This window comes from Xenopus tropicalis, chromosome 8 (genome assembly GCF_000004195.4).
Source record: "Xenopus tropicalis strain Nigerian chromosome 8, UCB_Xtro_10.0, whole genome shotgun sequence".
NCBI lineage: Eukaryota > Metazoa > Chordata > Amphibia > Anura > Pipidae > Xenopus > Xenopus tropicalis.
Genome location: NC_030684.2, coordinates 121767302 through 121828249, shown reverse-complemented (window position 1 = coordinate 121828249; position 60948 = coordinate 121767302). Strand labels below are relative to the sequence as shown.

The 60948-nt window shown below is 38.4% G+C and overlaps 7 protein-coding genes across 7 annotated transcripts; all 7 read left to right on the top strand.

The window, feature by feature from the left end:
• Positions 1 to 584: 584 nt before the first annotated feature.
• Positions 585 to 1536, top strand: LOC116406810 (olfactory receptor 6Y1-like). The gene has a single exon (XM_031891722.1). It carries the CDS (start codon positions 598 to 600, stop codon positions 1534 to 1536), a length of 939 nt encoding a protein of 312 aa, XP_031747582.1. The 5' UTR covers positions 585 to 597.
• An 8755-nt stretch (positions 1537 to 10291) lies between these two features.
• On the top strand, positions 10292 to 11047 carry LOC116406809 (olfactory receptor 6M1-like). Its single transcript, XM_031891721.1, has one exon. The coding sequence runs from the start codon at positions 10292 to 10294 to the stop codon at positions 11045 to 11047; it is 756 nt and encodes a 251-aa protein (XP_031747581.1).
• Positions 11048 to 17458: 6411 nt separating this feature from the next.
• Positions 17459 to 18394, top strand: LOC116406808 (olfactory receptor 1G1-like). The gene has a single exon (XM_031891720.1). The coding sequence runs from the start codon at positions 17459 to 17461 to the stop codon at positions 18392 to 18394; it is 936 nt and encodes a 311-aa protein (XP_031747580.1).
• Positions 18395 to 26376: 7982 nt separating this feature from the next.
• Positions 26377 to 27312, top strand: LOC116406807 (olfactory receptor 6Y1-like). Its single transcript, XM_031891719.1, has one exon. The coding sequence runs from the start codon at positions 26377 to 26379 to the stop codon at positions 27310 to 27312; it is 936 nt and encodes a 311-aa protein (XP_031747579.1).
• A 9113-nt stretch (positions 27313 to 36425) lies between these two features.
• On the top strand, positions 36426 to 37385 carry LOC116406806 (olfactory receptor 8I2-like). The gene has a single exon (XM_031891718.1). The coding sequence runs from the start codon at positions 36426 to 36428 to the stop codon at positions 37383 to 37385; it is 960 nt and encodes a 319-aa protein (XP_031747578.1).
• Positions 37386 to 45386: 8001 nt separating this feature from the next.
• On the top strand, positions 45387 to 46346 carry LOC116406805 (olfactory receptor 6Y1-like). Its single transcript, XM_031891717.1, has one exon. It carries the CDS (start codon positions 45387 to 45389, stop codon positions 46344 to 46346), a length of 960 nt encoding a protein of 319 aa, XP_031747577.1.
• An 11166-nt stretch (positions 46347 to 57512) lies between these two features.
• Positions 57513 to 58472, top strand: LOC116406804 (olfactory receptor 8I2-like). The gene has a single exon (XM_031891716.1). The coding sequence runs from the start codon at positions 57513 to 57515 to the stop codon at positions 58470 to 58472; it is 960 nt and encodes a 319-aa protein (XP_031747576.1).
• Positions 58473 to 60948: the final 2476 nt, after the last annotated feature.

The following is a 60948-nucleotide window of genomic DNA, read 5'->3' as shown; positions in this document are numbered from 1 at the left end:
TAAATGTGGACCTATGCAAAATCAGTTATTTCATATTATTATATACTATATATCATAATAGACTGATCAAGGCAAGAGTTGATTAGTTACTGGCAAAAGGCAAACCTGTTACCATTGCTTCATAGCCCATTTAGTTAAACATAAGTTTATAGTTAAGGTTCTTATTATTAATAACAATAATAATAATATGGTGTTATATCTACAGATACACAGTAAAAAAAACGAAATTCTGTACCAGGTGGTGCATTGAGTGTGGCATTTTTTATTGTGTTTTGCTGGCAAGTCATCGCATTCTATCACCATCTAGAGGCAGGATTTAACACTCAAAAAATGGTGTCTGGACATAGAGAGAGAAAATGTGAAAACTTGCTGGCTGGTTCTGTAACACTCCTTTCTTGCAGCAATTTTTACAACACCAGCAAAAAGTCTATTCCAGCCAGAAAGTTTTACAGCAATTTCTCATGTAACAAACAGGTTTCTATTTGCAATTAGCATTCTTAATTAATTTTATCTATTATTTATTTATTTTTATTTTATCTTTAGGTTCTGCTATATCTCCAATGATTGCTCTAATACAAGCCAAGGGCCACAATAACTATGCCAGACAAGAACCAAAGCAGCAGCAGTGGATTCATTCTCCAGGGTTTCTCAGATTACCCAGACATACAGATCCCATTGTTCTGCCTGTTTCTCCTGATCTATCTTCTTACTTTACTGGGAAATGTACTTATCCTAATAGTGATTTACCAAACCTCATTATTCAACATTCCTATGTACTTCTTCCTGTGCAATCTTGCATTTATTGATATGTGTAGTTCCTCTATTTTTCAACCTAAACTTCTCTTCATGCTCTTAGGAGGAGACAATACAATTTCTTTTGGTGGCTGTATGACCCAGTTACACTTCTTTTTGTCTTTGACATGTGCTGAATTTATCTCACTGACTGTCATGGCATATGACCGCTATGTTGCTATTTGTAATCCTTTGAGGTATTTGGTTGTGATGAACAGAAGGGTCTGTGTCTTTTTGGTCATCTCTTGCTGGATGTTTAGTTTTGCAGAACCAATGTTACACACTGTGCTCATATCCCATTTACCTTTCTGCAGATCACGGACAATCGACCAATTCTTTTGTGATCTTTCCATATTATTAAAACTGTCTTGTGCAAACACTGTTTTTATTGAGATGTTGACATTTGTTTTTGGTTCATTGGTGGCACTTCCTGCCTTTGCACTTACAGTAGCCTCTTATACCTACATCATTTCTACTATTATAAAGATCCATTCTGCTACAGGAAGGAAGAAAGCTTTCTCTACTTGTACCTCCCACCTCACTGTGGTCATTCTTTCCTATGGCACTATACTCATTACTTATATGAGGCCTACATCTCAATATTCATCCACTTTATCAAAACCATTTTCCTTTCTCTACACTGCCCTGATACCATTAATCAACCCTTTTATATACACGTTACGAAACAAGGATATTAAACAACAAATATCCAAAAAGATAGAAATCAAAAGGGGTCCTTTATGAATGTCAGGTGCAGTGCTGTGAACAAAAATGAATGCAAATATGCGACTGCATTATGGGTAAACATGTCGGTTTGTGTCAGAAAATGCACATTACACACTGCACTTGCATTTAAAAATTATTCTTCTAATCAGTTGGTTAGTCCAGGCCTTTATAGGTCCAATAACAATGTATTTGCATTTAAATAACTAAGGTATTAACATAATGGGCACAGTTACATTCTTTATTATTAGAGTGCTTCAGGACTGCCAATTTATGCTCATTGCCTTGCGTGCTGAGCATTTTGCCCAGGGATTCTTGTCATAGAATGAATGAATTTGAAGCTCTTGGGACATCCAAAGGGACAATCTAAGAGCAAAAAACAGGGTTCTTTGTGTTTACTTTTTGCAATATAGATGGTACCTGTTGTCCTCAGCATAACTAAAGTGGAAATCCTCATCTAATTTCCTTCTTGGTGAGGTTTCTATGGAGTCCCTCCTTCTCCTGTTGATGTTGTTTTGCATGAAACAAGCATGCATAAAAAAATCCCATACTTTTTGGCAATGATGCCCTGTTATACACTTGTAATAAGTAAGCATGTCCCCTCACATGCACCTTTTCTCCAGAAAAGACAATCATAACCTTAATAGTCTACCATTATGGTTTAACTCTTTTATCCCCTCTACTAGTTTAGATGCACATTTATTTGACTGAAGCCAAAAACTGCGCTGAACTTGGTGAGACCTTACCATGGAGATATAAAGAGGCTGAATTATGTTTTCATCCCTTGGTTAATGTCCTTTTTCTGTTAGACAGTACTTAATTTGGTTTAGTCAATAAATGACACTGCTTAATTAATGATTCCCCCAACACACTACCATTTTTAATATTTTTATTTTTTTCAAGTTTTCATAGCATACATAAGCATTATTTGTTACATATAAAGATGCATCGTTAGTTATATAATGTAAAATCACATTAATCTTATTTATGTTACCCATTTTTGCCTAATATTTATTTTCTGGTGGGGCATTGCCCCTTTAACTTGTTTTCCACAGTTCCTTCGACATTATCACTTTTATTAAACATTAGTAACTGTAACTAGATTTCTTATCATTTACCATTTAGATAAGATATTGTACAACATTGCATGTTTCTGTATTATATGCTTATGCACGTTAACCATAATAAAATCCATAACTGTATAACTGAGGTATGGGGATACAGTGTTACACAAAGATTAGTCAACACACTACCATTTTTATGTATAAATGTATGTTATTTTTACTGAGTTCAATACTGAACTCTATTTGCCAGTTTGTTGCCCAGATTTACAGTTTAGTCAGATCACTAACTGCAAAGTAGCAGAATACTGCATGGAATTGCACAATTTAGTATCATCAGCAAAAACAGAGCCAGGACTTTCAATGCCCACCTCATGGTCACTAATAAACAAGTTAAAATCAAAGGACCAAGGACTGACCCTGCAGTATTTCACTAACAATGCTGCTCCAATTAGGAAATGTTCCATTTATCAAAACTCCTTGTAATCTATCCATCAGCCAGTTCTCTATCGAAGCATAAATATTATGTTCCAGGCCAATATTCCTTAATGTGATCATTAACCTTCTGTGTGGTACTGTATCAAATGCTTTAGCAAAGTCTAAGTAGATCACATCCACTGTCATCCCATAGTCGAGGTTACTGCTCCCCTCTTCGTGGAAGGCAAATCAATTGGTCTGGCACGATCTATTACGCATAAAATAAAGTATATCAATGAAAAATCCAGTTCTTGGGGTAAACTTACCCATGTGAGTATGGATCCAGGTGCACATGCCCCAGTCCTTCTGCTTAGGGGGATTACACTTTTCTGTAATAGCAGACTGTCATGAAAAATAGAGTATCGAAGAAAATATGATGCAATTAATAAACTTGTGCCTTGAAAGGGCAGATCATAAGACTGTGATCAAGTGCCCTTCATGCATGGAATGCATAAGACTTGTGTTTGAGATGTTTTCTCTTTAAATAAATAAATGTATTTGGGGCTTAGGTTCATACTGCTTCTCACTGCATTTAATGTACTTGGGGAGAAAGTTTCTACTGCCTTACTGTATTTAATGTATTTGAGATGTCATCTAATATATTTTAGATCGCCAAATGGAAAACACACTACTTATGGCAATCCAGTATAATTGCTTGAAAATGCAGAAAAAGGCATTTTCCTGCAATTAAACTTGATTGCAGTGTTTAATGTTTTACATGAAGCAATATAAGGGGCACAAGTTGGGTCTGTTTACCTTGGAGAAGAGGCGCTTAAGAGGTAACATGATAACTATGTATAAATATATAAGGGGATCATATAATAACCTCTCTAATATTTTATTTACCAGTAGGTCCTTCCAACGGACACGAGGGCACCCACTCCGTTTGCTGTGAAGTTGTGAAATTCCCTCCCCGAATCAGTCGTACTGGCTGATACATTATATAGCTTTAAGAAGGGGCTGGATGGATTCTTAGCAAGTGAGGGAATACAGGGGTAGGGGAGATAGCTCTCAGTACAAGTGAGGGAATACAGGTTTATGGGAGATAGCTCTCAGTACAAGTGAGGGAATACAGGTTTATGGGAGATAGCTCTCAGTACAAGTGAGGGAATACAGGGTTATGGGAGATAGCTCTCAGTACAAGTGAGGGAATACAGGGGTATGGGAGATAGCTCTTAGTACAAGTGAGGGAATACAGGGGTATGGGAGATAGCTCTCAGTACAAGTGAGGGAATACAGGGGTAGGGGAGATAGCTCTCAGTACAAGTGAGGGAATACAGGGGTAGGGGAGATAGCTCTCAGTACAAGTGAGGGAATACAGGGGTATGGGAGATAGCTCTCAGTACAAGTGAGGGAATACAGGGGTAGGGGGGATAACTCTCAGTACAAGTGAGGGAATACAGGGGTATGGGGAGATAGCTCTCAGTACAAGTGAGGGAATACAGGGGTATGGGGAGATAGCTCTCAGTACAAGTGAGGGAATACAGGGGTATGGGAGATAGCTCTCAGTACAAGTGAGGGAATACAGGGTTATGGGAGATAGCTCTCAGTACAAGTGAGGGAATACAGGGGTAGGGGGGATAGCTCTTAGTACAAGTGAGGGAATACAGGGGTATGGGAGATAGCTCTCAGTACAAGTGAGGGAATACAGGGGTATGGGAGATAGCTCTCAGTACAAGTGAGGGAATACAGGGGTAGGGGAGATAGCTCTCAGTACAAGTGAGGGAATACAGGGGTATGGGAGATAGCTCTCAGTACAAGTGAGGGAATACAGGGGTAGGGGAGATAGCTCTCAGTACAAGTGAGGGAATACAGGGGTAGGGGGGATAGCTCTCAGTACAAGTGAGGGAATACAGGGGTATGGGAGATAGCTCTCAGTACAAGTGAGGGAATACAGGGGTATGGGAGATAGCTCTCAGTACAAGTGAGGGAATACAGGGGTAGGGGAGATAGATCTCAGTACAAGTGAGGGAATACAGGGTTATGGGAGATAGCTATCAGTACAAGTGAGGGAATACAGGGGTAGGGGAGATAGCTCTCAGTACAAGTGAGGGAATACAGGGGTAGGGGAGATAGCTCTCAGTACAAGTGAGGGAATACAGGGTTATGGGAGATAGCTCTTAGTACAAGTTGATCCAGGGACTGCTCCGATTGCCATCTTGGAGTCAGGAGGGAATTTTTTCCCCTCTGCGGCAAATTAGAGAGGCTTCAGATGGGGTGTTTTGCCTTCCTCTGGCTCAACTAGCAGTTAGGCAGGTTATATATAGGCATTATGGTTGAACATGATAGACATATGTCTTTTTTCAACCCAACTTACTATGTTACTATGTTACATGTTAACGCAAGTAGTTTCATGTATGTGGTAAATAGAGGTGTTAGTTATAAAAGCCAGAGGACAAAAACAAGGACAAAATAGGTGCATTAGTCTAGGCAGGATAGGATGAGAGCATGAATAAGCATTTGAACTATTTTTTGCAAAAGAAAGTGGTGGATCTTGTCAATACTGGGTAGGAAGAAATGGCAGGTTTTGAGAGTTGTGTTAATATGATCAGAGAAGATTGCACATGGAACCTTATAGTTCATAGTAACAGTTTGAACACTGGGTAGCAAACTGGCAAATAAGGTTCAGTGTCAGTCAGTGCAAGGTGCAAAGTGCACTTTGGTAGAAATAATATAAATACAAGTTATATACTAAAAGGTATTGTGTTGGAGGTATCCTTAATTAGAAAGGACCTGGGGATTTTGTGGATAACAAGCTATGTAACTCTAGGCAGTAGCATTCAGTGGCTACTAAAACAAATAAAAAAAGGACATTGATTTAACAGATGAAAACATACTTTTGCCTCTTTATAAGTCCCTGGTAAGGCCATACCTTGAGTATGCGGTGCAGTTTTGGGCTCCAGTCCTTAAGAAGGATACTGAAGAGCTGGAGAGAGTGCAGAGACTGCAACTAAACTGGTAGAGGGAATTTAAACTTGGACTTTCTTTCTCTGGAGAAAGGACCTCTGCAAAGAGACATAATTACTATTACAAGTACATTATAGAGCATTATAGACAGATGGTTGGGGATCTTTTTTTAATAGAAAAGATCAACTTACCAGAGACTTTAATCTTGAGGAACTAAACTTTCATTTGAAGCAGCAGAAGTAACAAGAAAGGGAAGTTTAAGAACAAACTTCATGTTGGGTTGAAAAACATGAAGTCACTGAATGAAATCTGACCTGTTGTTGGCTCCGCCCACTTTTTCTAACCTTGGGCCACAGTTATATAGTAAAAACACTGTGCAAAGTTTGGGGACCCTGGTTTTGATAGTGTCTGAATTAAATTTCCCCACTGAAAGTTTATTAGTGACATTTGATTGGCGGTTGGTGGCTCCACCCACTTTTTCTAACCTGGAACTGCAGTTACCCAGTGACTAACTCTGCAAAGTTTATGGACCCTAGGGTTAATAGTTAAAGAACAGCAGCAGTTTAAATTTAAACCGATAAAAGTCAATAGGTGAATAGTGATTGGTGGGTGTGCCCACTTTTTCTAACCTTGAGTCAAAGTCACCCAGTGACAAACAGTGGGCACCCTGGCATAAATAGTGTGAGAATGACAGCATTTTATATTTAAACCAATAAAATTCAATGGATGAAATCCAATTGGCTGTTAGTGGCCCAACCCACTTTTCCTATTTTAGAACTGCAGGCCCCCAGTGACCAACTCTGCAAAGTTTGGGGACTCAGGCATAAAAATTGTGAGACTGACAGCATTTTACACTTCACCATTGAAAGTAAATAAGTGAAATGTGATTGGCTGTTGGTGGCTCCGCCCACTTTTTTCCCCTAACTTTGAACCGCAAATACCCAGTGACTAACTTTGGAAAGTTCAACAACCCTGGAATTAATACTTAAATAATGGCATCAGTTTAAATATAAATCAATGAAGTTTAATGGGTGGAAATGGATTGGCTGTTGGTGGCTCCACCCACTTGTTCTAACCCTGAATACATTGTCAGCCAGTGACTGACTGTGCAAAGTATGTGAACCCTGACATAAATAGTGTGAGAAAGGCAGCATTTTAAATTTAAACAAAAAAAATTCAATAGGTGAAGTCTGATTGGCTGTTGGTGGCTCCACCCACTTTTTAAAACCTAAAAATGCAGTCCCCTAGAGACCCTGGTGTTAATACTGTGAGAATGGCAGCAGGTTTAATTTTCCCATTAAAAAATCAATAGTTAAAATCTGATAGAAAAAGTGGGTGGAGCCACCAACAGCCAAACTCTGAACCGCAGATACCAGGTGACTAGCTCTGTGAACTTTGGGGACCTTAGTATTAATATTTAAAGAATGGCAGCAATTTAAATTTAAACATATGAAGTCTATAGGTGAAATCTGATTGGCTGTTGTTGGCCCGCCCACTTTTCTAAAGTTGAAAAATAGGCACCCAGTGACAAACTCTGCACAGTTTGGAACCCTGGCATCAAACCAATAAGATTCATAAGATTCAATAGGTGAAATCTGATTGGCTGTTGGTGGATCCGCCCACTTTTCCAAGACTAAAACTGCAGTCCCCTAGAGACCAACTGTGAAAAGTTTGGGGACCCTGAGGTTAATACTGTGAGAATGGCAGCAGGTTAAATGTATCCATTGTAGGAGGAGTAGCGTTTAGAGAATGGGGGGCGCTAAGAATAAGAAGCGGAAGAATAAGCTAAAGTCAAAGAAAAACCCAACATAATTCTTCACAGTGTGGGCAGTGAGGTTGTAGAGTGCTCTGATGTTGTGATGCAAGTGTGGCTTGGATGGTTTCTGAACAGGCATAACATCCAAAGCTTTTTTTTTTTACACATTCTAGAGGAGAATTATGAGGTATCATTTTGGTTAGAAGGCACAAAATCACCTCCACTCAATCTAAAGGAGCGTGCCTACTAACTAGTATGTCATACCATAGCACAGCCCTATGTGGATAGAGATTCTGTAGAGAGTTTGCCTGCAACCAAATATATGGTAAATTGGCACACTCCCTTACAAACTCTCCCTACTGAAATAATTGGTTATAATTTATCATAGTAAGTTTAATGACAACACGTTTCACATTTTACTTCAATTGCTCAGTCCTAAATAAGCTCTCATCTTAGTTCCATACCAGGCAGTAACAAATGCTGGAGTGACTGGCAGATTCAGTTTATGTTGTACATGTTGTGAGCCTTCCTTATTTTTAAAATGTCCAATAAGATTTACATTTTAGATGTGTTCTAACTTTTGGAATGTTTAACATCTGCAATAGCATGGGAATTATATTATTATTATATTATTTAATATACAATAACTTTCAACTCAACTATATCTCAGCAAAGTAAACTGACCAGAAAGAGCTCTAATCTGTTCTCTTTCTCCCATATCATAAAAGTGTCTTAGTTGTTCAAAATTTCTGTTGCCCCCTGTAGTCTCATACAGAATACATAGAGTGGTCTTGTTATCCTTATCCGAGCCGTAGCTAAAATGCAGACAATTTTTTTCGCCAGTGTATTCCATTGAGCTTTGGTTATATCGGTCTCGTGAGTGTTTATTAATATATTTATACATATGCAATTATTTCATATTTTACATTACAATACAAGAATATACCATTTTGGGGAGTTGAGGTAAGGTGTTTTGTTCCCTTGAGTTGCATTGTCTTGGGATCTGTTTTGTGTTGCACCGCTATAAATTGGATGCTTCCTGAAGTACTTCCAAACATATCTAAACAAATGCTCTGTGTTCCGTTAAATTGATGTTATATGGTTAGACTGTAGTTCAAGGGTAAGTTTATTGTCCACAATTTATTTTAATTAATATTTCATATCTTCTCTAATTATTTTTAGACAATAACATATATCTGAACATTCTTGCAATCTTCATAAAATAAATGTTTTCTAATTCATTTTGCTCATGGCTAGAGCTCAATATTTTTGATGTCTGATACTCAGTCAGCACAGACTGAAACCTATGGAATGTCTAGCCTGAGGCAGAGGCAAAGGTTGATTTTTATGTACACAGATATTCCACAGATGTTCCACCTTTTTCCTATTTAGTGAAACATAAGAGTGTCTAAACCCGAAAATTGTCTTATTGACTTGCTCTGAAGTTTCCATGAGAAAGTTTAAAATATCCTAAGCCAATATGTTACCTAACTTGTGCATAATGGCAAGGGCTAATAACTGGGGACTCTAGAAAATAGTTTCATTGTAGAATAGTTTATAATGGACCAGATTTCACAAGAAAGACTTATCTCCTAATTCAGGTCTAGATTTTCAATAGACTTCAATGAATTTTTCATGTGATAAACCATGAAATAAAGTTTTCCCCATCAAATTGAATATGGCAAATATAGGATTCAGACTGATAAGTCCAAGAAGTCTACATAATAAGGGGTTTGGAACTCACTCAAATATCTCCTTTGTGCAAATATAATAATTTTTTTTGTATTCTCAGAACTATTTACCGACCCCATACACCAATAGAAAAAAGATGAAACATTGTATAGTTTGCTCCACTTTACAGTGTATATAATAAAACTTCTTCTAAGCCACAAGGATAGGATTTTTTATTACTGGAATTTTTCTTCAATTTGCACAACCTTTCCTGATCCTCTTTTCAATTTTTTTTGTCATTTTCTCTGTTTATAAAAATCTTCAACATCCTTCCTGGATAAAAATAATTGGAAAATAAGGAACTGAAAAAAAAGTGTCTTGTCATCAAAATGATTGAGTCATTATTATAGTAGTGGTATTCCATTAAAATGTTACTATATCTATGGAATTTTCTTTGCAATATACAATAACTATTGTACTTTCCAATAATGAAAAATTAACTGAAATGTTTCTACTTTATAAGCTTATCTAACAATAATATATAATCAGCAGGAAGTCTGTTCCAACCAGTTATTATGCTTTGTGGTTATAGTATTGGGTTTAGCTTCTTTTAATATAATTCTTTGTTCTCTTCTCCTTACAGTTCTTCCATTGGTGAAGATTGGTTTGCTCTGTTAACTGAATTGTATCTACATTTTTGTAATACTACAGCCCTTGCACCACAAAATTTATGCCAGATAATAACCAAAGCAGCGCTGATGGTTTCATTCTCCAGGGATTTTCAGAATATACAGAGCTGCGGATTCCATTGTTCTGTCTGTTTCTTCTGATTTATATTCTCACCCTAAAGGCAAATTTATTTATCTTAACTGTGATTTATAAGATGTCATTATGGCAAACCCCTATGTATTTCTTCCTATGCAATCTGGCATTTATTGATATCTTTACTTCCTCTGTGTATCATCCAAAACTTCTTTTAGGCCTTTTAGGAGGGAACAATACTATTTCTTTTATTGGATGCCTATTCCAGCTACAGTGCTTTATGTTTTTGGCATGTACTCAGTTTGTCTCACTGACTGCCATGGCATATGATCGCTATGTTGCTATTTGTAATCCTTTGAGATATTTGATTGTGATGAACAGAAGATTCTGTGTTATATTGATCACTGCTTGTTGGATATTTGGTTTCACAGAACCATTGTCACACACTTTACTCATATCAACATTACCTTTCTGCAGTTCACGAATAATAGATCATTTCTTTTGTGATCTTACTGTATTATTAAAGCTGTCTTGTAAAGATACATTCTACATAGAGTTATTAACATATATTTCGGGCGCACTTGTTGGACTTCCTGCCTTTGCTCTTATTATAGCCTCTTATACCTACATCATTTCCACTATTATAAAGATCCATTCTGCTACAGGAAGGAAGAAAGCTTTCTCTACTTGTTCCTTCCACCTCACTGTGGTCATTGTCTTCTACGGCAGCATTTTAATTACTTATTTGAGACCTCCAGCTCAGTATTCAGCTATTCTATCAAAACCATCTGCCTTTTTATACACTGCCCTGACCCCCTTAAGTAACCCTTTTATATACGCTTTACGAACCAAGGAAATCAAACAATATATTTTTAGAAAAGGAATAATTAAATGCTAATAGAACTGATGGCTTTACCTGCTACTATGATGAATTATTTCTTCAACTTGTTGAACAAGTCTTACTAATGATTTACACAATCAGTTTCTAGATCCAAGCCCATACAGAACCACGCCACTTTGTTGTCCACTTAAATACATGTAATGTATTTTATGTTCAGGAATTGAAATTTGCCATTATAACAAGTATGGGATCTTTTATTATTTTATTTTAATTACTTACCTAACATGTACTCTATAGGAGATGACATTTCCATAATTCAGTGCTTTCTGGATAAAACAGTGCCATGATCTTGATCGTAGCATAAATTCATATTGGTCCTATAGGGTTTATATACTATAAAAACTAAATGCAGAATGAAGGTATGGTGATCCACATTATAGAAACAAATCCTTATTCATAAAAGCTCCAGCTCCTAAGCATTCCAGATAATTGATACCAAACATGAAAATTGAATTATTGTAAAGTTTAGAATTAGGCTAGAGCTCTTGAATGTCTTAAAAAAGGATGGTTACAAAAGTTGTTCGAAATCTTTGGAGACAATTCCCATTGACTTCTGTAGAAACTCAGCATCATTTATTTCCCAGGTTATTTCAATAAATCCATCTCAAATTTGAATAATCCTGCCCCTCAGTTTATACATATAAAGTGAAGTGTCTCTGTTTTTACAACCTACGATGACACTTCAATCACTGGATATCTTACTTTCCAGTGCTAACGATTCCATTTTGATGTGCACCAAAGATTGCACTCTATCACACTAAAACTGTGGCATAATAGTATACTGGTCTGGCAAGCTCTTAAATTGACAGGCTGCGGCCTTGTGCCATAAACCTCTCATTCATGAAACTTTTTAACCATAGAATGATTCTATTTCATGTAACAGAATTGTTTGTCACACATACAAAAATGTGGGGTCTCAAAATGAATCATATAAAAGAGTTTGTACTGCTTTTTTATAAATAAAGGGATATGGTGTAGCTGTTTTCTAGTGGAGATAATCAATGTGCTATGATCTTGTCCAGTACTGTAAAGAAACCTTCAGATTTTTTATTAAGAAATAATATACAGTAGCTGTATTTTAGTTTTAGCATTTTGTGTTATAGAATTTACATTGTGGTGTATTTCTGGCCAGGAAGTGAATTAGCTGTTTCTACATAATAAGCAGAGACACAGATTGATTTGCTCATAGGTTGTGATTGCTTCATAAGCCACTGTCAAGAGAAAAAAGATAATGTTAGCCCTGCTGCAGATGCATTGGCCTTTTCTGTGCAGCCTCCTTGCCCACGTTTTGACTTTACACACACTCCCAAATATATGGCTTTCTAGATCAGGAGGGTGTTGCAGAATTACAATACTCACATTTTCAAACTTATTAAGAATACATAAGGGTTGCCAACTTTCTGGTTTTCCAGTGCATAGCTGGTTTGGACTGCCCCGACTGATGTTCGTTTTGGGCAAACATAAGCAGCCACCTGTGTTTGGTCATGAATTTATTGCATTTTTGGCTAATGTAATACATTACTAATTTATATTCAAATATATTAGTTTCTATAGTACTAAACCTTGTCAAACCTAACTAGATACAGTATCCTCTAGCATAAATTTACCATCAGTCCCCATTTCCTGGGGACTGGACATTGTTTAAGGACCTTGGTCCCTGTCCTCTGACATTATCCCTTTGGGTAAAGACACACAGAGCTACTAGTAGCAGCTACTTGTCACAGCTATAAAAATAGACAATGCTGATCATTTACTGATTATTGTCTCTACGTGTGTTTTAGTAGAGGCAATTCTCAGTATTGTCTATGGCAGGGTGTTTTCTGGCTTTTAGTAGCTGTGACAAGTATCTGCTAAAGTAGCTTTATTTCAGCAGCTATTTCTACTGCCTGCATATATGTCTTCATGGAACACTGAGCAGAGTGGCGGGAGTGGAGAGTCATCAAACTTTGAACTCCGCTTGGGACTTTCCAACCACAACGCTCTGCTCAGTGTTCCATGCAGAAGTACATGCAGGCAGAAATAGCTGCTAAAAATAATTTCACCAATATGTATTCTCTGTAATTTTCCTGTCTGCCCAACTCTCGTTTCACGGTCAGCACCTTTTCCTGCAAAGTTTTTTTGTTCTTGTTTTTTTTATTGGTGAATAAAGAAAAGTTTACAGCAATAATATTGCAGTGGTTTTCAATTATACAATTTGCATAAAAAATGAACTAAAACATTGCATCATCAATTTGCCTGCAAAGTTTTAAACTGCCTGCACTGCTCCAGGGATGTGGATGTAATTTAAATTCAAGCGTGCGTTCACAATTTGTTTTATCTCCACAGTACAGGTATGGGATCCCTTATCCGGAAACCCATTATCCAGAAAGTTCAGAATTACGGAAAGGCCATCTCCCATAGACTCCATTATAAGCAAATAATTCTAATTTTAAAAATGATTCCCTTTTCTCTGTAATAATAAAACAGTACCTTGTACTTGATCCCAACTAAGATATAATTACCCCTTATTGGGGGCAGAACAGCCCTATTGGGTTTATTTAATGGTTAAATGATTCCTTTTTCTCTGTAATAATAAAACAGTACCTGTACTTGATCCCAACTAAGATATAATTACCCCTTATTGGGGGCAGAACAGCCCTATTGGGTTTATTTAATGGTTAAATGATTCCCTTTTCTCTGTAATAATAAAACAGTACCTGTACTTGATCCCAACTAAGATATAATTACCCCTTATTGGGGGCAGAACAGCCCTATTGGGTTTATTTCATGGTTAAATGATTCCCTTTTCTCTGTAATAATAAAACAGTACCTGTACTTGATCCCAACTAAGATAAAATCAATCCTTACTGGAGGCAAAACAATCATATTGGGTTTTAATTAAAAGTTAAATGGTTTTTTAGGTGATTTAAGGAGATCAAAATTATTGAAAGACCCCATATCTAGAAAACCCCAGGTCCAGAGCATTCTGGATAACAGGTCCCACACCTGTAGTGCATTCAGCAGCTTGAAGAATTATTTTTTAAAAAATGATTAAGATTTCTCCTTCTATTTTAAGGGAGGGATTTATTAACAGTGATGAGTGAATCTGTCTATTTTGACGTGCAGTTAATTTTTTCGCACAGGATTTTCATGAAACAATTTGCCAATGTAGAAAATTGCTGCGTATCCATGCCTGCCGAAAAAAAATCGCTTATGATTTATTAACATTTGGATTTTCATGGTTTAATATCTTTTTCACAACTACACTCATTTCCACGAATGTCAGTCATTTATCGAACGATCCACGCTGAAAAAGCACAAACAAAAAAATGCTAAAACAACAGCTTTTTTGATTTGTCACACGAACCACAACTTTTGCAGAACATGAAAAAACCCTAAAACCTCTTAAACCATGAAGAAAGATCTCCCTGTTGTAAGGGACATCTGCTATTGACCTTTACATGATCTCGACAGGTTATAGATGGTGTATTTTTGCATTCTGCTTTTTTGTGCATAACAAACCATGAAAAAAACCCACATTTAGTACCACAAAATCGGGTTTTTAAACATTAATAAATCCCACCCTCAGTGAAGCAATATATACCGCCTATGCACAAATAAAGCTACCCCACCATTCCCCTGCTCCTCACTACATCTCTTCCCTTGTGCCTCCGTACGTTCCTGACCGACTCCTTCGTTCCTCGAAGAGCAATCGTTTGGTCTTCATGGAACACTGAGCAGAGTGGCGGGAGTGGAGAGTCATCAAACTTTGAACTCCGCTTGGGACTTTCCAACCACAACGCTCTGCTCAGTGTTCCATGCATACTGCTGTTTCCCGCCTTAAACCTTTCTGCCTGGCTGCCCCTTACATTGGGAATGCCCTCCGTGATTTGTTCCGGAGAGAACTAAACTAAAAGACTCCCTTTTGGAGCACTCACCCAGCACCTGATCTGGGAATCAGCACTTATATTGTAGTGTCACCCACTGTGACCTACAGCACTTATATTTGCCTATTTGTGTCTGTAAGTTACCCTCCCATATAGATTGTAAGCTCTATGGGGCAGGGACCTCCATCCTCTTGTGTTAACTTAGTGCAACTGTATCTTGTATTTATCTAAAACTGCTTAATATTTACTTTCAAATGGAAAATATTTATACTATAACCAGAAAAAAAAGAGAAGGGAAAAGGTTAATGAAATTCTTTACTGTTCCAAGGATTCATCATTTTGCCATTATATAACTATTATTCTTGTTTCGCACAAGTAACTTTTAATAGATCATTACTGAGTCTTTTCTACATGTTTTACTGTTATATACAAAATGTTAATTATTGGTTTATTTGTTTTATGGTCCTGGATATTTTACTCATGAACTGTATGTTTTTTCTTATAGAAAAATAAAAGAAAAACAAAGAAGGAAAGTGAAACTGGACAGATTTGCTCATCACTATTTGGGATAAAAAGACACAACTCTGTCAGTTCATTGGCTCATGTGATCTAGCATGTATAGTATGCATGTTCCCAGTTTGTATGTGAATAGAGCTTATTATCCAAAGTAGTAGTGTTTGAATATGGGATTATCCAATGGCAGATACTAATTTCAATTAACCCTTTCAGCCAAACAAGTAGCTAAGCTGAAAGATCTTTGAAAACATTGCAGCTGCTGCTTATAGGTGGTATTACTGAAATGGTCGGTGAGGAGAAGAAACAGAACAGATAAACAAATACACAGGAGGTCTTGTGAAAGAGGGTATCCTTCTCGCACCCCAACCTACTGGACAGGGGTTACATAATAAGCACATACACAGTCAATGGAGAAGATAGTGGGGGGAGGAGAAGTTGCTTGGCCAGCATTTGGGACAGCAAGAAATAGTAATGAACTATTGCTAAATTACTGTTTTCAACTTATGTTTGTTTTTTTAAGACTGTACAACTGTAATGAGTGTTTCATCTTAGTAAGAGCTTTACTCTCCAGATGGTGGTTTTGTGGATCTCTTGATGTTCCTCAACCATTAGGGATCTGCTTTAAGCTACTGCTTTTTTTATCGTACCTCTATAAATTGTATGACTTCTGAAATACTACCAAGCATTGTCAGATACTCTCTGTGATTTTATTTATTTTAAGAAGAAGTTTATTATATACTCTTAAACTGCAGAGGTCTTTTTAGGGTATGTGAAGATCTATAAAAAGAATTGAATTCATATCTTGAAAAAAAAAGAAAGTAGAGAAAGCATAGTTAAGCTGCAAGTTGGCCGGTATCTTTCACATTGAGTTTTTGTTTTGCAGACCCAACTAAGCAAAAGCAAAGGTTGATACATTTTAAAAAATATAAAACTACATACAAATGGCATACATAGAAGGACTTCAGCATTCAGGCATCCAGTACTTCCCAGGACTTATTAAGAAATTATGGCTAAAAATGAATTAATATGAAAAGGAACACATACACATGTTCTGCATGATATTCCATGTTTCCTTTGTTTGAAGCTATTGACACATTTTGAACATTTCTGCATAGATCAAATTCTTCGGAATCCTTCAGAATTCCCAATTCAATCTCTGAAAAATCTGCCCCTATGTTTCAACGACAGGTAAGATAATCATTGGAAGACAATGCCCCATAAACTACATTTTAAGCAAATAATACTAATTTGTATCTGTAATAATAAAACAAGGCCTTGTACTTGACAGTAACTAAGCTGCATGAACCCATATAGGAGGCAAAGCTACCCTATTGGGTTCATTAAGTGTTTTTTTCCTAAGGTATGTTGATCCAATTTACAGAAATATGCCTCATCCAGGAAACCCAGGAAATCTTAAGAAAGGTATCATGCATGTTAGAAATAAATATATTTCAATCTCATGTTAGGTGTTATTGTCTGATAAAGCTCAAGCTGCAGAATTCTAATAGGATATCCTATATAGGGTAAAACCTTTGATATGGAACATAACAAAAGTGGAAGATGATAATCCTAGCCAACAAAGGTATCACCATTACACCACTTGTACGCCACCTTTACCTACATATACTATACAGCACAAACTGTAAGTGTGAACCCAAATGTTATTAGTGAAATTTGATCAAGACAAGATTTGATTAATTATTAGCCAAAGGGAAAAATGTTTCCATGTAACAACATATTCTGTTTAGTTTAACTGAATTGAATTTGTAGCCTTAATAATCAGGGGTCATATCCAACATTAAACTTTCTCTTGTAGATGTTTTTACAACATCAGCAGAAAGTATTTTACAACAAGCTACTTCAATTAAATTGTACATCAGTTTATGATTGTGTTAACTTTTCTCCTACCACCAGCGTTACTCTTTTTCTTTGTTTGTATATTTCATTTTACCTATGGCCTTGTTATATTTAGTTTCTGCTTTATCTTCCGTGTTTTCTCTTATGTAGGCCAAGAGCCACAATAACTATGCCAGCTGAGAACCAAAGCAGCAGCAGTGGATTCATTCTCCAGGGTTTCTCAGATTACCCAGACATACAGATCCCATTGTTCTGCCTGTTTCTCCTGATCTATCTTCTTACTTTACTGGGAAATGTACTTATCCTAATAGTGATTTACCAAACCTCTTTATTGAGCTTTCCTATGTACTTCTTCCTATGCAATCTTGCATTGATAGATCTCTGTACCTCTTCTGTTTCTCAGCCTAAATTGCTTTCTATGCTCTTAAGAGGGGACAATACAATTTCTTTTGGTGGCTGCATGACCCAGTTACACTTCTTTTTTACTTTGGCATGTGATGAAATTGTCTCATTGGCTGTCATGGCATATGACCGCTATGTTGCTATTTGTAATCCTTTGAGGTATTTGATTGTGATGAACAGAAGGGTCTGTGTTATGTTGGTCATTACTTGCTGGATGTTCAGTCTTGCAGAACCAGTGTCACACACTGTGCTCATATCCCATTTACCTTTCTGTAGATCACAGGCAATAGACCATTTCTTTTGTGATCCTTCCATATTATTAAACCTGTCTTGTGCAAGCACTTTTTCTGTTCAGTTGTTGACATATGTTTTAGGTTCATTGGTGGGACTTCCTGCATTCGCACTTACAGTAGCCTCTTATACCTACATCATTTCCACTATACTAAAGATCCATTCTGCTACAGGAAGGAAGAAAGCTTTCTCTACTTGTACCTCCCACCTCACTGTGGTCAGTCTCTTCTACGGCGCAACACTGATTACTTATATGAGGCCTACATCTCAGTATTCATCCACTTTATCTAAACCATTTTCCCTGCTCTACACTGCCCTGATACCATTAATCAACCCTTTTATATACACATTTCGGAACAAGGATTTTAAACAACAAATTTCCAACAAAACAAAAATCAAAAGGAGTCATTGATGATCAGCGGGGGCAGTGCTGTGAACGAAAATGAATAAAATAATGCGCCTGCAAAATGCCATTCACTAGAATGTGTGCTTTATTAATCATGTGCTTCAGCTTGTACCTGTACTGATAATCAAGGACAAGTGGAACTAATCTGTTTGAAGCTGAAGTCACTTTAAAGATCTAGTATGAAATTGAAAGCCCCACCTACGCCCATGGATCTTTCTTTTTCTGTTTATATAATTTACTGAATAATGTTGTTAAAAAATTAATTTGAAGGGATTTCAGAGCATATATGTTACACCGAGTAGAAATTTCACCATTTCATTTACATTACACATCAATATTAAGTATCATCCATCAGGGTCAGATTGGAGTAAGTCAAAGGTAATTCTATAACCAATCAGAATACAAACACCTTTATTTTTTTCTGGAGCAGATGCATGAAAATTATAAGAATTGCAGGTAATGATTACAATGTGTTTCCTGTAGGAATACCGCATCTACTTTCTGTGTTTTCATTTGATGAAATGTTTTAGGACTCTTTAAAGGGGTGTTAAGACCCTTAACATTAAATTAAGGGAAACTAATGTAATTGGTGCAGTCATGTTTAATAAAATTACAATATGAGTTACTGACCTTGTGGATAGGAGAAGAAAGCTACCACATAAGTAACATGAGAATAAATCGAGGGGATGCAAAGCAACCTTGGTAAAACCTATATGGTCTACCATATTTAGAAAAAGATATAAGAACAATAGACTTTGTAGATCCTGTGAATGAATTCAATGCATATAATATAATACTGAAAATATATTCACTTGACTGGGGTACATTAAACTTTCTTCCATTCTGCAATTAATCAAGGTTTCTTTTCTGCAGGCAAGTCTCCATTAGAATCTGAATTCTCATACCTCTGGAGCTTTTAATACAGCGGTGATACTATTTCTGGTCACTCTTAATTTTGTAGGGAAGTCCCATTTGTATGGTATGTTATTAGCCCTTATCTGTGAACTCCTAACGTTGGGCTAGGGTTGCCGCTAACAAATCTGTAAAAATACACAGTGATTTTAAATTGTTCTGGCAAATCCTTTGCATTTCTGAGATTTTGGCAGCCTCTGTGCCCGGTCAAACATTAGCAAGTGATCAGAGGGTTGGGGGAGGAATGTTGAAGTTAAGAAATAAAAAAAATCACATCTTGACCTTTAATGTCTTTAAAAATACCTCTGAACATAATGCATAGATTGATTGGTAATTCTTTGAATTTTTCTGAGGTATTAGGAAAGACTACTCGTAGTCAGGGGCTGCAGCTGTGTAGGTTGAGAGGCCATCTTGTGAAAGCTCTGTGGGCTTATCTCTCACAACACTTTTGAGCTCTGTTAGTTTCAATGGTGAATGGGATTTCTTAGCTCTGCCCATAGTGGACATGACATGCGAGTCCTCTAAAATGTTTCAGGAGCAATGCCAATGTTCAAACCAGGCTTGCTTGCTGGGACTGTAAGACTATTGATTTATCTTACATGGTGCCAAACCACGCTCCCCACTTTTCTAGAATTTTTATGGTAGCCTTAAAGTGATTTAACATAGATGGGGGCACATACAGGAGCTGCACGCAGATACTACTTATCCATTACAAGGTGTGCTATCCCAATACAGCTGTGTTGTTTATTTAAAAGGGACACTTGCATAGATGCTCTAGGATCCCATGCAGATGGAGATAAGCTGCAGTAGTTGTTAAGGAAGGAAATGACCAATCTATTACAGAAGTTGCTTAAGTGACTGTTGGATGGAATGCATCTTTAAATATAGCTTAATAGTTTTATCTTATATATCTTATATTTGAGTGTAGACTTTAACAGCAATGTTGGTGAGTTTTTATGTATTTATCTCTGAACTCAAATTTTGATAAATCTACCCCTAAATGTCATAGCAGCAAAAAAGTCTCTTAAAGATAAATGTCTTTTATTGAGCCGGCACCATTAAACGACATATAAAGGCAGAATTCTTTGGCCAAACAGTTAAAGCAAGGACAGTTTTCACCAGCAGGATACAGCAAGTGTGAACAGGTACATAGACTTCTATACGACTGGTTTACAGACCTCTATCTCTCTGTGTGCCTCTCTCCCCAGTAGACGAACAAGCCAGGCAGGGGAGCGCAGGGAGAAATGCTTGTGGGTATGCACCCTAAGGCCACATGATTATCCAGCTGAAGCTAATCAGGCCCCGTTGATCAGTCTGTAGCACTTACTCTGCTACAAGCACATTTCCATGTTTTTTTGTGTATTTAGCCCCGGGGCACTACCAGCTGGCTACCACACATCTATATGGATCCCATACCCTGCCGGGCCTGCTACTGATCCTGCTGCTTATCCTCCCCACTGAAATAGAATTATAGGAATCATTTAATGCAGCCAGGGTCACTTACTAACCCCCAAGCGCAAGTACAAAAGCAACAACATGTTTCAAGCAACATCCCTCTCCCTCTATTCTATAACTAGAATCTGTTTGTTTACCATCATTTTCTGTATATCTGAATAGTATTTGAATCTATACACAACCTACCACTCAATAATTTGTTGCCCAGAAGCTTTGCATAGTTCTTTCAGTCTACTAACTAACATATATGTATAACGGTACAGTAAATTGTATGTAACTTTGGTGGACAGCTTTTATGGAATTCTGAATCTACCAAAGCTCACATTGAAAAATAGCTTGAATTTTTAAATTACACCTCCCATTGACTTCAACATAAACTCAGCAGCTTTTAGATGCCAATTTTTTTGGTTTTGTTTTAAAAAAGCACAAATGAAAAAATTCAAAACCACTCAACTGTTTTGATTTGTCACACAAACCACAACCTTTGTTGATCTAAAACCATGAAGAAAGATCTTCCCGTTGTAAGGGACATCTGCTATTGACTTTACATGATCTCAACAGGTTTTAGATGGTGTATTTTATGGTTTTGTTGCATAATAAATCATGAAAAAACCCACATTTTGTAGTACAAAATCAGGTTTTTAAACATTAATAAATGCCCCCCCCCCCCCAAGTGAAGCAATATCTAGCGCCTATGCACAAATAAAGCTACCAATTAAGTATATATATATATGATCATATCTAAAACTGCTTCATATTTACTTTCAAATGAAAAATATTTATACTACAGTATAGAATCCCTTATCTGGAAACCCATTATCCAGAAAGTTCCGAATTACGGAAAGGCCATCTCTCATCCCAGACACCATTATATGCAAATAATTCTAATTTTTAAAAATGATTGCCTTTTCTCTGTAATAATAAAACAGTACCTGTACTTGATCCCAACTAAGATATAATTACCCCTTATTGGGGGCAGAACAGCCCTATTGGGTTTATTTAATGGTTAAATGATTCCCTTTTCTCTGTAATAATAAAACAGTACCTGTACTTGATCCCAACTAAGATGTAATTACCCCGTATTGGGTTTATTTAATGGTTAAATGATTCCCTTTTCTCTGTAATAATAAAACAGTACCTGTACTTGATCCCAACTAAGATGTAATTACCCCGTATTGGGTTTATTTAATGGTTAAATGATTCCCTTTTCTCTGTAATAATAAAACAGTACCTGTACTTGATCCCAACTAAGATATAATTACCCCTAATTGGGGGCAGAACAGTCCTATTGGGTTTATTTAATGGTTAAATGATTCCCTTTTCTCTGTAATAATAAAACAGTACCGGTATCGGACCCCTTATCCGGAAACCCATTATCCAGAAAGCTCCAAATTATGGAATGCCCGTCTCCCATAGACTCCATTTCAATCAAATAATTCATTTTAAAACTGATTTCCTTTTTCTATGTAGAAATAAAACAGAACCTTGTAACTGATCCCAACTAAGATATAATGAATCCTTATTGGGTGCAAAACAATCCTATTGGGTTTAATTAATGTTTTATTGATTTTTTTGTAGACTTAAGGTATTGAGATCCAAATTACGGAAAGACCCCTTATCCGGAATACCCTTGGTCCCGAGCATTCTGGATAATGGGTCCTATACCTGTACCTGTACTTGATCCCAACTAAGATGTAATTACCCCGTATTGGGTTTATTTAATGGTTAAATGATTCCCTTTTCTCTGTAATAATAAAACAGTACCTGTACTTGATCCCAACTAAGATATAATTACCCCTTATTGGGGGCAGAACAGTCCTATTGGGTTTATTTAATGGTTAAATGATTCCCTTTTCTCTGTAATAATAAAACAGTACCTGTACTTGATCCCAAACTAAGATATAATTACCCCTTATTGGGGCAGAACAGCCCTATTGGGTTTATTTAATGGTTAAATGATTCCTTTTTCTCTGTAATAATAAAACAGTACCTGTACTTGATCCCAACTAAGATATAATTACCCCTTATTGGGGGCAGAACAATCCTATTGGGTTTAAATGATGTTTAAATGATTTTTTAGAAGATTTAAGGTATGGAGCTCCAAATTAGAGAAAGATCCCTTATCCGTAAAGCCCCAGGTCCCGAGCATTATGGGCAACAGGTCCTATACCTGTATAACCAGAAAAAAAAGAGAAAGGAAAAGGTTAATGAAATTCTACTGTTCCAAAGATTCATTATTTTGCTATTATATAACTATTATACTTTTTGCACAAGTAACTTTTAAAGCTGTGACAGACGGGGAGATTAGTCACCGAAATGCCATCCCACCGGCTAGAATGTAAATCGCTGGTGGGATGGCATACGTGGGTTTCCTCTCAAGGCAACTTAGGCAATTTGGGAAATTGCCGTGCTGCGTTTGCCATTCCACTGCCGATTTACATTCTAGCCGGTGGGATGGCATTTCGGGGAGATTGCGTCTTTCACGGCCCTTAACTGACTTTTAATTGATAAGTTAATTTTTTATTATTGTTTTGTTTCCCTAATCAAATGTATGGATTTTTCTTATATAAAAATAAAAGAAAAAAAGAGAAGCTTGTAACTAGTGATGAGCGAAATTTTTCACCAGGATTTGCCTTGAAAAAGCACCAAAAGGCTGCAAAAAAAAAAGTGAAACTGGACAGATTCTCTCATCACTATTTGTGAAAAAAAGCCACAACTCTGTCGGTTCATTGGCTGTGTATGAATAGATCTTATTATCCAAAGTGAGAGGGTTTTAATATGGGATTATCCAATGGCAGATAGTATTAAGCAGATACTATTAGAAAGCCTTTTAATTTAGTAATGTTACAGTGATTTATACTTTATTTCTTATCTGTTAGAATTGTACCAAAGCTGTACAATTTACAAAGTAGAAAGTTACATATAAACAACAGTCATGTCTACATAATAGGGAGGACATACCTGTAGCATCAGAGAGAGCAGAAAGAGAGGCAGACTTTCCAAAAGAAAAAAACATTGGCAGGTCAGGCAACAGAAAGGAATGACAGAAAGCAAAGTAGGGTACAGTACAAATCCCTAACCAATCCAGAACCAAAAGAGAAAAGATTTTTAGAGGAAAAATTGCCAGCAGGAGAGATATACGTGTCTGGCACAAAGGACCTTTTGACTACCCCAGTCAGTGTTCTAAACACTATTAAATAATAATTCACCTACTGAATTCACATAGAAAGGTGTCAGATGAACCCTAATGCCATGGGCCTTAATTTTAATTAACCCGTACAGGCAAACAAGTAGATAAACTGAAAGATAAAACCTACAAGTCCTTGAAAACATTGCGACTAGTGATGAGCAAATCTGTCCCGTTTTGCTTCGCTGAAGAAGTCACGAAACGCTAAGAAAACACGTTTGTCACACATATTTTTTGTCCCGTGTGTCTTTTTTTGACGCGCATCAAACTTTTTCACAGCAGATTTTCGTTAAGTTTTCGGCATTGGCTAACAATTCGCCAATGTCGAAATGCGGAAATTCGCTGCGAATCCATGCCTGGAAAAAACATTTTGCTTATCACTATCTGCAACAGCTGCTCATTGGTCATATTAATGATATGGTTGGTAGTGATGAGCGAATCTGTCCCATTTCACTTCGCTGTAAAATGTGTTAAAAAAATATGTGAAATGCGTATATTGCACGAAGTTTTGACTTGCCTATTTTTACACGACCATGCCCATTTTGATGCAACCATGCATGTTGACGCGACAACAACTATTTTGACACGCAACAAATTTTTTTGTGGTAGATTTTCGCTGAAGTTACCCAATGGGGAAATGCGGAAATTCGCTGCAAATCCATGCCTGCTGAAAAAATGTGCTCATTGCTAATGGTTGGTAAAGAGAAGAAAAAGAACAGATAAACAAATACAGTAGGTCTTGTGAAAGAAGGTATCCTTCTCGCACCACTACCTACTGGAGGGGGGTTAAATAATCAGCACATTACAATAAAGTTCAGCATCTTTCAGCTTCTGGCCGACACAGTCAATGGAGAAGATAGTGGGTGGAGGAAATGCTGCCTGGCCAGCATTTTGGACAGCAAGAAATAGTAATGAACTATTGATAAACACAAGTTGAAAACAGTAATTTATGTTTTTTTTAAGACTGTACCACTGTAATGAGTGTTTCATCTTAGTAAGAGCTGAACTCTCCAGATTGTGGTTTTGTGGATCTCTTGAGGTTCCTCAACCATTAGGGAACTGCTTTAAGCTACTGCTTTTTTTATCGTACCTCTATAAATTGTATGGCTTCTGAAATACTACCAAGCATTGTCAAACAGATACTCTCTGTGATTTTATTCATTTTCAGAATAAGTTTATTAAATACTCAGGTTTTTTTTTAGGGGGTATCTGATATAAATATCTATAAAAAGAATTGAATTCATATCTTGATCTATAAAAGAAAGTAGATTTTTAGAGAACGCATAATTAAGATGCAAGTTGTCTTTCACATTGAGTTTTTGTTTTGCAGACCCATCTAAGCAAAAGCAAAGGTTGATTTGGACCCTCAAATAACTTTTAAAATATATGAAACTACATATGAATGGCATAAATTGAAGGACTTCAGCATTCAGGCATCCAGGACTTCCCGGGACTTATTTAGAAAAGAAAATCAATCATGGCTAGAAATGAATTCATATGAAAAAAAACCCACAATGTCCTGCAGATATTCCATGTTGCCTTTGTTTGAAACTTCTGAGAAAAGAAAAGAGCAGTTCAATCACTAAAAATTCTGCAACTACAGGTAAGATAATCATTGGAAGGCAATGCCCCATAAACTATATTTTAAGCAAATAATACTAATTTGTATCCATAATAATTAACTAAGCTTCTTAAGTTCTTAAGGTATGTTGATCCAACTTACAGAAATATGCCTTATCCAGGAAACCCAGGTCTCTAGCATTCCAGGAAATAGATTACAATCTAAGAAAGTATCTTAAGACATGTATCATACATGTTAGAAATATGTGATAAAAGTCAAGATGCAGAATGCTAATAGGATATCCTATGTAGGGTAAAACAATTGATATGGAACATAACAAAAGTGGAAGATGATAATCCTAGCCAACAAAAGTATCACCATTACACCACTTTTGTTATGTTTCAAATCAATAGTTTTACCCTATAATCTTTTAACTGGCTAACCGGTACAACACCTTTACCTACATATACTATACAGCACAAACTGTAAGTGTGAAACCAAATGTTATTAGTGAAATCATAACAATTTGATCAAGACAAGATTTGATTAATTATTGGCCAAAGGAAAAAATGTTTCCATGTAACAACATAGCCTGTTTAGTTTAATTGGATTTGTAGTCTTAATAATCAGGGGTCATATCCAACATTAAACCTTCTCTTGTAGCTATTTTTACAACATCAGCAGAAAGTGTGTTCCAACAAGCTACTTCAATTAAATTGTACATCAGTTTATAATTGTGTTAACTTTTCTCCTACCACCAGCGTTACTCTTTTTCTTTGTTTGTATATTTCATTTTACCTATGGCCTTGTTATATTTAGTTTCTGCTTTATCTCTCATATTTTCCCTTATGTAGGCCAAGAGCCACAATAACTATGCCAGCTGAGAACCAAAGCAGCAGCAGTGGATTCATTCTCCAGGGTTTCTCAGATTACCCAGACATACAGATCCCATTGTTCTGCCTGTTTCTCCTGATCTATCTTCTTACTTTACAGGGAAATATTCTTATCCTAATAGTGATTTACCAAACCTCTTTATTGAGCTTTCCTATGTACTTCTTCCTGTGCAATCTTGCATTTTTAGATCTCTGTGCTTCTTCTGTTTCTCAGCCTAAACTTCTTTCTATGCTCTTAAGAGGGGACAATACAATTTCTTTTGGTGGCTGCATGACCCAGTTACACTTCTTTTTGTCTTTGACATGTGCTGAATTTGTCTCATTGACTGTCATGGCATATGACCGCTATGTTGCTATTTGTAATCCTTTGAGGTACTTGATTGTGATGAACAGAAGGGTCTGTGTTATATTGGTCATAACTTGCTGGATGTTCAGTCTTGCAGAACCAATGTCACACACTGTGCTCATATCCCATTTACCTTTCTGCAGATCACAGGCAATAGACCATTTCTTCTGTGATCCTTCCATATTATTAACACTGTCTTGTGCAAACACTTTTTCTATTCAGTTGTTGACATATGTTTTGGGCTCATTGGTGGGACTTCCTGCATTCGCACTTACAGTGGCCTCTTATACCTACATCATTTCCACTATTATAAAGATCCATTCTGCTACAGGAAGGAAGAAAGCTTTCTCTACTTGTACCTCCCACCTCACTGTGGTCAGTCTCTTCTACGGCGCAACACTGATTACTTATATGAGGCCTACATCTCAGTATTCATCCACTTTATCTAAACCATTTTCCCTGCTCTACACTGCCTTGATACCATTAATCAACCCTTTTATATACACATTTCGGAACAAGGATTTTAAACAACAAATTTCCAACAAAACAAAAATCAAAAGGAGTCATTGATGATCAGCGGGGGCAGTGCTGTTAACAAAAATGAATAAAACTATATGCCTGCAAAATGCCATTCACTAGAATGTGTGCTTTATTAATCATGTGCTTCAGCTTGTACCTGTATTGATAATCAAGAACAAGTTGGATTGATCACAACTGTTAACATTTGCATTGTGGACTCATACGGTGAACTGTACCAGTATTGCGCACACAGTGATGAACACCCAAATGAATAACATTTTAGTGAATATCTTCATGTAAATTATTTCTAGGGGTTTGCAGCTGTACAACAAGCCAGATAAATGATAATGACCATAGGGCTCATCTGCAAATGCACCCATGTGTGCTCTAAAATGCACACATTTATCAAAGTACGACAGGTCCGAAATACAAAAAAATTGTATTTGTTCGTACTGTGCGTATTTTCTGCAACAGGTCCCTTGGCACTTGTGGCTTCACTGCCTTTAGGGGGAGAAAGGCAGCAGAGAATACTCCCCCCCCCAAAAAAAAAAGCTTAAAGATGAAGCCCGCTGTCATAGAGAATACTGCAATTGTGGTTTATGGATGACATTGATCTGGTCAAAGATAAGAATCCCACACATTGAACTAGGCCTACTCCCTCTTGTGGGTAGACCAATTCTAATATTTGGGAATGACAGTGACCCTAGGTGTGAAGGATTATAAGAAAAATAATGTAGACCCGACTGTGACAGATATGACTACCAAACTAATGCAGTGGGCACATATCCCATTATGGCTTCTAAGTCGCATTAATCTTGTCAAAATGAAGTATTTACCCAAATGTCAATATGTGTTTAGGAATACCCCTAGTTGGCTCCCTTAATCCTTTTTAAACACCTGAACTCCCTACTCATCTCATTCATATGGAACTAAAAGATGACAACATTACAAAGACCAACATGCAGGAGGTCTAGCTTTACTGAATATTATTTGGCGGCAATATTAGTTACTATCAGATGGTGGTATGAGTCAGCTTGCTCCAACCCTGCCACGGTACTGGAGGCATCTACAGGTACTGTATACTGGGTTCCATGGAAACATAAGAGTCTTACCATATAGAGGTAAGGAGGCACACCAATCTATAGTCAATGTCTATCACTTTAAAGGCTTGGTCAGTAGCCCAGAAGTTTCTACACCCAACGGGAGAGGAGATATTCTCCCCACATAATCCAATATAGAAAAATCTGAAATTGCCACATTTCCAAGGAATACCAGACTAGCAGTGGTGGGCAGGACAAGGACAAAAAGATTTGTTCCAAAGGCAAATGATAATGCTTAACCAACTAAACATCGCTGGGACCATAACACCTAGGGGCCCATTCACTAAACCACGATTAAGTAGTTATGAGAAAAATTGTTAGTTACAGAACATTTTGTAATGTCCACAATAATTTCGTTAAAATTCCACAACTTTTTCGTGGATTTCGTTAACTCCCACGAAAAAGTCATACTTTTCGCAAAGACTATGAACATTTCAGAATTAATTCAAGCTTTGGTAGAGTGCCATTGAGCCCTATGGGAGACTCTCCTTGGGCCAGGTTGGAGCTCCAGAGTGCCATTGAGCCCTATGGGAAACTTTCCTTGGGCCGGGTTGGAGCTGCAGAGTGCCATTGAGCCCTATGGGAGACTTTCCTTGGGCCGGGTTTGAGCTGCAGAGTGCCATTGAGCCCTATGGGAGACTATCCTTAGGCTGGGTTGGAGCTGCAGAGTGCCATTGAGCCCTATGGGAGACTTTCCTTGGGCCTTGTTGGAGCTGCAGAGTGCCATTGAGCCCTATGGGTGACTTTCCTTGGGCCAGGTTGGAGCTGCAGAGTGCCATTGAGCCCTATGGGTGACTTTCCTTGGGCCGGGTTGGAGCTGCAGAGTGCCATTGAGCCCTATGGGTGACTTTCCTTGGGCCGGGTTGGAGCTGCAGAGTGCCATTGAGCCCTATGGGAGACTTTCCTTGGGCCGGGTTGGAGCTGCAGAGTGCCATTGAGCCCTATGGGAGACTTTCCTTGGGCCGGGTTGGAGCTGCAGAGTGCCATTGAGCCCTATGGGAGACTTTCCTTGGGCCGGGTTGGAGCTGCAGAGTGCCATTGAGCCCTATGGGAGACTTTCCTTGGGCCGGGTTTGAGCTGCAGAGTGCCATTGAGCCCTATGGGAGACTATCCTTAGGCTGGGTTGGAGCTGCAGAGTGCCATTGAGCCCTATGGGAGACTTTCCTTGGGCTGGGTTGGAGCTGCAGAGTGCCATTGAGCCCTATGGGAGACTTTCCTTGGGCCGGGTTGGAGCTGCAGAGTGCCATTGAGCCTTATGGGAGACTTTCCTTGGGCCGGGTTGGAGCTGCAGAGTGCCATTGAGCCCTATGGGAGACTTTCCTTGGGCCGGGTTGGAGCTGCAGAGTGCCATTGAGCCCTATGGGAGACTTTCCTTGGGCCGGGTTGGAGCTGCAGAGTGCCATTGAGCCCTATGGGAGACTTTCCTTGGGCCAGGTTGGAGCTGCAGAGTGCCATTGAGCCCTATGGGAGACTTTCCTTGGGCCGGGTTGGAGCTGCAGAGTGCCATTGAGCCCTATGGGAGACTTTCCTTGGGCCGGGTTGGAGCTGCAGAGTGCCATTGAGTCCTATGGGAGGCTTCCCACATCATGCATTGAAGGTTTCAAAGAAAGGCTTTCGCGCCGTTTACAAAAAATGTTGTGACTTTCGGAAGGCAATATCGATATTTTTGTACAACCATTAAAAGCATTTTCGTGACATTTTAGAACATCAGAAATTAACGTGTTTACTCCAAATTTTTCCCATATTGTGAATTTAAGCCCACAAATGTGGACTTTAGCGAATGGGCCCCCTAATGTATGTTTCCAATACTATCAATTACAACATGCAACGCATAGTCAATTCTCTAACACAGGACCCAGGATTAGGGATGTAGCGAACCTCAAAAAAAAAGTTCGCGAACTTTTAGAAAAGCCATTTCTGCCCAGAAAACTGATTTTAAAGTTGTTTAAAGGGTGCCACGACCTGGACAGTGGCATGCAGGAGGGGGATCAAGGGCAAAAACCTCTGAAAAATTGACACACGGCGTTTTTTGAAATGATCGGTAATTTTGCGACTTTTTCGTATTTTCCGGCGCTTTCGTAAAGTTATCGTAAGTTTTGCGACTTTTTCGGAGCTTTAGTAACGTTATCGTAAGTTTTGCGACTTTTTCGGATCATTCGTAACGTTATCGTAAGTTTTGCGACTTTTTCAGAGCTTTCGTAACGTTATCGTAAGTTTTGCGACTTTTTCGGATCATTCGTAACGTTATCGTAAGTTTTGCGACTTTTTCAGATCATTCGTAACGTTATTGTAAGTTTTGCGACTTTTTCGGAGCATTCGTAACGTTATCGTAAGTTTTGCGACTTTTTCGGAGCATTCGTAACGTTATCGTAAGTTTTGCGACTTTTTCGGAGCATTTGTAAAGTTATCGTAAGTTTTGCGATTTTTTCGGTGCCGGCGAACCCAAATTGCGAACATCACGAAAAGTTCGCGAATTTGCGGACTGCGAACACCCGATGTTCGCGCGAATTAGTTCGCCGGCGAACAGTTCGCTACATCTCTACCCAGGATTGAAGCCTCGGAACATAAAAAGAAAACTCCTAAACCTATCCAAACCACTCTCCGCTATTTACCAGCTGCTCATGCTATCAAATAATAAGAGACAAGTCCCATGCAAAAATAAGTGGACATACTGCAACATCTTCTCCCACCTCTAATGGCAGCTAAAGACCAACTTATGCAAATTAAATGTATCCATCGATCCAATATTACTCCAGAACATTTAAAACGGATTGATCCCAGCAAAGTAGATACATGCCCCAGATTAGTTAAAATTAGTGAATACTGGACCCAGATATTTGCTGTTTTTACTAGGATCATGGTTCCGATTGTAGAACCGAGCCCAGATACGGTACTACTTGGACCTACTACTGGCACTGTCACTGCTAAAGAGAGCAGCATATTTCTCCAGGTGCTGCTCTTTCATAAATATAAATAAGAGCAATTTTCAGTGTATGCTCGTGTCCCAGGTCAAATAAAGTACCCTCTTCTGCTTTAGACTTAGCGATGAGGTTGTTAGGCGCTCTGCCGGACCGGCGCGTTCCCCTACCTTAGGACGCGCTCTATTAAGGGCCCGCACTTCCGGGTTCGGCAGGGACGGCGCGGCGTTACTGCGCATGCGCGATGACGCGCGGACATGCGCAGTCGCGCGCCCTGAAGCATTAGGCGCCATCTTTGTGTAGGTTTTTTAGGTTTCCGGTTCCTTTGATTTTTGGCGCCAAATTCGGCTATTTAAACCCCTTCCTTCATTGTTTTCATTGCCCAAGCTGGCTTCTGTTATCTACAGTACCTGCTCTTGCATTTTGTTTGCTGTTTCCGGATTTGACCTTTGCCTGACCCTGACCACGATACTTGCTACCTGCCTTGACCGTTTGCCTGTACCCCGACTACGAATATTGCTGCCAGCCCCGACTTGTGCCTGTACCCCGACTACGTTCTGCCTTTGCCTTGCCTGTACCTCGCATCTCGTCTGAACTCTGAAAGTTTGCAGGACCCCAGCTTGGACCGCAGCAGAAAGTCCGGGGCCCCAAAAGGGCGTCGGTGAACACCGGGAAGAGCTGGGAGTTCCTGTTATACTGTAGGAGTCAGATTTTGTATACAGCGGTCGCACACTGGTTCCATTCTAACTTGAATGTTACAGAGGTCTTATGAGGAAAAGAAGAAAGAAAAGAAAAGAAAAAAAATGTGCACTCTCATGTGCTTTTTAACACCAGTGATGACTTTTACTTATATCACCCAGTTGTGATATCCCTTTCCGATTGTCAATCTACTAACAGACCCCCTTGGGTTTATATGGCATCCAATTGGTTTGCTTGTAGCTCACGACTCTCTGCTTTCCCACCTCTTAATTTCAGGCAGTGTTAGGAACCACTTCACATAGATAAATTTCCAACTTTAGCAACTTTAGGTTAATTCCACGACCTTTCCGTTTCCCTTCCCCTTCTGTGCACTTACTGTGGGATAAATGCATACGCCATATGTGTAAAAACTTAAATACTTTAATATAAATAAAACTTCCCAATACACTCACAAACAGAGTATAGGATGCGCGTGTCAGGAGTCACTGGTATGGATCAGGTGGCTGCTCCTTTTTCTTTCCCTGTTCACGACCTGCAGTGTCGCTCCTGGGTTCAGCAGTCCTGCCCTGTATAGTGCTCCTCCTCTGCGTCCTCTCTCACCGCTGATGCGTTTCGCCACTTCCGGCTTCCTCCTGAGCTGCTCTTTCATGCCAGGAGACTAATTTTACTTAAATGGAACAGACCTACTCCACTCTAGCTGAATGGAAAGAATCAGTTAATAAAACATTGCCACTCTACAAAGCAGTTTATATTTCAAGAGGTTGTACAGACAAATTTATCGACATTTGGATGTTTTGGGTGTTAAACCCCGATACTAATAGTCCACTGTGAAATATAGATACTTTACTGACAGTTCAAAGGGTATTACATGGTATCTTCCTTCCCCCCCTTTCTTTCTTCTCCTCTCTTTCTTTCTTTCCATCTCCACTGCTCTTCCTTTCTAGCCTTACCTATTATTTACACCTGGAACATGAGTGATAGAATTTCTGGTTAAAAGCTATCAAAAATAAAAAGTCTAAGTAGATCACATCCACTTCCTCCTCAAAAAAGGCAATTATATTAGTCTGGCAAGATCTATAATGCAAAACATACTGGAACAAATGGACAGTGTTGTTATGCAATGTATTGTACATCGTTTTATCCCTTCCAAAAGCTTTCCTACCAATGATCTGAAACTAACAGGCCTATAGTTTTCAGACTGAAAATGGACCTTTTTATAAATCTCTTGGCACCATGCCAAACACCAAAGAATACTGATCTACTATCCTTGATCTTTGTTTACCTTGACATATTCAGGTCTATTTTAAATTTCCTCATGAGTGAGCCATGCATCAGTAGTTATATTATTAGAAATCGGTTGATTAAATAGAAAGTCTTAATTAGCAGGTTCCTCAGCTGCTTCCAACCATGGCACACTGGCCTACCACTGATACTGCTGCTCCTTCCATCCCTATAAATAAGAGCTATAGGAGTCATTTATTGACACCCCAGATGTCAGTTTCAGGCAACATCCACTATTCAAAAGGCAAAGATGTGTCAAAGGTACATACCAGGGGTCATTTCTGCCTGGGGCAAAAGTGCAAAAGCACCAAAGGGTGGGAAATCATACCCTTTGGGGGTAAAAGGTAAGCGATTAAAGTCACTTAGGGGCGCCTAACGTTTTGGCACCCCCAAGTGACTTAGCCTTTACTTCGCTTTTAAATACAGGACCTCACTAAAATATGAACTGATGCCAAATACTGTATATACAAACATAACTGCAAGTGTGTGCTTGCATTTAATATATATAAGGTCAAGAACATTTCAGTATTTCAGGGGAACCTTCCTCAAAGTAAAGAAGGTTCCCCCCTAAAACTGAAATGTTGACTGAAACATTTTTTAATTCTTTCTCCATTTATAAAGTACCACAAGTTCTCAATTTTGCAAAACCTGGGTTCTAGTACAAAAAAATGCACTGGAACAAGGACAGCACTCCTAGGATTTAAAGAATTGTGAGCAACATGTAAATGCAAAAATAGAAAGGTTTATTACATGACGTCTCGGTCTCACACAGAAACATGTGAGTGAGAAACAAACACTGCACTCCCTCCCCTCACATCTATTTAAACACTCAGGAGGAGTTTTGGCGCCAAAACAAGTCGCTAGGCAACCAAAGGCTTACTCCCACATGTAAACAAATACAGTGACTATAACATAAGAAATCACCTGAGTGAGTCCAGGTTAGAATCAGGTAATGCCGAGACAGAGCAGCCCAGGGCCAAAACAACCAGTGCAACGGCAAAGTTAAAACAAAAGAATGAGAAAAAAGAAAAAGAAAAACAGCAGACTGAAAGAGGCAGAAGGGAACTGTTTACTCACCATCTTTGTATTGATTGTGTCCCCCTCAGGTGGAACTATTTAACCGCCCGTGGCACCAAACATCCCCCCCATGGTTATTCCTGTATTGGTGGATGTGCATGTGCACCCAGCATCTGTAAAGAGCCAAAGCCGTCTGCCGTTGCTAGGCACCGCGTGCCTAGCAACCACTCGTGTTGCTGGTGGGAAACACAGCCAACCAATGCCCAATCATAGGAAAATAAAGCCCATTATTTTACTCAAGCCAACAATTACTGCACAGTTATGGGAGTTAGCTTGGGGCCCAAACTTGGACCACCCTCAGTGCTCCCAGGACACTCAAACAGAGACTTTGTGTGGTCATACACATCTGGATGCACTCAATCGATCATGTAGCCAGGCTGAACTCAATGTTTGTGAATCTAGCGAGCTATATACTGTATAATATACAGTTTAGTCATTTCATGGGACCAAACTATAAATTATATCCTTATAAACGGTGAGTAGTGATGCCATCAGTTATAATCGGAGCTTAGTGATGTAATTTCTGTCACATGACTTAAGACTTATATATTATAATAAATACAGTACCCCCTGTTGTCAGATATGAGGATATTAGAAGTCACCTCGGAGTTCCATGACCTGTATAAAAGCACTTGGCCTTGTTGCTCAGTGACTTACATTATAATATCCATATATTTTACAACAGGGGGTACTTTATTCACTATATATATATATATACATTGTTTATGTGGGATATTTAAGATGTACAATCACTTTCTGTTTTCACATAATGATGACAATTCTCAATGAACTGAAACGCGTCAATGGCTGTGGCAATATGTTTTTTATCCAGTAAATATTTCTCTCTTTTTTTTTAAACATTTTTTTTTTACCATTTATAAAGTGCTCCATTTATTTTTGTTTATTCAAGATTTCTTCTATTGAGTTCCCTGTAAAACACATGCTTTCTATAGATATATGCGTGTTCATATTTTATCTGTATTACCCACATAATACAAGACTGTACCACTGTAATGATTTTGAGATTTAATCATCTTAGTAAGATTGTATCTCTCCAGAGAGGTGCTTGTGGATCTATTGAGGTTCCACCATCATTAGGGAAATGCTTTGAGCTACTGCTTTTTTTACATTGTAGATCTATAAATGAAATGGCTTCTGACATACTTTAAACAATACTACAAGCACAGCAAACAGCATACATTGTTTTATGTTTCATTTAAGAATGATTCCATTCCAGAATGATTCTATTAAATTGTACTTCAGACAGTAAGTTGGTACTGGTTAAAACTGTACCTTTTTTTGTAAGGGGGTGTATATCTCAGCAATAACATAAAAATCTAATTCAAACTCAAAGTCATAACTTCATAGGAATAAAGGATATCCAACATATGCAGCACAAACAATGAAAGGCAAATGTGGACCTATATGAAATCAATAATATCACAATAGAATGATCAAGGCAACAGCTGGTTAGTTACTGGCCAAAGGCAAACGTTCCAATAAACTAAAAGGGCTGAATAAAGGTATTGGTCCTGTTATCCCAGAATGCTCCGGACCTGAGGTTTTCCGGATAAGGGTCTTTCCATAATGTGGATCTCCATATCTTAACTCTGCTAAAAAAATATTGAAAAATGTATTGAATTCAATAGAATTGTTTTGCCTCCAATAAGGATTAATTATACTGTATTCTAGTTGGGATCAAATACAAGGTTCTGTTTTATTATTACAGAGAAAGCGCAAATCAATTTTAAATTATTTGCTTATAATGGAGTCTAAGGGAGACAGACTTTCTGGATAACAGGTTTCCGAATAATGGTTTTTCTACCTGTAGTTACATGAGGAGTGTGTAGTTAATATTCTTACTAATATGGTGTTGTATCTAACATTAAACTCCTACTTATAGCTATTATCAAAACATCAGCCAGAAAGTTCAATATATATACCACAATTTTTTATTATCTAACTTCTCTTAAAATTATTTTCTGTTTGTCTTATCGTGCTATCATTTAATTATATTGGTTGCCTTGCTAAACTGAGTTTTTACTATATCTCAGACCACTATATCTGCAGACCAAGAGCCACAATAACTATGCCAGCTGAGAACCAAAGCAGCAGCAGTGGATTCATTTTCCAGGGTTTCTCAGATTACCCAGACATACAGATCCCATTGTTCTGCCTGTTTCTCCTGATCTATCTTCTTACTTTACAGGGAAATGTACTTATCCTAACAGTCATTTGCCAAACCTCCTTATTGCACATTCCTATGTACTTCTTCCTATGCAATCTTGCATTTATTGATATGTTTAGTTCCTCAGTTTCTCTGCCTAAATTTCTTTCTATGCTCTTAGGAGGAGACAATACAATTTCTTTTGTTGGCTGTATGACCCAGCTGTACTGCTTTATGACTTTGACATGTGCTGAATTTATCTCATTGACTGTCATGGCATATGACCGCTATGTTGCTATTTGTAATCCTTTGAGGTATTTAATTGTGATGAACAAAAGGGTCTGTGTCATATTGGTTATCGCTGGCTGGATGTTCAGTTTTGCAGAACCAATGTTACACACTTTGCTCATATCCCATTTACCTTTCTGCAGATCACAGGCAATAAACCATTTCTTCTGTGATCCTTCCATATTATTAACCCTGTCTTGTGCAAACACTTTTTCTGTTCAGTTGTTGACATATGTTTTGGGCTCATTGGTGGGACTTCCTGCCTTCGCACTTACAGTAGCCTCTTATACCTACATCATTTCCACTATTATAAAGATCCATTCTGCTACAGGAAGGAAGAAAGCTTTCTCTACTTGTACCTCCCACCTCACTGTCGTGAGTCTCTTTTATGGCACTATACTCATTACTTATATGAGTCCTACATCTCAGTATTCATCCACTTTATCTAAACCAATTTCCTTTCTCTACACTGCCCTGATACCATTAGTCAACCCTTTTATATACACTTTACGAAACAAAGATATTAAAACACATATTTTCAATATAATAGAATTCAAAAGGAGTCATTTACAATTGGCAGGCCCAGCACTGTGAACAAAAAGTATGAAAATATGCCCCTGCAAAATGCACTAAAATGCTTCCTTTATCAATCATGTGCTTGAGCTTGTATCCATACTGATGAACCAGGAATGAGTGGCACACACTGGAAAAAGTTGCATTGTGGATAAAGAACAGATGGCAAACTGCACCAATGTTTTGTTCTTTTTAGATTTCAGTGAATATCTGTATATGAATATATACTGCAGTTGTATTTCTAAATCACTTTTCCTATCAGTTGGTGGGTCGAGATTTTTAGGTCCATTGACAATTTGACTATGTGCAGTTAAATTTTTTCCCTAATTAGATGGCTTGAGGTTCACAAATTTGTGCTGTCTGTCTAATATATGTCCTGTTATCTTATGCTATGTAAAGGTGGCCATACACGTGGCGATCTGACGATGTTTCGTACGACCATCGGTCGCACGAAACATCGTAAGATCCACCACACACCATTCAGGGCTGAATCGGCAGGTAAGGAGGTAGAAACAATAGGATTTCTACCTCCTTCTGCCGATTCAGCTCTGAAGGTTGAATTTTGGTCAGGCGCCTTCTATGGCGCCCGATCAAAATTTTCAAACTGGTCCGATCGGCGAGTCGTCCGATGTCAGCAGCTTCCTGCGATATCGGTCGACTCGCCGACATGCCATACACGCACCGATTATCGTACGAAACGAGGTTTCGTACGATAATATCGGTGCGTGTATGGCCATCTTAACATATTGCTATCTGAAGTGAACATTTTGTAAGTCTCCTTTAAACAATGTAAAGGTGATCTTAAACTTCTTAGTGCTCATCTGCGTTGTTTAAGGGTGAAGACACACTGAGCTACTGGCAGCAGTTACTTGATGTGGCTACTAAAATAGACAATGCAGATCATTTACTGATAACTGTCTCTACATGTGTTTTAGCAGAGGCAATTCTCAGTATTGTTTATGGCAGGGTATTTTATGGAGTTTAGTAGCTGTGAAAAAAGTATCTGTGTGTCTGTACCCTAATATTTGAACAGTATTTGAGTAGTTGCATGTGAGTGGGTGTAGATGGGAGCAGTTCCAATCATGTACTGGCGCTGCACAGAGACACAACTTGGTAAAGTCACAAGGTGTGCCGGCCCATTACAGCTGTGTTGGCTACTTGCATAGGGCAGTTGCATAGATACTCTAGGATCCAGTGCAGATGTAGAGAAGGAAATGAACAATCTCTTGCAATGGAGAAATGTTGTGATCTACTACAGACATTGCTTGGGTGGCAGTTGGGTTGAATGCATCCATAAATTCTGCTTCATAGTTTTAAATAGTGCCCTTTATAGGTGCTGGTATACTACTTTATGATGCACTTTTGGAGCAATTTAAAACTTAACGGGGCAAGAATTGTTTAGCTATGGGCTGTGTCCTTTTTTACTTTTGCAAACATCACAGAGTGGCACCCTGCTTTACCATAGATTTGAGTGCAGGCATTACCAGCAAAGACCAGGCAATAACATCTAGTTATTGTACTGCCAAGTTCAGTAACCTAACAAGTAAGCCATATTGTTTCTGCATACTGGTTTGGGAACTGTTTCTGGAAACCCCTTTATTCAGAAATCTCTGAAATGTGTTGTTGCCATTTCCCATACAGTCCAACAGAGCAATTATTTATTTTATAAATATCCTTTGTAATAAGTACTTGATTGACAATTTAGCTGGCATTTTAGCAGTTAATGGTGACTAAATAACACTGTAATGTCAGCAGTACCTTGGGTTTTAAAAACTGCATATAGATAGTGGGGTAGATAATGGTTGGTAGCAAGACAAGAATTAAGGTACACTATCTAAGGCTATATATATGTGTGTGTGTGTGTGTGTGTGTGTGTGTGTGTGTGTGTGTGTGTGTGTGTGTGTGTGTGTGTGTGTGTGTATTTGAAGTTTGTATGATTATACATATGTACTGGAGTCAATTGAAAGGGTTAAATTTTTAACTATGCACAACATGGTTAATTTAATCAATTATTTCAAGTTGTTGTGTGAGGATAGTTTTGAATTAACTATTTGTGGAGGCTTGGACAGGGGTTGGGGCCTTAACAATGGTTGAGATTTAGACCTAAACAAAGGTGTAGTCTCATTTAGCCATAGTGTAGCCATACATGTTTCTGTAGCTGAAAGTTGTAATACAAGTTGTTTATAACTATAAGTACGGCGAGCCACTCATCCAAAAAAATACTACCAGCTCAAGGAACATAGGGACAACCACCATCATCTCATGCAGACCCGATGTGCATCAGAGAATATGAACTGATATAAATGAGAACACTGGACAATGACTGGTTAGCACTGGAATTGGGGAGGAAATCATTGAACTGGGTGGGGGTAAAAGGAGTGACTATAAAATAATTATGAATTATTGAAATTATAAAAGCAAGTACATGTTGGTTGCTATGGGTTAGCATCCAAATGCAAAAATATGTTACTATATTAATTGTTTATAATGTTATGTTTTTGCTTTTCTTAACCAAACTGGACAAGAAACTGAAAAAAATGTGTAACCATTTCTTGGGACACTTCTTTGGGCTGTATTACTTGCTTAGGCAGGAGATTTGGTCCCCTTTGCAATAGTGAATGATACTGGTTACTTGGAGTTTAGCACAGTGCCTCCACCTAGTGGTCACTGAGGAGCTCACCTCAGGAAAAATAATTACCCCACACTTTGCACCAAGCATAACTTTATATAACAGTTGAAAAAGAATAAAGAACAATTACAGTATATGGATAACTGATAATCCTGCCCTGGGGAACCTTTGCAGTCTATCCACTCCTGCCACAGTCTCTTAAGGTGCCCGGTCCCACACTTTGACCTGGATAGGCAAAAACCCTTTTCTCAGTTCAGTCCCTACCCAAGTCCCCCCAGGTAGTGCTACCTGCCCCAGAGTACCTTCCCCTTTGGAAAGGTGGCTGTTCCCACGTAGCAGGCAAGCGAGCAATACCTGTCCTGACCAGGGGACACACACAGAGATTCCACAGAGGACTCAGTAATCACCAGCAGCCCAGCAGTGTCAGGCGCAGCCACAGGTGGGTGGGTGGCAGGTAGGAGCTTATATGCCGTGTAATATGGGTACAGGGGGTACTGCGCTTGTGGATAGCCAGGAAACAAGTTGTGTTGCTGAAACATGATTTATTAATGAAAATGGAGTAATAAGAAATATGAAAGTCCTTACAACAGGCCAGTGGTAAGAGGCAGGCAGAAGACAAAACAAATCCATAAAACAGGCAGAGGGTCAGGACTGGCAGCAAACAAGAAGGGTCCGGAATAACAGGCAGTGGTCAGGGGCAGGCTGAAGGCAGGGAGAGTCCAATAATCAGGCCGAGGTCAAAACCGGAGATCAAACAGAGGTCAGGAACAGGAGTCGTAGAACAGGGTAAGGTAACGGAATCAGGCAGGTATGCGGGCAGGAGTCAGGTAGGAACAGGGACTGGAACAAGCAGGTAAGGTCGCTGGAACGTAAAGGCTCAATGATCAAGCAACCAGGGGTTGCTTGTGACAGGCTTATAAAGCCCGTTAATTGACTGATTGGAACCACCTGGGCTAATTAAGGGAGGAGAAGGAGAACATAAACACAGAAGCAAAGAAGAGGGGTTAACAGAATGTTCCGGGCTGGATGCCCAAGGTCTCCAGTGGCTCAGTGAGGTAATGCAGAACCTGCCTAACATAGAGTCCAGAGTTCTGGTACAGGCAGGTCCTGACATTACCCCCCCCCCTTGAGGATCGACCTCCGGGCGATCCCAGGATCGGGTGGACATCTTTCAAACATCTTCTTTACAAAAATGTTTTTAAGGCTTTCAGTCCAAATGTCCACAGAACCCAAAAACAGAAAACCTGCAAAAATAGAAAATACTGGCCCAAAACTACTTTGGAAAATCGCAGAAAAACAGAGAGAAAAACATAAATTAAACCAAAAGAAAAAACTTCTTAGAAAAAGTCCCAAACAAGGTGAATGCCAGAATAGGTGGTTCATCAGAAACAGCGGCCAGAACAGGAGAGTAACCAAGTCCAGGAACCACAGCAAAGGAAACGCCAGGGACTGGAGCCAGAACATAGGAGTGCCTAGGGTTGGGAGCCAGAGCAACAAGTTGCCAGAGCTGGAAGCCAGAATAGAAGTGTCACCAGAGTCAGGAGCCAGAGTGGATGAAATGCCAGGGTCAGGAGCCACAGCGGAGTCGTCGCCAGGGTCAGGAGCCACAGCGGAGTCGTCGCCAGGGTCAGGAGCCACAGCGGAGTCAACGCCAGGGTCAGGAGCCACAGCGGAGTCGTCGCCAGGGTCAGGAGCCACAGCGGAGTCGTCGCCAGGGTCAGGAGCCACAGCGGAGTCGTCGCCAGGGTCAGGAGCCACAGCGGAGTCATCGCCAGGGTCAGGAGCCACAGCGGAGTCGTCGCCAGGAAAAACACCCACTACAGGTGGAAGAGAGATGCCCAGGGAAACAACAAGACCACCAAACACTGCAACAGAACTGGCAGAGTCTGGGACACCAGAACTACCAGATCCAGTAGCAGGGAAGGCAGGTCCTGAAGCAGTTTTGTCCTCAGAGGCTGGTGGCAGAAGTATTGGCACCGAGGCAGGAGCAGGCACGACCGCTGGCACCGAGGCAGGAGCAGGCACGACCGCTGGCACCGAGGCAAGAGCCGAGGGTTGCAGTTCAGGCACAGGAGCCGAGGGTTGCAGTTCAGGCACAGGAGCCGAGGGTTGCAGTTCAGGCACAGGAGCCGAGGGTTGCAGTTCAGGCACAGGAGCCGAGGGTTGCAGTTCAGGCACAGGAGCCGAGGGTTGCAGTTCAGGCACAGAGGCTGGAGCAGGAGATTGAGGCACTGGCACAGGGGCTGGAGCAGGAGACTGAAGCACTGGCACAGGGGCTGGAGCATAATAAGAAATATGAAAGTCCTTACAACAGGCCAGTGGTAAGAGGCAGGCAGAAGACAAAACAAATCCGTAAAACAGGCAGAGGGTCAGGACTGGCAGCAAACAAGGAGGGTCCGGAATAACAGGCAATGGTCAGGGGCAGGCTGAAGGCAGGGAGAGTCCAATAATCAGGCCGAGGTCAAAACCGGGAGATCAAACAGAGGTCAGGAACAGTAGTCGTAGAACAGGGTAAGGTAACAGAATCAGGCAGGTATGCGGGCAGGAGTCAGGTAGGAACAGGGACTGGAACAAGCAGGTAAGGTCGCTGGAACGTAAAGGCTCAATGATCAAGCAACCAGGGGTTGCTTGTAACAGGCTTATAAAGCCCGTTAATTGACTGATTGGAACCACCTGGGCTAATTAAGGGAGGAGAAGGAGAACATAAACACAGAAGCAAAGAAGAGGGGTTAACAGAATGTTCCGGGCTGGATGCCCAAGGTCTCCAGTGACTCAGTGAGGTAATGCAGAACCTGCCTAACATAGAGTCCAGAGTTCTGTTACAGGCAGGTCCTGACAAGCAGACTTCTCTCTTTGCACTCTTTGACTTGGATACATATAGTATGGACCGCTCCTAAAATTAGTGAATACAGGACTCAGATATTTGCTTTTATTGCTAGGATCATGGTTCCGATTGTAGAACTGAGCTATGGCACTACTTGGACTAACTACTGGCAGCGTCACTGCTTAAGAGAGCAGGATATTTCTCCAGGTCCTGCTCTTTCACGCCAGGAGACTTATTTTACTTAAATGGAACAGACCTACTCCGCCCACGTTGCTACTCTAAAAAGCAGTTTATATTTCAAGAGGTTGTACAGACAAAAACCCTGATACTAATAGTCCACTGTGAAATACTGATGCTTTACTGACAGGTCAAAGGGTATTACATGGTATCTTCCTTCCCCCCTTTCTTTCTTCTCCTCTCTTCCTTTCTTTCCATCTCCACTGCTCTTCCTTTCATTTATTTTCTAGCCTTACCTATTATTTACAACTGGAACATGATTGATAGAATTTCTTGTTTTGTACATATATCAAAAATAAAAAAAGTCAAAGTAGATCACATCCGCAGTCTATGCTCATTTATTATATCCTTATAAATGGTGAGTAATCGGAGTCACAGTCTGACTCACTTAAACTTGTTATTATAATAAATAAAGTACCAACTGTTGTAAAATATAAGGATAATAGAAGTCACCTTGGAGTTCCATGACCTGTATAAAAGCACTTGGCCTTCGGCGTCGTACCTTTATATGGCTGTGGCAATATTTTTTTTTACTCAGCAAATATTTCTCTCTCTCTTTTTTTAAACATTTAGAAAGTGCTCCATTTATTTTGGTTTATTCAAGATTTCTTTTATTGCGTTCCCTGTAATACACATGCTATATATATATATATATATATATATATATATATATATATATATATATATACTGTATGTATGTGTCTGTTCATATTTTATCTGTATTACAGACATAATATTTAATCATCTTAGAAAGATTGTATCTCTCCAGAGAGGCGCTTGTGGATCTATTGAGGTTCCACCATCATTAGGGAAATGCTTTGAGCTACTGCTTTTTTTAATTGTAGCTCTATAAATTGAATGGCTTCTGGGCTATGTTAAACAATACTACAAGCACAGCCAATGGCATACATTGTTCTATGTTTCATTTAAGAACTATTTCTTTCCAAAATGATTCCATTAATTGTAAAGTAAGTTGATTGCATACTGGTTAAAACGGTAACTTTTTTTTGTAAGGGGGTGTATATCTAAGCAATAAAATAAAAATCTATTTCAAACTCAAAGTCATAACTTGATCTAGCCATAGGATAACATTAAACAGCACAAAATACATAGGAAGCCTTAGGGTGAAGACACATGGAGCTACTAGTAGTCGCTATTATTTCAAGGCTACTAAATGCCAGAAAATACCCTGCCATAGACAATACTGAGAATTGCCTCTGCTAAAACACATGAAGAAACAATTATCAGTAAATGATCTGCATTGTCTTTTTTAGTAGCTACAACAAGTTGCTGCTAGTAATAGCTCCATGTGTCTTCGCCCTTAGGCATACAGGCAACCAAGATTATTCTTATATTGCAAGGAATATGAGATCCTGGCAGGCTTTTTAAAAATGTTTGACTATAATTTTCCAGATTAACCGCTTAAAAAATAGCTAACAGCTGCTCCTTTTCTAGCTCAATTGGGTCTGTCTCTTTTTTTATCCCCTTTTTCCTTATTATCTAGTGAAAGCTATGTTAAATGTCATAAAATACATACTTTTGTATTAGGTGTAATTGTTTCCAATGATCTAATGAACCACATCCAGGAAACCTTAAACAAATAGGAAATCCAACATATACAGGACAAACAATGAAAGGAAAATGAGGACCTATATGAAATCAATAATATCACAATAGAATGATCAAGGCAACAGCTGGTTAGTTACTGGCCAAAGGCAGACGTTCCAATAAACTAAAAGGGCTGAATAAAGGTATTGGTCCTGTTATCCCAGAATGCTTGGGACCTGAGGTTTACGGATAAGGGGTTGTTCCGTTATTTGGATCTCCATATCTTATTTCTGCTAAAAAAATATTTAAAAATGTATTAAATTCAAATGAATTGTTTTTCCTCCAATAAGGATTAATAATACTGTATCCTAGTTGGGATCAAATACAAGGTTCTGTTTCATTATTACAGAGAAAACGGAAATCAATTTTAAATTATTTGCTTATAATGAAGTCTAAGGGAGATGTGGCCTTTTGGTAATTCAGAACTTTCTGGATAACAGGTTTCCGTATCATGGATTTTATACTTGTAGTTACATGAGAAGTGTGTTGTTAATATTCTTACTAATCTGGTGTTGTATCTAACATTAAACTCCTACTTATAGCTATTATCAAAACGTCAGCAGAAAGTCTGTTTCAGCCAGAAAGTTCAATATACAATATACACCTCAGTATACATACTGTTTGTTTTATCGTGCTATCATTGAATTATATTGGTTGCCTTGCTAAACTGAGTTTTTACTATATCTCAGACCACTATATCTGCAGACCAAGAGCCACAATAACTATGCCAGATGTGAACCAAAGCAGCAGCAGTGGATTCATTCTCCAGGGTTTCTCAGATTACCCAGACATACAGATCCCATTGTTCTGCCTGTTTCTCCTGATCTATCTTCTTACTTTACAGGGAAATGTACTTATCCTAATAGTGATTTACCAAACCTCCTTATTGCACATTCCTATGTACTTCTTCCTATGCAATCTTGCATTTATTGATATGTTTAGTTCCTCAGTTTCTCAGCCTAAACTTCTTTCTATGCTCTTAGGAAGAGACAATACAATTTCTTTTGGTGGCTGTATGACCCAGTTACACAGCTTTATGTCTTTGACATGTGTTGAATTTATCTCACTGACTGTCATGGCATATGACCGCTATGTTGCTATTTGTAATCCTTTGAGATATTTAATTGTGATGAACAAAAGGGTCTGTGTTGTATTGGTTATCGCTTGCTGGATGTTCAGTCTAGCAGAACCAATGTTACACACTTTGTTCATATCCCATTTACCTTTCTGTAGATCACAGGCAATAGACCATTTCTTCTGTGATCCTTCCATATTATTAACCCTGTCTTGTGCAAACACTTTTTCTGTTCAGTTGTTGACATATGTTTTGTGCTCATTGGTGGCACTTCCTGCCTTCGCACTTACAGTAGCCTCTTATACCTACATCATTTCCACTATACTAAAGATCCATTCTGCTACAGGAAGGAAGAAAGCTTTCTCTACTTGTACCTCCCACCTCACTGTGGTCAGTCTCTTCTATGGCACTATAATCATTACTTATATGAGGCCTACATCTCAGTATTCATCCAATTTATCCAAACCATTTTCCTTTCTCTACACTGCCCTGATACCATTAATCAACCCTTTTATATACACTTTACGAAACAAAGATATTAAAACACATATTTCCAATATAATAGAATTCAAAAGGAGTCGTTTACAATTGGCAGGCTCAGCACTGTGAACAAAAATGGATGAAAATATGCCCCTGCAAAATGCACTAGAATGCATGCTTTATCAATCATGTGCTTGAGCTTGTATCCATACTGATGAACCAGGAGTGAGTGGCGCACACTGGAACAAGTTGCATTGTGGATAAAGAACAGACGGCAAACTGCACCAATGTTTTGTCATTTTTACATTTCAGTGACTATCTGTATATGAATATATACTGCAGTTGTATTTCTAAATCACTCATCCTATCAGTTGGTGGGTTGAGAACGTAAGGTCCATTGACAATCTGACAGTGTGCAGTTAAAATTTTTCCCTAACTAGATGGCTTGAGGTTGGCAAATTTATGCTGTCTAATTAATATTTGTCCTGTTATCCTATGCTATGTAACTTATTGCTATCTGAAGTGACCATTTTGTAAGTCTCATTTAAACAATGTAAGGGTGATCTTAGGGGCACATTTACTAATCCACGAATCCGAATCCCGAATGGGAAAAAATCGGATTGGAAACGAAAATTTTGTGACTTTTTCTTCGCTGTCATGATTTTTTTGTATTTTGCGTGTTTTTTTCGTCGCTGTCATGACTTTATCGTATTTTGCGCAACTTTTTCGTTGCCGTCGCGATTTTTTCATATTGAGCAATTGTAAACGGCGGAAAAACCAATCAGGGGTTGCAATGGAGAAATGATCTACTGCAGACATTGCTTGGGTGGCAGTTGGGTTGAATGCATCCTTACTTAAATTCTGCTTCATAGTTTTTAATAGTGCCTTTTATAGGTCCTGGTATACTACTCTACAATGCACTTTTGGATCAATTTAAAACTTTACGGGGTAAGAATTTATTGTTTAACTATGGGCTCTGTTATTTTTTACTTTTGCTAACATCACAGAGTGGCACCCTGCTTTACCATAGATTTGAGTACTAGCAGATAAGACCAGATAATAATGTGATTCTACTGCCAAGTTCAGTAACCTAACAAGTAAGCCATTTTGTTTCTGCATACTGGTATGGGAACTGTTTTCTTGAATCCCCTTTATTGAGAAATCTATGAAATGTGTTGTTGCCATTTCCCACACAGTCCAACAGAGCAATTATTTATTTTTTAAATACCCTTTGTAATAACTACTTGACTGGCAACATAGCTGGCATTTTAGCAGTTAATGGTGACTAAATTACACTGTACTAGCAGTAGTATAGTGGGTTATAAAAACGCCATATAGATAGTGGTGTAGGCAATGGTTGGTAGCAAGACAAGAATTAAGGTATACTATCCAGGGCTATATGTGTGTGTATGTGTGTGCAAGTATTTGAATATGAAGTATGATTATACATATGCACTGAAGTTGAAAGAGTTACATATTGAACTATGCACAACATGGTTAATTTGATCATAGTAGTTACATAGTTACATAGGGTTGAAAAAAGACCAGTGTCCATCAAGTTCAACCCATCCAAGTAAACCCAGCACACCTAACCCACACCTACCAATCTATACACTCACATACATAAACTATATATACAACCACTAGTACTAACTGTAGATATTAGTATCACAATAGCCTTGGATATTCTGCTTGTTCAAGAACTCATCCAGGCCCCTCTTAAAGGCATTAACAGAGTCTGCCATTACCACATCACTAGGAAGGGCATTCCACAACCTCACTGCCCTCACCGTGAAAAACCCCCTACGCTGCTTCAAATGGAAGCTCCGTTCCTCTAATCTAAAGGGGTGACCTCTGGTGCGTTGATTGTTTTTATGGGAAAAAAGAACATCCCCCATCTGCCTATTATCCCCTCTAATGTACTTGTACAGAGTAATCATGTCCCCTCGCAAGCGCCTCTTTTCCAGAGAAAACAACCTCAACCTCAACAGTCTCACCTCATAGCTTAAATCTTCCATCCCCTTTACCAGTTTAGTTGCACGTCTCTGCACTCTCTCCAGCTCATTAATATCCTTCTTAAGGACTGGAGCCCAAAACTGCACTGCATACTCAAGGTGAGGCCTTACCAGGGACCTATAAAGGGGCAAAATTATGTTCTCATCCCTTGAGTTAATGCCCTTTTTTATACAAGACAGCACTTTATTTGCTTTAGTAGCCACAGAATGACATTGCCTGGAATTAGACAATTTGTTATCAACAAAAACCCCTAGATCCTTCTCCATTAAGGAAACACACTACCATTCAGTAGATAGTTCGCATTTATATTATTCCTACCAAAATGCATAACTTTGCACTTATCAACATTGAACCTCATTTTCCAGTTTGCTGCCCAGTTTTCCAATTATTTTAATTTGTTGTGTGAGGATAGTTTTGGATTCACTGTTTCTGGAGGCTTGGATAGGGGTTGTGGCCTTAACAAAGGTAGAGATTTAGACCTAAAAAAAGGCGTAGTCTCATTTATCTATTACATAGCCATACATGTTCCTGTAGCTGAAAGTTGTTATACAAGTTGTTTATAACTATAAGTCACCCATAGTATAGAGCCACTCATCTCCAAAAATACTACCAGCTCAAGGAACATAGGAACAACCATTATCATTTCATGCAGACCCAATGTGCATCAGAGAAGATGAACTGATATAAATGATAACACTGGACAATGACTGGTTAGCACTGGAATTGGGGAGGAAAGCATTGAACTAGGTGGGGGTAACAGGAGTGACTATAAAGTAAGTCAAAAATAATAGAAGTTTGGTGGGGCCTATTCTCTCTCTGTTAGATAGGAGGAGTACTCTTGCAGCAGAATCTAAGTTGTAGGGAAAGGTCTACATTAGGGAGGGGGGTATATGTAATAAAACACTTTTCTTTTGTCGCACAGAAATAAAAAATAACATTGTTTTAATTTAGTAAATTCATTTATTAGCGAGGCCGTAAAACCTTGAATGTTTAATAAACTGGAAAAAAAGAAATAAAATAAAGTTGCTTGAGACAATTCCCATTACTATTCAAGGTTTCAGAAAATGTTCTCAAATATACTCACATTATTTTCTGAGGTTTAGAAAAAAAAAAATCCTATGTGATAAAACTGCCCCTATGTAGCAAGTGGGCTGTATAGGACGAGAGCATGCATAATTATTTTTAGATATCTACTTTATATTTTGGCAATATTTTTAGAATTTATCAATACTGTGTAGAAAAAAGTGATGGCTTTTGAGTTTGATGTTACAATGATCAGAAAAGAAGAGGGAGGAGTCGAGGCTACACCTAGGGGCACATTTACTAAAATCCGATTTTTTTCCTGGTCTTGAAACACGATATGGTAAAAATTCGAAGCAAAAATGCAAAAATGAATTGCGTTCCAAAAGTCACAATATTTTTGTGCCAAAACGTTTGTTATGCCAAGAAAACTTTTCTGGGTTTGATGCCTTGCATGTCTGGCTTTGGAAGCTTTCCATAGGACTCAATGGGATTTGACAGATCAAACCTGGTGAAAAGACAGACCTGAGGAAAGTGAAATCAAATCGTTAATGAATTCCGAAATGTTCGTATTCTTTGGATACATCAGTATATAAGTGGTGTTTAAACCACATTACTGTGGCTGCAAATATCCCAGCATGTATAGGGAAAATAACAATGGGCCAAGTACAGAACCATGTAGCACACATACATGTGGAAGTGGAACTGGTGGTGAGGTTTTGTTAGCAAATGAAAACGGGCTCCAAATGCACCGGACACAGCGGCTTGCTTAAAACTCGATTTTTATTACTCCATTTAAAAACAATACGCCTGACGCGTTTCGTGTAAATATACACTTAATCATAGGCATAACAAACACTCGGCATCCTACTGGTTTGAATTCTGTTTTTGATATCAGTTGCTATGTTTGACATAATTAACCTGAAATTTAATGACCTCATTCATTGTTTCTTACTTTAATCACTTTGATTTTATTAAGGTCATCGCTGTGGGGTATTATGACTTTTATCTCATGTGCTTATATATTTATTATTGATTCAATTTTACTGTGTAACTTTGTGTGGCTTGCTACATTGAACTTGATTGTATCGAATTTTCTCCAACTGTTTAAGAGTTAAATGGGCGGTACTGATGTCCTGCTCATCATCGTTATGTCACTATTTAAATGTTTTCTTGCTTGTGTTTGTTATGCCTATGATTAAGTGTATATTTACACGAAACGCGTCAGGTGTATTGTTTTTAAATGGAGTAATAAAAATCGAGTTTTAAGCAAGCCGCTGTGTCCGGTGCATTTGGAGCCCTTTTGCATATGCGTGATTTCGCCTTCCCCAGCTACAGGTTCGGGGCTCTGAGCACCTGAACCACTTCTGAACAACGGTGAGTTTTTTGCATTTAGGATTTCACATTGTGAGAGCTGATATGATGGTGTTGGGAATTTGACCTGGATCAACTGTGAGACAGATCTGGGGTTTATACACCCAGATCTCTCTTTTGTATTTGGTACGTTTTATTTACTTGATTTCCTGACATTTGAGACATTTAGGTTAAATTAATTGAGCCATTTCTAAGTTTAGGTTACTACCATTTCTTAGTTTGTAGTTTATTGTTAGCAAATGAGACAGTTTGGTTAAATAAGGTAAGAAGAAGAGCCAGGATTAACTCTCAAAATTATGATCATGGATCATGGATGTCAAGGAGGGAGGATTAGAATGGAGTGACTTTTGGTCTTGTTTTGTATTCCACCTTGTATTGCATTTACTGAGAAATCAAGTGGAGAAAAATATATTAGCCTTATCTAAAGAAATATATTCTAAGCTAATAGGTCACCTAAGTTACAAAAAATAAGGTGCAATAACGATGAACTAGTGCCATTTTAACACAGCTCATAACAACAGATGGAGTGATAACTGAAATTATTCTATACATTTAGGGTTTTGAAAAAATGATAAAATTATTTTTTAATGAAATTATATAAGCAAGTACATGTTGGTTGCTATGGGTTAGCAGCCAAAGGCCAAAAAATATACTATATCAATTGTTTATTTTATTAAGTTTAAGTTTTTCCTTTTATTAACCAAACTGGACAAGAAACTGAAAAAAATGTGTAACCATTTCTTGGGACACTCAGTTCTTTGGGCTGTATTACTTGCTTAGGCAGGAGATTTGGTCCCCTTTGCAATAGTGAAAGATACTGATAACTGGGATTTTAGCGCAGTGCCTTCACCTAGTGGGCACTGAGGAGCTCACCTCAGGATAACTTTATATAAAAAGAAAAAGGGATTGATCAATGCACATTCCCTGGTCCCCTGTTTCATAAGTAAATTGTCTGTTAGTTTCATGCTAGTGCATACAGTATATTGACAAAAAAAGCGGGGGAGGATTAAGCCTGTAAAACCAGGCAATCTCTCTCTATATAAGCAAAAGGCATGGGAGTGACTAAGCCCTCTGATTCAAACCAGCCCCCAGGTCAAAAATGGCAATAGTGCACGGGAGTGCCAGCCTTTGAAAAATACGACCAGAGGTAAATAGATAGGACCACCATACGGGGTTTACCTTGACGTGGTATGGTGGCTTACCAATCTTATGATCATAATTTTGTAACTAAAAACCCCTGTTTTTTGTCAATATACTGTATGCACTAGCATGAAACTAACAGACAATTTACTTATGAAACAGGGGACCAGGGAATGTGCATTGATCAATCCCTTTTTCTTTTTGTATGTTTGTAGTTAATTTGGCCAGATCAGTTGCACTTCCATTGTATTTGTATACTTTATTTAGCCTTGGAGTGCTCCCACAACCTCTTTTTGTGTATTTAACTTTATATAACAGTTGAAAAAGAATAAAGAACAATTACAGTATATGGATAACTGATAATCCTGCCCTGGGGAACCTTTGCAGTCTATCCACTCCTGCCACAGTCTCTTAAGGTGCCGGTCCCACACTTTGACCTGGATAGTCAAAAACCCTTTTCTCAGTTCAGTCCCTTCCCCAAGTCCCCCCAGGTAGCGCTACCTGCCCCAGAGTACCTTCCCCTTTGGAAAGGTGGCTGCACCCACATAGCAGGCAAGCAAGCAATACCTGTCCTCACCAGGGGACACACACGGAGATTCCACAGAGGACTCTGTAACCACCAGCAGCCCAGCAGACTTCTCTCTTTGCACTCTTTGACTTCGATGTATGTAGTATAAATTAGAGAATACTGGACCCAGATATTAGCTTTTATTGCTAGGATCATGGTTCTGATTGTAGAAGCCAGATATGGCACTACTTGGACTAACTACTGGCACTGTCACTGCTAAAGAGAGCAGGATATTTCTCCAGGTGGTGCTCTTTCACACCAGGAGACTTATTTTACTTAAATGGAACAGGCCTGCCCCGCCCACTCTAGACAAATGAAAAGAATCAGTTGATAAAACGTTGCCACTCTACAAAGCAGTTTATATTTCAAGAGGTTGTACAGACAAATTCATTGATATTTGGATGTTATGGGTCTTAAACCCCGATACTAAAAGTCCACTGTGAAATACTGATGCTTTACTGACAGGTCAAAAAGTATTTCATGGTATCTTCCTCCCCCCACTTTCTTCCATCTCCTCTTCCCTAAAAGGCAATTACTGTATATTAGTCTGGTAAGATCTATAATGCAAAACGTACTGGAACAAATGGACAGTGTTGTTATGCAATGTATTGTACGCGGTTTTACCCCTTCCAAAAGCTTTCCTACGTATGATCTGAAACTAACAGGCCTATAGTTTTCAGACTGAAAATGGATCTTTTTTACAAATCATGCTAGACATCAAAAAATACTGATCTACTATCCTCAATCTTTGTTTTCCCTTGACATGTTCAGGTCTTCCTCATGAGTGACCCATGCATCAGTAGTTATATTAGAATGTGGTTGATTAAATAGGAAGTCTTAATTAGCAGGTTCTTCAGCTGGCAACCCCACATTGCTTCCATGGCACACTGGCCTACCGCTGATACTGCTGCTTCTTGCCAGCCCTATAAATAAGAGCTATAAGAGTCATTTATTGACACCCTAGATGTCAGTTTCAGGCAACATCCACTATTCAAGAGGCAAAGATGTGTCAAAGCTTTCCTAAAACATACCAGAATCATTTCTGCCTGGGGCAAAAGCAACAAAGGGTGGGAAACATACCATTTGGTGCTCATTTAGAAAGCACTTGGTTTTGCACTCTGGTTCTGCTCTGCATCTCTCACCAATTTTTGGTACCTGCAGTCCTCTGCTTAATATCTATCATAAGGGCCTATTTCAAACATAGGACCTCACTAAAATATGTACCATATTTTATATGAGTGCAGTCTATCTGAACTGATACCAAACATATACAAACATAACTGCATTTAAATAAAATAAAGTGTGTGCTTGCATTTAATATATATAAGGTCAAAATCATTTCATTAATTCAGGGGAACCTTCCTCAAAGTAAAGAAGTTTTCCCCCTAAAACTGAAATGTTGAACATTTTTTAATTCTTTCTCCATTTATAAAGTACCACGAATGCCTCATTTATATATATATCATATACAGTTTGGTCATTTCCCTATAGGACCAAACCGTAAATAATATCTTTATAAATGGTGAGTAGTGATGTCATCAGTTATAATCGGAGCTTAGTGATGTAATTTCTGTCACATGACTCACTATAACTTGTATATTATAATGAAGTACCCCCTGTTGTAAAATATGAGGATATTAGAAGTTACCTCGGAGTTCCATGACCTTCAACCTCGTGCTTGGCCATGGAACTCCTCAGTGACTTACAGTATATTAGCCATATATTTTACAACAGGGGGTACTTTATTCACTATATACACATTGCTTATGTGGGATATTTAAGATGTGTAATCACTTTCTGTTTTCACATCCTAACGACAATTCCTAATAAATTAAAATGTGTCAATGGATGTGGCAATATGTTTTTTATCCATTAAATATTTCTCTCTTTTTTTTTAAACATTTTTTCACCGTTTATAAAGTCCTACATTTATTTTTGTTTATTCAAGATTTCTTTTATTGAGAAAAAGAAATACACAAAAAATACAGGTATCGGACCCCTTATCCGGAAACCCATTATCCAGAAAGCTCCGAATTACGGAAAGCCCGTCTCCCATAGACTCCATTTTAATCAAATAATTCAGAATTTTAAAACTGATTCCCTTTTCTCTGTAATAATAAAACAGTACCTGTACTTGATCCCAACTAAGATATAAATAATCCTTATTGGGGGCAGAACAGCCCTATTGGGTTTATTTCATGGTTAAATGATTACCTTTTCTCTGTAATAATAAAACAGTACCTGTACTTGATCCCAACTAAGATATAATTACCCCTTATTGGGGGCAGAACAGTCCTATTGGGTTTATTTAATGGTTAAATGATTCCCTTTTCTCTGTAATAATAAAACAGTACCTGTACTTGATCCCAACTAAGATATAAATAATCCTTATTGGGGGCAGAACAGCCCTATTGGGTTTATTTCATGGTTAAATGATTCCCTTTTCTCTGTAATAATAAAGCAGTACCTGTACTTGATCCCAACTAAGATATAATTACCCCTTATTGGGGCAGAACAGCCCTATTGGATTTATTTCATGGTTAAATGATTCCCTTTTCTCTGTAATAATAAAACAGTACCTGTACTTGATCCCAACTAAAATATAAATAATCCTTATTGGATGCAAAACAGTCCTATTGGGTTTTATTAGACTCAAGGTATGGAGATCCAAATTACGGAAAGAGCCCTTATCCGGAATACCCTTGGTCCCGAGCATTCTGGATCTGTACAAAGTAATACACATGCTTTGTACATATGTGTGTGTGTGTGTGTTAATATTTTATCTGTATTACCCACATAACACAAGACTGTACCACTGTAATGATTTTGAGATTTAATCATCTTAGTAAGATTGTATCTCTCCAGAGAGGCGCTTGTGGATCTATTGAGGTTCCACCATCATTAGGGAAATGCTTTGAGCTACTACTTTTATTCATTGTAGCTCTATAAATGGAATGGCTTCTGGGCTACTTTAAACAATACTACAAGCACAGCCAACAGCATACATTGTTTTATGTTTCATTTAAGAATGATTCCATTCCAGAATGATTCCATAAATTGTACTTCAGACAGTAAGTTGATTGCATACTGGTTAAAACGGTAATTTTTTTTTTTTTGTAAGGGGGTGTATATCTAAGCAATAAAATAAAAATCTATTTCAAACTCAAAGTCATAACTTGATCTAGCCATAGGATAACATTAAACAGCACACAACACATAGGAAGCCTTAGGGTGAAGACACATGGAGCTACTAGTAGTCGCTACTATTTCAAGGCTACTAAACGCCAGAAAATACCCTGCCATAGACAATACTGAGAATTGCCCCTGCGGAAACACATGTAGAGACAATTATCAGTAAATGATCCACATTGTCTAGTAGCCACAACAAGTAGCTGCTACTAGTAGCTCCATGTGTCTTCGACCTTAAGCATACAGGCAACCAAAATTATTCCTATATTGCAAGGGTATTGAGATGAGATTCTGGCAGGCTTTTCTAAAACGTTTGACTATAATTTTCCAGATCAACCGCTTGAAATATAGCTAACAGCTGCTCCTTTTCTAGCTCAATTGGGTCTGTTTCTTTTTTTCTGTTTTGTCTCATTTTTTTCTTAATTATCTAGTGAAGGCTATGTTAAATGTCATAAAATACATACTTTTGTATCTCCTATTAGGTGTAATTGTTTCTGATGATCTAATGAATCAAATCCAGGATACCTTAAGCTAATAGGATATCCAACATATACTGTACAGGACAAAAAATGAAAGGCAAATGTGGACCTATATGAACTCAATAATATCACAATAGAATGATCAAGGCACCAGCTGGTTAGTTACTGGCCAAAGGCAAACGTTCCAATAAACTAAAAGGGCTGAATAAAGGTATTGGTCCTGTTATCCCAGAATGCTTGGGACCTGAGGTTTACAGATAAGGGGTCGTTCTGTAATTTGTATCTCCATATCTTAACTCTGCTAAAACAATATTTCAAAATGTATTGAATTCAATAGGATTGTTTTGCCTCCAATAAGGATTAATTATATCTCAGTTGGGATCAATTACAGGTACTGTTTTATTATTACAGAGAAATGGGAATCATTTAACCATTAAATAAACCCAATAGAACTGTTCTGCACCCAATAAGGGGTAATTATATCTTAGTTGGGATCAAGTACAGGTACTGTTTTATTATTACAGAGAAAAGGGAATCATTTAACCATGAAATAAACCCAATAAGGGCTGTTCTGCCCCCAATAAGGGGTAATTATATCTTAGTTGGGATCAAGTACAGGTACTGTTTTATTATTACAGAGAAAAGGGAATCATTTAACCATTAAATAAACCCAATAGGGCTGTTCTGCCCCCAATAAGGGGTAATTATATCTTAGTTGGGATCAAGTACAGGTACTGTTTTATTATTACAGAGAAAAGGGAATCATTTAACCATTAAATAAACCCAATAGGGCTGTTCTGCCCCCAATAAGGGGTAATTATATCTTAGTTGGGATCAAGTACAGGTACTGTTTTATTATTACAGAGAAAAGGGAATCATTTAACCATTAAATAAACCCAATAGGACTGTTCTGCCCCAATAAGGGGTAATTATATCTTAGTTGGGAACAATTACAAGGTACTGTTTTATTATTACAGAGAAAAGGGAATCATTTAACCATTAAATAAACCCAATAGGGCTGTTCTGCCCCCAATAAGGGGTAATTATATCTTAGTTGGGATCAAGTAAAGGTACTGTTTTATTATTACAGAGAAAACGGAAATCAATTTTAAAAAATTTGAATTATTTGCTTATAATGGAGTCTAAGGGAGATGTGGCCTTTTGGTAATGCAGAACTTTCTAAATAACAGGTGTCCGAATAATGGATTTTCTACCTGTAGCTACATGAGAAGTGTGTGATTAATATTCTTACTAATATGGTGTCGTATCTAACATTAAACTCCTACTTATAGCTATTATCAAAACATCAGCAGAAAGTCTGTTTCAGCCAGAAAGTTCAATATATACACCGCAATATATATACTGCAATTTCTATTTTTATTATCTAACTTCTCCTAAAATTATTTTATTTTTATCGTGCTATCATTTAATTATATTGGTTGCCTTGCTAAACTGAGTTTTTACTATATCTCAGACCACTATATCTGCAGACCAAGAGCCACAATAACTATGCCAGATGTGAACCAAAGCAGCAGCAGTGGATTCATTTTCCAGGGTTTCTCAGATTACCCAGACATACAGATCCCATTGTTCTGCCTGTTTCTCCTGATCTATCTTCTTATGTTACAGGGAAATGTACTTATCCTAACAGTAATTTACCAAACCTCCTTATTGCACACTCCTATGTACTTCTTCCTATGCAATCTTGCATTTATTGATATGTTTAGTTCCTCAGTTTCTCAGCCTAAACTTCTTTCTATGCTCTTAGGAGGAGACAATACAATTTCTTTTGGTGGCTGTATGACCCAGCTGTACTGCTTTATGTCTTTGACATGCACTGAATTTGTCTCACTGACTGTCATGGCATATGACCGCTATGTTGCTATTTGTAATCCTTTGAGGTATTTGATTGTGATGAACAGAAGGGTCTGTGTCATATTGTTTATCGCTTGCTGGATGGTTGGTTTTGCATTGCCAGTGTCACACACTGTGCTCATATCCCATTTACCTTTCTGTAGATCACAGACAATAGACCATTTCTTTTGTGATCCTTCCATATTATTAACCCTGTCTTGTGCAAGCACTTTTTCTATTGAGTTGTTGACATATGTTTTGTGCTCATTGGTGGCCCTTCCTGCATTCGCACTTACAGTAGCCTCTTATACCTACATCATTTCCACTATTATAAAGATCCATTCTGCTACAGGAAGGAAGAAAGCTTTCTCTACTTGTACCTCCCACCTCACTGTCGTGAGTCTCTTTTATGGCACTATACTCATTACTTATATGAGTCCTACATCTCAGTATTCATCCACTTTATCTAAACCATTTTCCTTTCTCTACACTGCCCTGATACCATTAATCAACCCTTTTATATACACTTTACGAAACAAAGATATTAAAACACATATTTCCAATATAATAGAATTCAAAAGGAGTCATTTACAATTGGCAGGCTCAGTGCTGTGAACAAAAATGGATGAAAATATGCCCCTGCAAAATGCAGTAGAATGCGTGCTTTATTAATCATGTGCTTGAGCTTGTATCCATACTGATGAACCAGGAATGAGTGGCGCACACTGGAACAAGTTGGATTGTGGATAAAGAACAGAAGGCAAACTGCACCAATATTTTGTTCTCTTTACATTTCAGTGAATATCTGTATATGAATATGAAGAGGGAGGAGTCAAAGAATACCCCTAGACAACATGCTAAGTTAACAGGGTTAAGGAGCCATTAGTAGAAATAGTAAAGGGAGAAGAAGGACCAGGTTTAGGTGAAAAGATGATCCGCTCAGTTGCTTAGGTTGAAATGGAGTTAACTAGCTAGGTGGAGATTGTTAGTAGGCAATTATAGATTCAAGTATTAGTTTCAGCTGTTAATAAAGGAATCTATAAATATAATTGGATATGATCAGTATATAAGTGGTATTTAAACCCACATTACTGTGGCTGCAAATATCCCAGAATGTATAATCCACGTAATCCACCTTTTATTGTATTTACTGAGAAATTAAGTGAAGAAAAATATATTAGCCTTATCTAAAGAAATATAGTCTAAGCTAATAGGTCAACAAAGTTACAAAAAATGATAAGGTGCAATAACTATGGACATATGAAATAGTGCCATTTTAACATAGCTCATAACAACAGTTGGACTGATAACCCAAATTAGTCTATACATTTAGGGTTTTGAAAAAAAAAATGATTTTTTTAAATGAAATTATGAAATTATAAAAGCTATGGGTTAGCAGCCAAAGGCCAAAAAATATACTATATCAATTGTTTATATGATTAAGTTTAAGGTTTGGCTTTTACTAACCATACTGGACAAGAAACTGAAAAAAATTTCAGCAAAAAAGCAATTAGTATTCTGAAAATAAGGATATCACAGGACATGGACAAACTAGCGATTTGGACAACTAAGTGGAAAATTTGGACTATTGGTAGCTATATTTGCTAGACTGAGACTGTAAACTTTTTTTTTCAGAATTGGCGTTATATTAGCTTTTCTGCAATCCATAGGTACCACACGATGTGATTCCTAGAAAATAAGAGATTTCTTAGTGGATTCCTTGTGGATGTTTAATTTACTTTGGTTAAAGGTTTAATCACAGTACTTTATTACCCACTGAGAATGTATTTTGGTTGAATGCCCTGTACTACTACAATGAGGGTCCTCAAAAGCTGGCTCCTTCATTCTAAATACTTTGAAAAATAAATAATTACCCACATAAATGGCAGAATTTATTCTGGTTATCCAGCTGGTCCATCAAACCTGACATTAAACTCATAACGTAAAATTGCCTATACGTTTGAAGTATCTTGTTAAATTAGTCCTTACCACATCTACAGAAAAATTATGTATTTATGAATCAACCACTAATCACATGGGGTAGTTGGACATGGGAGGGGATAAGTAATTAATTTATGTAGCATGGGAAAATATGAATAAAGCATGGTATCAGCATCTCTGTATGAACTGAATATGTCCTTTCCAGCAACCATTTACCACTGCAGTGTATAGTAAGATAGTAACAATGCAAAATATGAATTCAACCTTTTCTGTCAAAATTGTCAAATAGTTTCAACCATAATGCCTTTATATAATCTGCTTAACTTCTAGTTTATCCAGAGGAAGGCAAAAAACCCCATCTGAAGCCTCTCTAATTTGGGGGAAAAATTCCTTCCTGACTCCAAGATGGCAATCGGACCAGTCCCTGGATCAACTTGTACTAAGAGCTATCTCCCATAACCCTGTATTCCCTCACTTGTACTGAGAGCTATCCCCCCTACCCCTGTATTCCCTCACTTGTACTGAGAGCTATCTCCCCTACCCCTGTATTCCCTCACTTGTACTGAGAGCTATCCCCCCTACCCCTGTATTCCCTCACTTGTACTGAGAGCTATCTCCCCTACCCCTGTATTCCCTCACTTGTACTGAGAGCTATCTCCCATACACCTGTATTCCCTCACTTGTACTGAGAGCTATCTCCCCTACCCCTGTATTCCCTCACTTGTACTGAGAGCTATCCCCCCTACCCCTGTATTCCCTCACTTGTACTGAGAGCTATCTCCCCTACCCCTGTATTCCCTCACTTGTACTGAGAGCTATCTCCCATACACCTGTATTCCCTCACTTGTACTGAGAGCTATCTCCCCTACCCCTGTATTCCCTCACTTGTACTGAGAGCTATCCCCCATACCCCTGTATTCCCTCACTTGTACTGAGAGCTATCTCCCATACCCCTGTATTCCCTCACTTGTACTGAGAGCTATCTCCCATAACCCTGTATTCCCTCACTTGTACTGAGAGCTATCCCCCCTACCCCTGTATTCCCTCACTTGTACTGAGAGCTATCTCCCATACCCCTGTATTCCCTCACTTGTACTGAGAGCTATCTCCCCTACCCCTGTATTCCCTCACTTGTACTGAGAGCTATCTC

Coding starts and splice junctions, on each gene's coding strand:
- LOC116406810 (XM_031891722.1), top strand. CDS start 598: ATGCCAGACAAGAACCAAAGCAGCAGCAGTGGATTCATTCTCCAGGGT.
- LOC116406809 (XM_031891721.1), top strand. CDS start 10,292: ATGTATTTCTTCCTATGCAATCTGGCATTTATTGATATCTTTACTTCC.
- LOC116406808 (XM_031891720.1), top strand. CDS start 17,459: ATGCCAGCTGAGAACCAAAGCAGCAGCAGTGGATTCATTCTCCAGGGT.
- LOC116406807 (XM_031891719.1), top strand. CDS start 26,377: ATGCCAGCTGAGAACCAAAGCAGCAGCAGTGGATTCATTCTCCAGGGT.
- LOC116406806 (XM_031891718.1), top strand. CDS start 36,426: ATGCCAGCTGAGAACCAAAGCAGCAGCAGTGGATTCATTTTCCAGGGT.
- LOC116406805 (XM_031891717.1), top strand. CDS start 45,387: ATGCCAGATGTGAACCAAAGCAGCAGCAGTGGATTCATTCTCCAGGGT.
- LOC116406804 (XM_031891716.1), top strand. CDS start 57,513: ATGCCAGATGTGAACCAAAGCAGCAGCAGTGGATTCATTTTCCAGGGT.